General features: G+C 36.3%; 6 protein-coding genes across 8 annotated transcripts; 1 reads left to right on the plus strand and 5 right to left on the minus strand.

Annotated features, from left to right (window-relative positions):
- Positions 1-6047: 6047 nt before the first annotated feature.
- LOC108947702 (uncharacterized mitochondrial protein AtMg00810-like) lies at positions 6048-6380 on the minus strand. The gene has a single exon (XM_018775929.1). It carries the CDS (start codon positions 6378-6380, stop codon positions 6048-6050), a length of 333 nt encoding a protein of 110 aa, XP_018631445.1.
- A 631-nt stretch (positions 6381-7011) lies between these two features.
- On the minus strand, positions 7012-9148 carry LOC138904672 (uncharacterized). Its single transcript, XM_070193177.1, has 4 exons — positions 8699-9148; positions 8495-8644; positions 7804-7983; positions 7012-7737 (listed from the first exon to the last, which is right to left on the minus strand). The coding sequence occupies exons 1-4, from the start codon at positions 9146-9148 to the stop codon at positions 7012-7014; spliced, it is 1506 nt and encodes a 501-aa protein (XP_070049278.1).
- Position 9149: 1 nt separating this feature from the next.
- On the minus strand, positions 9150-9830 carry LOC138904673 (uncharacterized). The gene is made up of 2 exons (XM_070193178.1): positions 9513-9830; positions 9150-9284 (listed from the first exon to the last, which is right to left on the minus strand). Exons 1-2 carry the CDS (start codon positions 9828-9830, stop codon positions 9150-9152), a joined length of 453 nt encoding a protein of 150 aa, XP_070049279.1.
- Positions 9831-16439: 6609 nt separating this feature from the next.
- LOC104111151 (vacuolar sorting protein 39) lies at positions 16440-26334 on the plus strand. Its single transcript, XM_009620774.4, has 12 exons — positions 16440-17052; positions 17682-17893; positions 18264-18395; positions 18496-18639; positions 19538-19650; positions 21006-21432; positions 22067-22396; positions 22813-23034; positions 23249-23491; positions 24005-24454; positions 25298-25396; positions 25662-26334. The coding sequence occupies exons 1-12, from the start codon at positions 16611-16613 to the stop codon at positions 25860-25862; spliced, it is 3015 nt and encodes a 1004-aa protein (XP_009619069.1). The 5' UTR covers positions 16440-16610; the 3' UTR covers positions 25863-26334.
- LOC104111150 (uncharacterized) lies at positions 26310-27333 on the minus strand. Its single transcript, XM_009620773.4, has one exon. The coding sequence runs from the start codon at positions 27227-27229 to the stop codon at positions 26453-26455; it is 777 nt and encodes a 258-aa protein (XP_009619068.1). The 5' UTR covers positions 27230-27333; the 3' UTR covers positions 26310-26452.
- Positions 27334-28398: 1065 nt separating this feature from the next.
- Positions 28399-33745, minus strand: LOC104111152 (tubby-like F-box protein 5). 3 transcript variants are annotated; one of them, XM_009620777.4, is made up of 5 exons: positions 32717-33745; positions 29944-30318; positions 29760-29847; positions 29292-29421; positions 28399-29158 (listed from the first exon to the last, which is right to left on the minus strand). In XM_009620777.4, exons 2-5 carry the CDS (start codon positions 30298-30300, stop codon positions 28537-28539), a joined length of 1197 nt encoding a protein of 398 aa, XP_009619072.1. In that variant the 5' UTR covers positions 30301-30318; positions 32717-33745; the 3' UTR covers positions 28399-28536. The 3 variants fall into 3 exon arrangements, with proteins under 3 accessions (XP_009619072.1, XP_009619071.1, XP_009619070.1); XM_009620776.4 differs by having other exon boundaries at positions 29944-30323; XM_009620775.4 differs by having other exon boundaries at positions 29944-33745.
- Positions 33746-72089: the final 38344 nt, after the last annotated feature.

Genomic DNA, 72089 nt, shown 5'->3' on the forward strand with positions numbered 1-72089 from the left:
CCATTTGTATAACCAACAAGATCTGCACTACCTTTGTTAGAATAAAATAAACCTATATCAAGTGTTCCCTTTAAATATCGCAATATATGCTTAATCATGTTCCAATGTCTCCGTGTAGGAGAAGAGTTATATCTTGTTACTAGATTAACAAAAAATGCTATGTCATGCCTTGTAGCTAGGGGTGGGCGTTCGGTCGGTTCGGTTCGGTTTGAAAAAATTCGGTTCGGTTATTTGGTTTTCGGTTTTGTAAAAGTAGTAACCAAAATCGAACTAAAATAAGTTCGGTTCAGTTCGGTTTTCTAATTCCGGATTGGTTTATTTCTAATCGGTTTTCGGTTTGAACATTATCATATTGAGCTCTTTTTATGTAATAATTGGACTGACGAATTTGTTGGTTTTCTTTTAAAATTTCGGTAAGTTAAAATAAAATGGTAAGTTTTGTTAGAGTTAAAAGTCTTAAGGAATGGGTAATTAGGAATAGCCGATTGGGTTACTTATTTGGATTGGGTCTTTGATGGACTTCAAAATTGGGCCTATATTATTACCTATGGGCTTAACCTATATATAACTCTATATGCTAATAATTCAGTTTTTCGGTTAACCGAACCAAATAAATTAATAACTGACAACCGATCCGAAAAACTGAAATTTTAAAATTTTAAACTGAAACCGACCGAAAAAATCGAATAACCGAAACCGAAATATAAATATTTTCGGTTCGGTCGGTTTCTTCGGTTCAGACTAAAATATGCCCACCCCTACTTGTAGCATTATCAAGATACATAAGTGCACTAATTGTACTAAGATAAGGTATTTCGGGACCAAGGAGTTCCTCATCCTCTTCTGGAGGTCGAAACAAATCTTTATTCACTTCAAGTGATCGAACAACCATTGGTGTACTCAATGGGTGCGCTTTGTCCATGTAAAAGCATTTTAAGACTCTTTCTGTATAAGTATATTGATGGATAAAGATCTCGTCTGCTAAATGTTCAATTTGCAGACCAAGACAAAGTTTTGTCTTTCCAAGATCTTTCATCTCAAATTCTTTCTTAAGATATTCAATTGCCTTTTGAAACTCTTCTGGAGTTCCAACAAGATTTATGTTATCAACATAAACAACAAGTATAACAAATTCTGATGCCATTTTCTTTAAAAAAAAATACATGGACAAATAACATCATTTATGTAACCCTCTTTCAGCAAATATGCACTAAGGCGATTATATCACATGCGCCTAGATTGATTTAAACCGTACAAAGATATTTGTAATCTGATTGAGTATATTTCACGATACTTTGAACTATATGCTTCAGGTATTTTAAATCCTTCAGTGATCTTCATATAGACTTAATCAAATGAGTCATATAGGTTATGACTTGTATTTAGATGGCATGACATCTTCAGGTGTCTGGACTACATGTCTGATCCTCACAATCTTTTACAATATTATGTACTATATTGTATCAAATATATCGTCGACAATCATTTTGTATCGGTTCGCAATCGACATAACTTGTTGAGATTTCATCGCTTTCGTACCTGAACTTCTTCTGGAGTTTCATGAAATGTTATGCCATGGGCTCCTCTAGAGCTTATTTCCTCCTTATTATGATTATTTTGATCATTTGCTCCTATCATTTTTCAATGATTGTTACCTTTGGAACCGATCGGTTTACTACGCTTCATGCGTGCAGTAAATTTTATCCTTCAGGGACTTTAATTTTAATAGGAGCATTTGCAGCTGAAATATGATAATTAATTTTGGATCAACAAATGTTTCTGGCATTTGACTTGAATTGTCTCCTGAATGAGGATCACACTAATGATAATTTGATTCATATAACATATTTTTCAACTGCTTATTCCATCCCCCTAATGTTAGAAAAACTAACATATATCCCAAATCTTTTTTGGGAAACCTATCTTTGTGCTTTGTGGTAGAGAAATTAATCATATACCACGCATCAAAAGTTATTAGACAGTAAAAATATTTGATTTCAGATCTTAAACCAATTGTGAGGGGATGACTTATCATATATATATGCAATTTAGAAAATCTTAGACTAACACATGAAGCTTTGTTCTCATAAGCAATAGTTTAGCCATTAATATGAGGTATTAAATGCTAAACCAGCTTGGATATAAACTAGCGTTATCAAGATGAACTGTTTTAATTTCATAATCTGAAAATTATGCTCTTAATTGAGAAAAGCAATTCAAATGCCAAACTGCAGGTTGACAATAATCGCACATGTAACCATCTCATATATGCATCTATAAGCGGTTCACATGATAGGTGAATAGGCACATTTTAACCTTTTATATATTTCAGAATTAGGGGTCTTAGTCCCAACTTTGGCTAGTATAATCATATTATTATGAGAACAAGCAACATAACAAAATTCTTGAAGAATCTTCTAGTTCTTCAATATATGTTTATCGGAATTCTTAATTTGCTCATCATATTTAAACCAGATGGTAAATAAAAACTTCTAGTTTATTATGGCATGTGCTATCTTTTAGTAAACTTTTGGTTTACTATGGCACAAACTTTTATATCAGTAAACTTCTGATTTACTGTGGCTACTTTTGTATCAGCGAATTTCTGATTTACTGTAGCTACTTTTGCCTCAGTAAAACTTCTGATTTACTGTGACTGCTTTTGCATTAGTAAACTTCTGGTTTACTGTGATACATGATATAGTACAAATTAAAAAATAAGACGGGTCACATACATATTATTTTACCCCCTATGATTGTGGAAACATGAAGATTTTCAATCTTCCAATCATTTGTAGTCTCAATATGATAGTCATTTGTATTAGTAAACTTCGGGTTTATCATAACATATATTTTAACCATAATCATATAATATGAATGACATATTTGTATATAAGCTCTTCGAGAGCCTTCATTTATTATCCACAATCTAATATTATTCGGACACTACTTGTGTCATATTTTTTCTAGACAAATAGTTAGCTCTTCAGGAGTTTTTGATACATTTTGTACTATCAAATATTGCTCATACACTTCTGGTATCATGAGAGAAAATCATAATCAAATGAACAATATAAAGACAATTCTAAACTTATAAATATCATAAATTAAGAATTTTAGTATTTTTACCAACTTTGTGACAAATGTCTCTTTCAGGGAGAAATGCCATTAACATCTGAATATTTTATATTAAAGCCGCAACCACATAGTCATTACATCCTTCAGGGAAAGATACACGAGTTGTTATTTATAGTTAATAACAACTAACCATAAGATATCGATGTGATTATAATAGAAAGTATTCTACAAGAATCCTTTTGTCTTAGAATGAAAAAATTTCAAAGATGTTTGAGGTACAACAGCTACGTGCGGCAATGATCTTTATTCCACAAAAATAATATTTATATCCTTTATTATTCTACCTCTTCAGGAAGTGAGTTGTAATATTTCTTCATTCACTCCAGGGAATGAAAATGTGCTTCAAAAATAACTTTGAATAACTCATGATTTTGTTTAAGTACATAAAGACACTGCTTTAAAATATTTTCTTACTTTAGGAGAAAATTTCAATTGTTTTACTACTTCAGGAGCAAATTTAAAATACAAAATATTGAGTATATATTTTCTCAATCATATTACCTCTTCTGTAGGTGAATTGTAATATATTTACATCAAGAGCGTGTTCATATTTACGGCTTTATTAATATTATCACATTCACTTCAGAGAATTGATTAATATTTATAAAAAATTCTCATCCTTCAGGAAATCGAACATAATTATCTGAACGCGCATTAATCACATCAAATTGTGATGCTTCAACCTCTTTTAAAATATTTACTACTTTATGAGAAAATCGAGGCGTGCATGTAATATAGAGAATATTTCTCTAGCTTATCTTTAATTGTAACAATAGAAAGCCTAAATTATCACTTCTGGTGGTCATAGGCATATACCACTTCTGGTGGTTAACAAAATTTAGTTACAATGAGATATATGAAACATAACCACTTCTGGTGGTTGTATACTTCTTGTAAACTTTGCTGGAGTTTAAGTGGATCTAACAATGTTATCCACTTTGTAATCCTTTATTAAGAAAATAAGGATGAAAACAAATACCAAAAGGTACTGTATGCGTAGCATATAACCAAACAAGCGATGATAAAGATTTTAAACTAAATATAAGCAAAATACTCAAATTACTTTACACAAATTTGCTCACTCCGGGCGTAAGTGATATCCACATTACTACTGCCAAGAAGAAAAGCTCACCACCTCATGGATATAATCTGCCTTATGATTATCGGAATGAACAAGATCTAACCACGGACGTAAGAGCGTCGCCTTACATCGGAAATGAACACTGAAATAGAAATTAAATTCGAAGTAAGCGCTCAAAATGGCAGAGTCTCGTGCTTATAACGTGTTATGAAATAAAGAATGTAAAGAAAGACAAGTATAGAGAGAAACTAATATATTATTCAAATTCCAAACTTATGTACATAATGAACTGAAATCTCCTCTATTTATAGAAGAAAGGAAGTTGTTGTGTAAGCTGCTTGTAAGCTGTTACTATACCAGATATAGATAATCTTCTATCGGGAGTGATGTTTATCCATAACGGGGTACCGAAAGAATAAGCTCATTGTACTAGATATAGATAATTTTCTATTGGGGGTGATGTTTATCCATAACTAAGTACTGAAAGGATAAGGTCATTGTACTAGATATAGATAATCTTCTACCCGGGGGTGATGTTTATCCATAACGGGGTACCAAAAGGATAAGCTCGTTGTACCAGATATAGATAATCTTCTACCAGTGGCGATATTTATCCATAACGGGGTATCGAAAGGATAAGCTGCTTCATGAGGCTTATTTTTAATATAGTACTAAATAGATAAATATATTTATGACGGAGTCCCATATAGATAAGCTTCTTCAGGAAGCTTATTTACAACGGAGTACTAAATGAACATCCATAATATAATATATAGTACTATATTGTAAAGGCTCGGGCAAAATATAAAACCATATTCAGCAAAAATATCGAAATACAATCACCTTTCTGTATCAACAGCAGAATATGAGTTCAACTAAAGTCATATTAAAGCATCTTTTTTCTTATATTTTTCTTCGTGTAAGAGAAAAACTTACTCTCCTAGTTATGCTATTGTAAATTTGTGGACTACTCAACTAACCAGATCTAGCGACATGCAAATTAGTCGACTATCATTTTTCTAGAGCATGAATTCTATATGAGAGAATGAGAGAAGAAGAAAAAATGAGGAAGAAGGAGAACTCTGTATTTCGTTAGAATAACAATCACTTTACAATTAAGTGCTTAACAGTGCATTTATAACAAACACTGCCTTGTTAAGTAACCGCCCTAACTGACTAACCCTTCTAGTTTCTTTAATTGCTAAATGACCCCATAACTACTCAAGTCATCATTTCTGCACTTCAATACTCCCCCTCAAGCTGGAGAGTGGAAGACATCTAACACTCCCAGCTTGGACAGTAATAGATGATATTGTGCAGCTCCCAAACCTTTGGTCATTAAATCTGCTAGATATTGCTTGGTGGATACATACTCAGTGGTTATCAGTCCTGTCTTGATCCTTTCCCTCACAAAATGACAATCAATTTCTATATGCTTGGTTCACTCATGAAATATGGGATTAGCTGCTATTTGCAAAGCAGCTTTGCTATCACAGTGCAAGTGCACTAGTTTGATCATACTATTTCCCAGTTCTTCTAGTAAGCCAACCATCCAAACTGTCTCTGCAACTGCTGTAGCCATGCTCCTATATTCTGCTTCTGCTGAGCTTCTACTGATTGTTTGTTACTTCTTAGACTTCCAGGACAACAGAGAGTCTCCTAGTTTGACAATGTATCCCGTAGTTGATCTCCTAGTATTTGGATATGCTGCCCAGTCTGAGTCATAAAACACTGTCAGATTGTTTGCTTCTCTTTTCTTCAGCAGTAAAACCAAGCCTGTGGATCCCTTGATATACCTCACCACTCTTAAGATTGCATCTAAGTGTGATTATTTAGGATTCTGCATAAATTGACTCAATACTTGCACAACAAAGCTTAAATTTAGCCTTGTAATGGTCAAATAAAGCAGCTTTCCTATCAGTTTTTGGTATTTTCCTGCATCCTCCAATTGCTTATCTTCTGTATTCCCAACATGGTTGTCATAGTCCACAGTAGTTAGCTTATGATTGAGCTCCATTGGAGTTGCCACTGGCCTGCATCCACTCAAGCCTGCCTCTGAAATGAGTTCCATTGTATATTTCCTCTGGTTCAATACAATTCCTCCCTGTGATCTTAGAACCTCTATTCCAAGAAAGTATCTCAACTCCTCTAAGTCTTTCATTTTGAAATTGTGATGAAGAGTCTTCTTTACTTATGTAATCATATCGAGAGAATTCCCAGTGATCAACAAATCATCCACATACACCAAGATGATCACAATGTTCTTGCCACATTTCTTGGTAAAAAGTGAATGGTCATATGAGCTTTGAGAATAGCCAGCTTGCAGTAAAGCATTTGAAAGCTTAATATTCCATTGCCTTGAGGCTTGTTTCAAATCATAGAGGGATTTCAACAATCTACATACCTTGTACTCCCCCTGTTTGTGAAATCCCAGAGGTCGATCCATATAGACCTCTTTTGTGAGATCACCTTGTACGAAGGCATTATTGACATCCATTTGAAACAATGGCCAATATTTGGAAGCAGCAACACTAATAACTGTTCTCACTATAACCATTTTTGGCTACATGTGAGATAGTCTCATAGTAATCCAATCCAGCTTGTTGCTTGTAGCCTTTAGCCACTAACCTTGCTTTGAACCTGTCCACCTTTCCATTTGCCTTGTATTTTATTTTGTATACCCATTTTGAGCCTATATCTTGCTTCCCAATAGGAAGGTCTATAATCTCCCAAGTCTGATTATCTTCTAGTGCCTGTATCTCTTGCTTCATTGCCTCTATCCATTGTGGATCCTATGCTGCCTCTTTGAAGGATTTAGGTTCCACAAGAACTGAGAAAGCTTGTAAATAAGCTTGATATGCTGTGGTAAGATGATCGTACCAAACATGATTGGAAATTGGAAACTTGCAGTTTCTAGACAGCTTTGTAGTAGTCACATAATCCTTCATCCATATGGGAGGAGTTGTCTTTCTAGGTTCTCTTTGAACAGGTTGTGTAGGTAAGTTTGTTATTGCTGGGGCATGCTCTTGCTCAGCAACAGATTCTACAGGAAGAACTTCTTCTGATCCCTCTCTTAATGCTGAATTTGGAGTATCCATTTGCTCTAGTGGTGCAAGGATTGGGGCTATTTCTTCTTGTTCCAAGTCTGTAGAGGCATCATCACTTTCATGAGAGCTAATGGCATCCTGATTCATAAATGAACCAGTGTTTTCTTGAGCTATAGATTGTATGGGTGTTGGATCAGAAATGGGCTCTTCCGGTGAGATAGGCACCTGGTGAAACATATCATCAGCTTCAACACCTATATCCTTGAAAAGAAATCTTATTTCTTGAAAAACCACATCCCTGCTTACAAAAAATGAATTATGTTCAAGGTCATACACTCTGTAGCCCTTTTGTGTTTCTGAATACCCAATGAATACTGCCTTCCTAGCCCTGGGGGCAAACTTATCTCCCCTAGGCAAGGCTGCTGCATGACAATGGCAACCAAACACCCTTAGATGATCAACCTTAGGTTCCTAGCCATATAACAGTTTATAGGGAGTTCTTCCCTTTAAAACTGGTGTAGGCAGTCTATTGATTACATATACTGCAGTCTTAACACAATCTCCCCAAAACCTTATAGGAACTCCACTTTGAAATTTTAATGCTCTAGCCACCTCTAAAATGTGCCTGTGCTTTCTTTCCACAGTTCCATTTTGTTGTGGTGTATAGGGGCAACTAGTTTGATGAATAATACCATAAGAAGACAACAAGATATCACACTGTGCATCACAAAATTCTGTCCCATTTTCAGATCTTAAATACTTGACATTAGCACCAAAATGATTGTTTATTATCAGCAGAAAGATTTTCAGAACTACACACACTTCACACTTTGATTGTATCAAACATGCCCAAGTGTATCTACTGTAATCATCTACTATTGTAACAAAATATTATTTCTTGTCATAAGTTGGAACCATGTATAGTCCCCAAACATCCAAATAAAGAAGTTGGAAGATATTAGTCGAATTTGAAACACTAGTTGGAAATTTCATCCTACATTGTTTTGCAAGAGGACATACATCACAAGATCTTGTTTCTACAATATTGATTTTATTCTTCAAAGCTGATAAGTGTTGTAGATTTTATTGAGGCATGTCCCAATCTGTAGTTCCACAAGACTGTTTCTGCTCCTTCCTTTGCAATTGTGCCTGCCACCAGTGCTTTATTTTTTGTATCTCTTTACTTTATTATGTACAATCCTTCATGTTCTCTACCAATCCCCAATACCTTGCCACTGTAGAGTCCCTGCAACACACAGAAGTCAGGGTAGAAGGCAGCCAAACAACTGAGGTCTTTGGTGAGCTTTGACACTGATAGCAAGTTAAATTTAAAATCTGGTACATAAAGCACATCTTTCACTTTCTGATTTCCTAGAATCTGTGCATTTCATGTATGTGTAATGTTTGAAGTCTTCCCTATTGGCAATTGTACACTCCTATATCCATCAATGATCTTAAGTGTATCTAGTAAGTCCATATTACAGGTTATGTGATGAGTGGCACCTATATTCACTATCCAATCTTTTTCTGTGGCATTGGACATTAATGAAACAATACATGCCATATTTGTGGAACATTCTGCACCTATAGGTTTGTTCAGCAATCCTACTAGTTGCTTGTATTGTTCCTGTGTCAGGTAATGCCCTTGTGGTTGACCTTCAGAGTTGCTGGTTTCTTCTGCACTTGCATTATTGGCAAATGTCTTGCTTCCTCCTGCAACATGAGTCTTTTTCTTGCTTTTAAAATATGCTGGATATCCTACTATCTTGTAGAAATTTTCCTTTAAATGTCCCTTATATCCACAGTGTTCACATATTCCTATCTTTTTAGGTTTGTTATATTGAGGCCAACCTGCCATCACAGTCAATGGGTCCTTGTTCATATCAGCCCACTCTTAAAGCCCTTTGACTTTCTTCCTGAGTCACTATGGCATAAGCTTCATTCATACTAACTACATGCCTTTTCATCAACACATTGCTTCTCACATTACTATAGCTTTCATTTAGCCCCATAAGAAACTGCAACAAATGTTATTGCAATAGGTGTTCAAGTGATGGTCTAGATTCCTCACAGTCACAACCTGGTTTTGGTGCTAGTATGTCTAATTCATTCCACATATCATTCATATTCGAATAATAAGTGGTTATAGAATCCGTACCTTGCCTTAGTGATGCAATTTCTGCCCACAAGTGATAGATCCTAGTGAGATTGCACATGTCAAACATTTCCTTAAAATCACTCCATACCTTCTTTGCACTAGACGCGAACATGATACTCGGTATCAATTCACTCGCAACCGTACTACCTATCCATGACAATACAATCGCATTGCATTTCTCCCATTGCTCTGCTAACTCACCTCTGTACATGCCTTTTACACAGCTTCCGTCTACAAAACCAAGCTTGCTCTTTCCCCTAAGTGCTAGCTTCATCGTCCTACTCCACAGTGCATAATTCTCTGGCCCTGTAAGCTTAATTGGCACTAAAACTAGTCCTGGAGCATCTGATGCTTGGAGAAATGACGGATGATTGTGCTCTAGCTGTGTTACTTCATTTCCTGTCATTTTTATAGGTTTCAAGCTTCGTCAATGTCGATCTACCAGAAACTCAGTCGATCCGCTGGAATTTCACCACGAACTTGTCGGAGAACACTCTGATTTCAAGGAACTTGCTCTGATACCATGTAAATTTGTAGACTACTCAGCTAATCAGATCTAGCGACATGAAAATTAGTTGACTATCATTTTTCTAGGGCATGAATTCTATATGAGAGAATGAAAGAAGAAGAAGAAATGAGGAAGAAGGAGAACTCTGTATTTCGTTAGAATAGCAATCACTTTACAATTAGGTACTTAACAGTGCATTTATAACAAACACTGCATTGTTAAGTAACCGCCCTAACTGACTAACCCTTCTAGTTTCTTTAATTGCTAAATGACCCCCCCTAACTACTCAAGTCATCATTTCTGCACTTCAATAGCAAGGAAAAAATAAAATGTATTAAGAAATAAGAGCAAAATAGAACAATATAGTAATGGAGACAAGATATATAAGAGGAGAATGTAAAAATTATCTTATAGTGTATTTTTTGTGTTTACTTCCATGGACAAAGAATGTCCTATTTATAGTATACAAGATAACACCTAAAGTTCACCAGATACATCTTAAGAATTAATAGGTACATCTATCTAAGTAGTACATTGAATAATATGTATGGATGGATTAAATGAACATCCATATACATTCACTTTATTTCATAACACTCCCCCTTGGATGTTCATTTGAAAAAGCCTAGTGAAGGAAAAAGAGTACACATATCTTGTAATACGCATTAAGTGCTACCTCATTAAGAACCTTACCAGGAAAACCCAATTGGGACAAAACCTTGGTTAAGGAAAAAAGAGTACAGCGCGTATTATACTCCCCCTGATAAAAGATTTATTTGATATCTCGGAGACGACGCATTCCAATCTTATATCTTAGCTTCTTAAATGTTGATGTTGGCAATGTCTTAGTGAATAAATCTGCTAGATTGTCACTTGAACGGATTTGTTGAACATCTATCTTACCATTTTGCTAAAGATCGTGTGTGAAAAAGAACTTTGGTGAGATGTGCTTTGTTCTTCTCCTTTGATATATCCTCCTTTAAGTTGAGCTATGCAAGCAGCATTGTCTTCATACAATATCGTTGGAATCTTCGTTTTTAAAGAAAGACCACACAATTGTTGAATATGTTGAGTCACTAATCTCAACCATACACATTCTCGACTAGCTTCATGAATAACTATTATCTCTGCATGATTGGAAGATGTAGCAGCTAAAGTTTGTTTTGTTGAACGCCATGAAATAGTTGTACCCCCACAAGTAAATAGATAGCATGTTTGAGATCGGGCTTTATGTGGGTCAGACAAATAACCTGCATCTACATAACCAATCAACTGTGAATCAGATTCATAAGAATAAAATAATCCCATATCAATAGTCCCTCGGAGGTATCTAAAAATATGCTTAACACCATTCCAGTGTCTTGTTGTTGGAAAGGAACTAAATCTTTCTAATAAACTTAGTGCAAAAGTTATATATGGTCGAGTATTATTTGCAAGATACATTAGTGCCCCAATTGCACTAAGATATGGAGTTTCATCACCAAGAAGCTCTCCATCATTTTCATGAGGTCGAAATGGATCTTTATTTATATCAAGTGATCTCACAACCATCAGGGTACTCAATGGATGTGCTTTATCCATATACAAACGCTCTAGGATCTTTTCGGTATAAGTTGATTGATGGACAAAAATTCCATCTTTCATATGCTCAATTTGTAGACCAAGACAAAATTTTGTCTTTCCAAGATCTTTCATTCCAAACTCTTTCTTCAAACAGTCTACTATTTTTGGAAGTTCCCCAGGAGTTCCAATAATATTTAGATCATCAACATACACAACGATTATAACAAATTCAGATCCAGACCTTCTTATAAATACACAAGAATAAATTGGATCATTCTTATACCCTTCTTTCAGCAAATACTCACTCAGGCGATTATATCACATTCGCCCTGATTGTTTCAATCCATATAAGGATTTTTGAAGCTTTATTGAACAAGTTTCCCGAAAACTTTTATTAGTTTCAGGAACTTTGAGCCCTTTAGGGATTTTCATATAAATTTAGTTGTCTAATGTGCCATACAAATAGGCTGTGACAACATCCATTAGACGCATGTCAAGTTTTTCATGGACTGCCAAATTTATAAGATACCTGAATGTGATTGCATCCACCACGGGAGAATATGTCTCCATATAATCAATGCCATATCTTTGCGAAAATCCTTGTGCCACAAGTCGTGCTTTATATCTAATGACTTCATTTTTATCATTTCATTTTCGCACAAAAATTCATTTGTATTCCACTGGCTTTATTCCTTCAGGTGTTCGGACTATACGTCCGAATACTTCACGTTTTTCAAGTGACGCTAATTCTGCATGGATAGCGTCTTTCCATTTTTGCCAATCATTTCTCTGTCTACATTCATTGACAGATCTTGGTTCAAGATCCTCATCTTGTTGCATTATTTCAACAACAACATTAGAAGCAAAAATATTGTCGACAATAATTTCGGTTTCACCTTTTTGCCGTAGAGACATAACTTATTGAGATCTTTTCGTTCTTATTATTTTCAGGTACCTGGACCTCCTCTGAGGTCTTATCATTTGTTATGTCACAAAGCTCTTATCATTTGTTATGTTACCTCCATATTATGATCTCCTAGATCAATTGCTCCTTTTCACTTTCAAGGATTTTTATCTTTGGAGCCAATTGGTCTACCACGTTTCAAGCGTGGCTTAGACTCATTTGCATTTATAGATTGTCCAACCGGGATATCAAACCGGGACATCAATTCGAATAGCAGCTGGAATATGTGGCTTAGTCACCCTGGGTAGGTTAGCGAATGCATCAGGTAGTTGATTTGTAATATTTTACAAATAAATTATCTTTTGAACTTCGTGTTCACATTGATTTATTCGAGGATCTAAATGAGATAGTGATAATGCATTCCAATCTATCTCCTTTTGCAACAGCTTATTTTCTCCCCCTAATATTGGGTATATTGATTCATCAAAATGACAATTAGCAAATCTTGCCGTAAATAAATCTCCAGTTATAGGTTCCAAATATTTTATAATAGAAGGAGATTCATACCCAACATATATCCCTAATCTTCTTTGGGGTCCCATCTTTGTACGTTGTGGTGGAGCAACTGGAATATATACTGCACATCTAAATATTCTAAGATAAAAAATATTTGGCTCCTGACCAAAAGCCAATTGTATTGGGGAGACTTTATGATAACTTGTGGGTCTGATCCGCACAAGAGCTGCTGTATGCAAAATAGCATGGCCCCATGCCGAAATGAAAAGCTTTGTCTTCATAAGCATTGGTCTAGCAATTAATTGGAGGTGTTTGATCAATGTTTCCTCTAGACCATTTAGAGTATGAACATGAGCAACTGGATGCTCAAATATTATCCCAGTTGATATGCAATAATCATTAAAGGCATGGGACGTAAATTCACCAGCATTATCAAGACGAAATATCTTAATTACATAATCTGGAAACTGTGCTCTTAATCTTATTAATTGAGCTAGTAATCTCGCAAAGGCCAAATTGTGGGTTGATAACAAGCACACGTGTGACTATCTTGTAGATGCATCTATCAAAACCATATAATATCTGAATGGTCCACATGGAGGGTATATGGGCCCACATATCACCCTGTATACATTCAAAAAATACAGGAGATTCAACTTCAACTTTAATTACCGATGGTCTAATAATCAGCTTTCCTTGAGAACATGCAGCACAAGAGAATTCTTTAGTTTGAAGAATCTTCTGGTACTTCAATGAATGACCATGTGAATTCTCAATTATTTTGCGCATCATATTATAACCGGGATGGCCCAACCGGTCATGACAAATAATAAAATCATTAGTAAACTCCTTGTTTACTATGGCATGTGATTCAACTACACTAATATTAGTGTAGTATAATCCGGAAGAAAATGCGAAAAGCTTTTCAAGTACATACTTCTTTTCCGCTTTTATTGTAGTAATATAAAGGCATTCAACCTTCCTTCATCGGTGGTCTCAATATGATAGTCATTTTGGTGAATATCTTTGAAACTCAACAAGTTTCTTTGAGACCTACTACAATATAATGCATCATTAACAGCCAATATAGTTCCTCCTGGTAGTAATACAGTCGCTCTTCCAGAGCCCTCAATTAATTTTGTACTACCAGATATTGTTATTATATTGGCTTCTTTCATAATTAAATAAGAGAAATATCTCTTATCTTTTAATATGGTGTGCGTCGTAGCACTATCCAGAAGACATATTTCTTCTTTATTATTCATACGGATAACTGAAGACTGGGAAGTTTTCATATTCTTCAAGAAGAAAAAAAAAATACATCATAAGTAATATTGAAAAATTTAAGAACAAAAGAAACTGCATTTATGAAATTAAATACTGACAACATAAAAAGATTTATTCAAAATATGAACTTCATTAAAAGAAATACATTTATTCTTATAATTTTTTTCAATAATAAATCTTCAGTTATGATGCTCAAAGAAGTCTTCAGCTTCTAAATGAGTAATATCTACAAGGCCTTCAAAACTATTATATTTATAGGCAAGGTTTGCTTCAACTTTATCATGATTATTCATAGGACCCCGCCTCAACATCATTTTGAAAAGTCAAGTGAGTCTCAATTTTATTTTGTTTCCCTTTTATAGATGCTTGATAAAGTTTGACAAAATATTCAGGTGTACGATAATTCGTGCCCAATGATTTTTCATACCACATCGGTGGCAAACATTACCTTTGCCTTTTGAAGGATTATTCTGAGAACCCTTATTGTTCTCTTGTTTATAACGACCACCACCATGGCGATTATTATTTCGCCCTTTGTCACGCCCACGTATATTTATACGGGCACGATAATTATTTTGTCTTTTTTCAGACTTTGGATCTATCGTTCCCAGATTCGCTTCTGGAAATGGAGCTGATCCAGTGGAGCGGGCTTCATGATTTTTCATTAAAAGGGCATTATGTTGTTCAGCCACCAAAAGGCATGAAATTAACTCAGAATATTTCTTAAAGCCCTTTTCACGGTATTGCTGCTGTAACACCATATTTGAGGCATGAAAAGTGGAAAGAGTCTTTTCCAGCATGTCCTCATCATTCATAGGTTCCCCACATAATTTTAGTTAGGAAATTATTCTATATACAACAGAATTATATTCACTTATGGTCTTATAATCTTGTAGCCATAAGTGCATCCACTCACAACGAGCTCTTGACAGTACCGTGGCCTTTAGGTGGTCATATCGTTTCTTCAAACTAGTCCATAATTGAAATGGATCTTTCAAGGTTAAATATTCACTTTTTAACCCTTCATCGAGATGATGGCGAAGGAAAATCATGGCTTTTGCCTTATCCTGACTTGATGCTTCATTTTCTTCTTTAATAGTGTCACCAAGACCTTTTAGCGTCAAAGTGAATTTCAGCATCAAGTACCCATGGCAAATAGTTATTCCTAGAGATGTCAAGTGGCATAAATTCAAGCTTTGATAAATTCGACATAGTGAAAACTATCATAGAAATAAGTGAATTAGAATGACAAGAATTATTATCAATTCAGTGCAGTACATAATCTTGTATTAATATTCTATATGTAAAATTATCAAACAAACAATTATGTGCAGTGCGATGATAAATTAGTTTGTACACTTAGGTGATAAATTTATTGAAGACACATTTAAACCTTTTAAAAATTTTGCAAGAATTCCTTCTAAATGCATATTCTGTTAGAATATTTGGATGTGGGCTTAATTAGTCTAATTATTGTAATTCAATCTTAATACTTATTTATTTATGTGTAGGATTAAACTTCTTCGTAATTTATATAATGAAATAACAATTTAACCGAAACTTATTATTTTCATACCAATGCAATTATTATGATCATATTCAAAACAAGTTATGCGTATGGTAATTAAATTGCAGGTTAAAGAAGATCCTAATAGAAACGTTATAAACATAGGAATGTATACCTGAATCAGAAAAGAAACTGACTACCTTTTTTAGGAAGAAGATAAAATTCGGATGAAGCAGATAACCTCAGTTGGTTAGAACCTCGTACTGATAACATGTTAAGAAATGGGAGCAAAATAGAATAATATAGTAATGGAGACAAGATATATAAGAGAAAAATGTAGAAATTATCTTATAGTGTGTTTCTTGTGTCTACTTCCATGGACAAAGAATATCCTATTTATAGTATACAAGATAACACCTAAAGTTCACCAGATACATCTTAAAAATTAATATGTACATCTATCTAAGTAGTACATTGAATAATATGTACGTATGGATTAAATGAACATACATATACATTCATTTTATTTCATAACAAAGTGTAGTAATACATTTGGCTGGTCAACCTTCCTGTAAATATATCCCTGTTATATTTGTTTGATGTCATTTTTTAATCTTTTATTAATATGACGAAACTAATAAAAAATTCCAGACCCTTGAATATTTATTGGACAGATGGCATGTAGTGGACCGTTTATCACTGGAGCAGAGCCGCTCCCGGTAATTTGGGTCTAGAAATAGTAAAGGGTTTATGACAAAATCCAAAAAGAGCGGGACAAAGCATAACAGTAACAACCCCTCCGGTTGTAAGTGTCTGAACGCTAAGACGACGTCGTTGCATGTGGACTGCGAATTGAAATCGTAGACAAATCAATCAGAAGAAAGACAGAAGCAAAAAAAGAATGGTGCACAGTGCCTACGATTCCTTCGAACTCCTCAATAATTGTCCCACAAAAATCGATGCCATCGAATCATACGGCTCAAATTTACTCATCGCCTGTTCCGATGGATCGCTCCGCGTTTACGGTCCGGAATCCGCTGTTTCCGATCAATCTCCGCCGTCCGATTTCCACTCCCAAACCTTAGGGCTTCATCAAGAGCGATACGTGCTTGAAAGAAGTGTGAATGGATTCTCCAGAAGACAAATGCTGGCTATGGAAGTTCTCGTATCGCGAGAACTTCTGCTTTCTCTCTCGGAGTCCATAGCGTTCCATCGGTTGCCCAATTTGGAGACTTTGGCTGTGATAACTAAGGCTAAAGGTGCAAATGTATACTCATGGGATGATAAAAGAGGGTTTCTTTGCTTCGGCAGGCAAAAGAGAGTTTGTATTTTCAGACATGACGGTAATGACTTGAATTGAAGCTTAATTGCGATATTTGTCAATTGAATATTTTACATTGTTGTCATGGTAATGCATTTTCTGGTGATTCTAGATGAGTGAATGCGTACTTCTTCAGTGTCTGCTAGATGTGAAAGGAAGTGCTTTTCCTTCCGAGTGATTTTCAGGGGTCCGAATTAGCTGCTTTACTTGTTCTTGCTACTAAAGAAATCTACTGTATTTTTTTGTCTATATGACAATATTTGATTGGACATAGAGATATCAACTTGATTTATATGTTATAATAGTGAAAGTAGAAAAACAATTATTATAAGGGCTGACATGATAGTTTGATATAGAAAACATCAGATACCTTTGAAAAAGTTAAATAGTTTAATAATTTGAATGTTTAAAAGTTGTACAGAAATGGAATGGTACAAACATTTTTTGACGTCCAAAAATAGGAGTATTACATAAGTTCTTTACTACTTTTACTTTAACACAAGTTCATCAATGCCCGTAATTTCTTTCTCCTTGCAGTTGGTGACTTTCAGGTTACTTGATCAAAGCAGTTTGGCTATTGATGACTAGTATTTTTCTCATGCTATAAGAATTCTGTTACTGTAATGTGATTCTTATCTGAATCTTCTATAGGGGGAAGGGGATTTGTGGAGGTGAAAGAATTCGGGGTCCCTGACACAGTCAAGTCGATGTCATGGTGTGGTGAGAATATTTGCTTGGGGATTAGAAGAGAGTACATGATATTGAATACCACCAATGGTGCATTGTCTGAGGTGTTTCCTTCAGGGAGGATCGCCCCACCTCTTGTGGTGTCTCTTCCCTCCGGAGAACTTCTTTTGGGAAAGGTAATGTTGTCACTGTCATTATTACATTGAGTTGATTAGCCTTATAGTTCTTTGTCACACTCATGCACACAACACTATGACTTGATGGACCAAGGTGGGCCATCGAGTGTTGTTACTTTCAAATTCTTCTTACCAGAGCCTCAATGAATCCATGGAGCAGGGAAAATCTGCTTTTACTTCTTATACTAATTCATTAGTATGATGTACCCTCTATCCTTATTCCCTGGATACAGTTGTTTCTGTAGAATCTATAGTCTACTCTATGACTTAGTTGATGAAGCCCTTGTGGATGATCTCTTTCTTTTCTCTAGTCAAGTCCTGATCTTTGAAAACTATCTGTACTCCCATATGATATTAAGTGTTGTTTCAGGATAATATTGGTGTCTTAGTTGACCAAAATGGCAAGTTGATTCAAGAGGGGAGGGTTTGTTGGTCCGAGGCTCCTGCAGCTGTTGTTATTCAGAATCCCTATGCAATAGGTCTCTTACCACGGCATGTTGAGGTAGCTTGAGTGTTTAGCTTGTTAAGCTGTTCTTTTTGTTCTTTATTAGGTATAAATAATCTGGAAAGATAATGCAGTTTGATCTTTTGGAATATTGCAGATACGTTCTCTTCGTGTTCCTTATCCTTTAATTCAAACAGTTGTCCTTCGGAATGTTCGCCGTGTTGTTCGAAGCAACAATGCTGTTATTGTTGCTCTTGATTATTCTGTTTTTGGCTTTTTTCCTGTTCCTCTGGGTGCACAGGTAATTATCACTCTGAAAGCTTTAGTTTAATATCATGTTGAAGTTATCTTGCTTATGCTTCTAATCCAGTATTGGAACTGTAGCACATTCATGTCTCCTTGTAACTGAACATTTTATTTTGGAGCGACTGAGGCTTGTCATTATACTGAGCTGAGAATGCCTTAGGCACTCATATGGATGCCTAAGTCTTGCAAAATAAATCAATATTGCAAGTTGTACCTGATCTTGATTAATGTTGTTGAGACCCGCATGAGCCACAATAATATTTTTTAAACTTTTACTTATCAAAAATGATGAGTTTAGCTTACTGTTTTATGAAAAAAGTTCGCGAAAATATATGTTGGCTGAGAATATTGTCCAATTTAGATAAAAGAGAAAAATGCAGCATATTGTCCAAATACTTATGCTCCCCATCCCTTTGTATATTATATTGTTTGACTTGGAGTATTAACTGCGAAGTTTGTTTGACTCGTATATAACATTCATGTGGTCGAAGAAAAGATCAAATTAAACGTTGGATTTCGTTTGCACAGCTGATTTAATTGAGAAAACATCAGAATGTGATTTAATTTAGTTTTCAATGTTAAATACTTAAATTTGGGAAGTTTCCCAAAGTGAAAACTCTGTAATATTTATACCTCAGAGATGGGGCTTTAGTTATTACCGTTGTATTTTATCTTCATGATTTACCATCACTGAAGTGCCTAAGTCAATTACTATTAGTATCTTGCTGAGGGAATGGAGATTGGAGGATGTTAGTGTTAGAAGCAGTATGGATGTTGGAAAATACTGTGAGAGTCTGATCCCACTGGATCCAGGGTATTTCTCGGTCATAGAAAAAACTGCTTCTTCTTTCAGAGAATTGTGAGTGTGATTCCAACTTGTCTCTATAATGCAGATTGTGCAACTAACAGCATCTGGAAACTTTGAGGAAGCCTTGGCTTTGTGCAAATTGCTACCACCAGAAGATTCAAGTCTTAGAACTGCAAAGGAGCAATCAATTCATATAAGGTCATTCCCCCGGCCCTGCGTTTAAGGAAATTTTGAGCTAAATTTCTGGTCAATGGCAATAGTATCTCATCTAGATCATTTTCAGAACCTTCTTGGTGTTTATATTAATGAAAGTTTTACTTAATCTGAACCAAAAAAAAAAAGTATTCCATTTAGGTCATGGTCACACTTAACCCCCCCGGGCGCCCGCGCCAGTGCATTTAACCATTTTTTATGTTAACATTGCAGTTCAATGGTGATAGTTTCTTGTATGATGTGATAGCGTATACATGTTTACATTTAGCACAAATTACAAATAAGTAAGCTCTAGTGAGGGAAGCTGAATGTCTAAACTGAAAGTTCAAAGTATGCTTTGAAGTCTTGATTGTAAAGCTTCTAAATCAAAACATCTGTAGAAACTAGAAAGTTCTATGAGAATCACTGAGGCCAAAATTTTCAAAGGTTAGGAGATGTTAACCATCTGTTATTCCGTTGTGGTGTGGCATATTGATTATCGTGTGTAGCATGGAACATGTTTGGGGTTGATCGTGTGATGCTTGGTTGTGTTAAAGACATTCTGTTTAGGTGGAAGTTCAGAAGAAAGAGGTAAAGAAGTAGAGCATGGAAATCACTTTTGGAGCTTATGCGGACCATATTGGAAGAAACAAAGGAGCATTTGAGGGAGTTAAGAGTCTTTTGTACTAAATAGTGGAATTTTCTTTTGGACACATGTTTGGTGCATTCATGGTATTCCACTTAGTATTAGTGATTGGGTGCTTTTAGTAGAAAGTCATGTTTCATATGAAGACTCTTGACTTCTGTACACTTCCCTCTTCAATCAATAAATTATTTTGTTTTTGATAAAGGAAAATATTAATTAATTTATCACAATAAGATCACTGGTGCCAGAAGAAAGAGAAATTTTAGTTAACCTTTACTTGGTTCTGGTGTGTTGGCAATGTATGTGTAAGAGTTTTGACATATGACTACAGTTGGTTCTGGTGTATTGGCAAATTAGGTGATCTTTGATGAAAAAAAATACATCAGGTGATGGTGGGCAGAGTTACTCGATATTTGTGCTGGTAGGAGGTAGAAGGTAACTTAGAATAGTCAAGGTGAGTACCAGCTGGCACGGTACCACCGTTTTGAAAAAAGAAATTGAAATATGAACATTGATTGGCAAGAAGTTTCTTAATAAAACTTGTATCTTATTAACACCTTTACCTTGTCAAAAAAAAAAAAAATCTTGTGTCTTATCTATTTTCTTTTTCCTTTCATTTTTTGTAGCTTCATAAGTTATTTTCTTTGAAAAAAGGAAAGAAAAAGAAAGTGCTGAAACTAATTACATGAAGAATGATAACAAGTCTTTGATACAGATATGCGCACTTTCTATTTGAAAATGGGAGCTATGAAGAAGCAATGGAACATTTTCTGGCATCTCAAGTTGAAATCACTTATGTGCTCGCCTTATATCCATCAATTATTGTTCCGAAATCATCTTTCATACCTGAACCACAGAAATTTGTTGATGTCGCGGATGCACCATATCTCTCCCGAGGTTCCTCTGGTCTATCAGATGATCTGGACTCGACGCCTTCGATTGTCTTAGAATCTGATGAATTGGATATAGAATCCAAGAAAATGAGTCATAACACTTTGATGGGTCTGATTAAGTATTTGCAGAAGAAGAGATATAGTGTCATTGAGAAAGCCACAGCTGAGGGAACTGAGGAGGTGGTTTCAGATGCTGTAGGAGATAATTTCATTTCCTATGGAACTAGCCGGTCCAAAAAACCAACCAAGGTAACTTTTCTGGTTTCTATCTTATGCCCCATCTACAGTGTTTTGGAGAAATTATTTTTAAGGTCACAATTAAAAGGCAAAGTTTTGACATTAAGCAGATCTCTTCTTGGTAAATGTGACTAGCAGTGTATTTCAGTATTTTTGAGCAAAGCTTTCTAGAAATTCCAAAGACTCCACAAGGGGAATTTTATCCAGGTGGTTATCTTGTTTAACAAGCAGCCCAAATTATATTGAGCTGTTTAACATAGACCTTTCTTTGCATCCAAGTGTAAGTACCTTTCTGGCTGTTTGTGTGTTTGACGTATTTAAATACTGAAAACCATATCAGAAAGAAAAACTTCAGTTAGTCCAAAATACTCTGATTGATTATTCAAGCTAGATCATTTATATCCTTCCGAAAAATACTGTTTCTTTTGTATCTTCCAAAATTCTGAATGTCAGGGAGGTAAGTTCTGATCTGCTATTTGCAAAAGTACTGGCTTATTGTAGTTGAGGTCTACTGAATGGAGAAATCACTTAAAAGGGAAAAATACTAATGTGTCTCAAAGAGCCGTTGGTACCGGGTTAATTCTTTGTAGCTGTATTAATTCTTACCTAATTTACATCTAAAATGTAGCTTCTTTGATCCATTTAGGGAAGAACCCATGCTCCAATCACTTCCGTCGCTAGGGATATGGCTGCTATTCTGGACACTGCACTTCTTCAAGCTCTACTTTTAACTGGACAGTCCTCAGCTGCTACAGATTTTCTGAAAGCCCTCAACTATTGTGATGTGAAAATATGCCAGGAGTTCCTGCAGAAAAGAATGCAGTATGCTTGTCTGCTAGAACTTTATAGAAGCAACTCAATGCATCGTGAAGCACTGAAACTTCTCCATCAATTGGTAGAAGAGTCGAAGTCAGAGCAAATTCCTTTAGAGCTTTCAACGAAATTCAAGCCTGATATGATCATTGAATATCTCAAAGTATGCATCTTTATCTACTTTTATTTCTTTCCTTTTGGATTTTAACTTCTCGTAAAGTGTTTGGATCAGCTATGTTGAAGTTTGGCGGGCAGTATGAGTTATGGGTCCATGTCGAGGCAGAATTCAAGCATAATCATGAGTTTCCAACTTCACCTTTGCGGAAAGGATTGTCAAGATTTCAGACTGATATTAGGAGTCTATTTAAGGCTTTTTTTTATAAATTAAAAAAATATCTTTGTACATGTACATTTCTGGAAACTCCTGGGTTCTTTTCTTTTGTAAACTGCATTTGTGCTCACCACAAAGTAAAGCAAATCTCTCTGCAAGGAATTTTATGGAACAAAGCTTCGTCAATGCTGTTATTATGTCAATTCAGTAAATATACACCTGATTATATTGTCTTTCTGTTTTGGCAGCCCCTTTGTGCAACAGACCCCATGCTTGTCCTGGTGTTCTCACTGCCTGTTCTTGAAAGCTGTCCTATGCAAACCATTGAGCTATTCTTGTCTGGTAACATTCCAGCAGACTTGGTGAACTCTTACTTAAAACAGCATGCTCCAAACATGCAGGCGACATATCTGGAACTCATGCTTGCCATGAATGAAAATAGCATCTCCAGGAATCTGCAGAATGAAATGGTAGGGCACTTGTTCATCAGTCTGGTTTTTCTGTAGCTTCACTCTTTCTTTCCAAGGATCCTTTCAACTCAAAGCTGGATTGAGAAAATTGAGAACAATTTTCTTGACTCCAAAACTGTTTATCGGTGGATAAATTTGTGCTTCAATTCCATCCTTCTGACGTAAATGTTGAGTGTCTGTGACTATGATAAATACGCTTAGTAACTTGTGGCAGGTGCAAATTTATCTCTCGGAAGTGCTTGATTTGTATGCTGAACTTAACACCCAGCAAAAGTGGGATGAGAAAACATATTCTCCGACAAGGAAAAAGCTATTGTCTGCTTTGGAGAGTATCTCTGGATATAACCCAGAGGTGCTGCTGAAGAGACTTCCACCAGATGCTTTGTATGAAGAACGAGCAGTTCTGTTGGGGAAAATGAATCAACATGAACTTGCGTTGTCTATTTATGTGCACAAGGTATTTTTTTCCACCTCAACTGCACATAACATTCTTTTTGGAGTCTTTTATTTAATGCATTGGTGCTTTCGAAGGGACTTAAGATGTCGCGAAATCTAAACTGTACAATTTCTTCTTCATAAGTACTATTAAAGGCTTGTATTATGAACTTGGCATTTACTGTTAGATCTATTGACTAATCGAGCAGCCAATCCCAGTAGTGCGATCATTTCACTCTTCTTTTATTCAGTGTACCTGTTGGTCAGGCATGTTAACCTTCTCATGGTTTTATTACATCATTGGATTTGCATTTACCCTTTCTTTCTCTGTATGTTATTGGGCTAGTATGCATTCCCAAGTAGGGGCATTGCATTGGATATGCCATCTTTTTTCTCATTGAGCATACATGTCTAATTCTATGAATTTTGATGGCAGGCATTGAAGTCTTTTCAGTTGTCTCTTTGTGTTGTATTTACCAGCTTGAATTGTGGGTGTTCTTTCATACTAAAGTGAATTGCTGTGTTTGATTGATAGCTTCACGTTCCTGAACTTGCACTGTCCTATTGTGATCGGGTGTATGATTCAGGACTTCAACAACATTCAGCAAAATCATATGGAAACATTTACCTGACTCTACTGCAAATCTATCTAAATCCTACGAAGACAACGAAAAATTTTGAGAAGAAAATTACTAATCTGGTATCATCTCAGAGCCCTGGGATTCCAAAAGTTGGTTCAGGAACTACAGCAAAGATAAAAGGAGGCCGCTCCAAGAAAATTGCTGAAATTGAGGGCGCTGAGGACATTCGATTCAGTCCAAGTGGCACTGACAGTGGTAGGAGTGATGGAGATATGGAAGATGCTGCTGAAGAAGGAGATTCTACTATTATGCTAGATCAAGTTCTTGATCTTTTGAGCAGAAGGTGGGATCGGATCCATGGGGCCCAAGCTCTGAAACTACTGCCAAGGGATACGAAGCTACAGGTAGAAAACCATATGAATGTGATGGTATAATGAGCTAGATGAAGAAGTTTGTTGCTGTTTTAAATTTTAATCAAAATTTGGCTGAAGAAAACAAGCACTATTTTTTGCTTGCAGAAGTGATTGTCTCAGAAAAGAAACTAGAGACAGTGTCCGCTATATCATCATCCCCCATCCCCCATCCCCGGCCAAAAACCAAAAAAAATGTCTCACTAGAAAACAAGCTAAGATATCTGTTCAAGAGTGAGTCCTATCTGCATCTGAGCACTAATCATGTTAACACGTCCCAAATTCCCAAGGCATTGTTTTTAGATTGGACACTGTCGTTAAACTGTATATTGGATATTTCCAACCATATTACCTTTAAATATTTACTTTGAGATAATACACATACACATTAAGAAAGCTGCAAGGTGAAGTTTGTTTCGATTTGTCTTTCAAATGGTCAAGTATATCGAATTGTGTTTGAAACAACTATGCCAACTAAATTACTATCTAATGCTAGTCCACATGCACTGTTATGTATCGTGTCTGTCAGCATATTGCTGATTCTCTTTGGACAAAGAATTGGTTCAGTTTTTCTTTATGCTCTCTCCCAGCATCAAGTTATAATGAGAAGATTACGTAGTAGAGCCTTTATGATTTTCTAAAAGTTCGACATATACGCATTGTTGGAGTAGCACATGCAACATTGTTTATTTGTTTTAAGTAAACTTCCTCTCATGCCCAGACATGTTAAAATTGCAACTGGAGAATCATTCACTCTAGCTTTGCCCTGTGCGTGAGCAAGAATGTTTCACATCTTGCTGTTGTACTGTTGTATTGAGTCATTTTGGCATTATGCAGAATTTGCTTCCATTTCTTGGACCTCTTCTGAGGAAATCCAGTGAAGCGTATCGGAACTTTTCTGTGATAAAAAGCTTGAGAGAAAGTGAAAACCTACAGGTAAATTTTATATGTGGTCATACCAATCAATTACACACACACATTTTCTTTACTGGTATGCGAATCATCCTTCTTTTTTCCATCTATTTTTCTGTATTATGGTAACCGCCAATTATCATCTTTGCAATTCAATTGTTTGAGTTTATGTTAGCAAATGCAAATTTGAAAATTAATCCTGAGAATATTTTAATTTCTACGACTAGATTGTTTACTAAAGCTGTGGTTTAGTATTTGATCTCTCATTATAAAGCTGTGTACACAACAGGTCAAAGATGAACTGTATAACCAAAGAAAGGCAGTCTTGAAGATCACAAGTGATAGCTTGTGTTCTCTCTGCAACAAGAAGATCGGCACCAGTGTCTTTGCAGTCTATCCTAATGGCAAGACAATTGTGCACTTTGTTTGCTTTAGAGATTCACAGAATATGAAGGCAGTTGGAAGAGGCTCTCAGATGAGGAAAAGATGATAATGAGAAGTTAGATTTGGATTAACTGAGTTTTCTGGGTTGCTTTTATGTGGCATTGATCGCAGTTCTCCTTGTTAGTACCGTTTAACATATTCTGCGGCTTTAAGTTTTAAGTTGCCATTTATTCCTAAAAGTAAACTTCTGCTCTCCGTGTTTCTGGAAGTGTTCTGGTGTGTTTGCGTGATTATTGACTCATTGACTGTATACCAAGAGATATGAAACGTGCTGGTGGTACACACGTGCAAGCAAGAATGTTTCTCACAAGGGAATGTGTAATACACATGTTGTATATTATGTCAAACGTTGAAGTAAAATCTGTGGTTGTGTAATGTGAGTCTGTATTGAAAAAGATTGAAGCTAGTATTGGAGGTGTTTATAACTTATTTATGAAGAGTGTCTTTGAATGCTGTGTTTGTACCAACTCAATGTTCAATTAATATGCAATGATACACAATTTTCTTTGTTGTTCGTATTTCCATGTAAAAGCAAAGAGCGTTTTACTTCTTTGTTGGGCAAACCCCACTGTTAAACATGACAACAAGATTCATACTGAGATCAAGCGTTGGTTGACGACAGTGGCTCTCTTGAGGCTATCTTTTCCCCGTGAAAAGGTACACAACCACCCCAATCCTAGACCCATCAGATGGAGGCTCTGTATGTATGATTTGGACATCAAAAAGCTTCTTAGCTCTCTTGAAGAATACAGATTCCTTCTTCCATCTTCTCAAATGAGCCATCACAAAAGCTATCTTCTTTTCACCCCCTAACAGGAAGAACTTCAGCGTTTTAATCAGAGGATCATAGAGGTGATCATGGTACACCACATCAGATCCCAAAATCAGGTCATAATCTCTACCAACAGCCTCCATATCCTGGCTCTCCCCCCAGCTAAGTGCCGCAACATCAACAACCCCACTCTGCTGTTCCAAAACCTTAGAGTTCGCATCAGCATTAAACTGTATATTAGGCAGAACATGAGGGAGATCAGTGACAGTAACCTTAGCACCAAGAATTGCAGCAGCAGCTATCCCTACAACACCTGTTCCTGAACCCAGTTCAAGAATGCGAAGGGGTGAATCCCCTTTTTCTTGACGTTTGAACAAGTCGGAAAGCGGAGTTGATGCGCCACGGATGTTGTCAAGGAGAGTGATGAGAAAGGTGGCGGCAGGCCATAGTTGGAAGGAAAGACCTTGAGATGGGAGTTGCCTGATGACAATGTTGGAGTTAATGGATTGGAAAAAATAGACTTGTTGCTGCTGCTGCTGAGGTGCATGATTCGCGTCTTTGTCTTGACCATCTTGTAGAAGAAGCATACTGAAAGGATTGAGGTTGTCTTTGTCTATGTCTGTGGCAATTGGAGTAGTCATGTGACAGGCGGCGCTCCCGGGGTTCTCGAAGGATTTATCCTAGCCAATCACACTTGCGGAGGTCTTGCCCTAAATGGGTATATATTAGAATCAAAGCCTTTTTCAATAGATGGTAAATGATATTACCGAAAATATAATATAAAATGGTCAAGTTGCCAAAAATAGCTTGACGGACGGTAGTGAATAAAAAAACCAAAATCGCACTGAGTGCAAGTTGCCGCAGGTGCAGGCGACTTCACAACCTGTTGATTGTTCTATCTTAGTAGCGTGAATATGATATCAATTCTAGGGTAAAATATTTTTTTATATATAATTATGGTATCCGGGTCAGTTTGCGCACATCTTCATTAATTCCACGATGTACGTGCTACCTCTTACTAATATAATATCGAAATTCTGTCCACTGAGACTTGGACAAATAAAAAGAAATCACATAGTATTTAGATTTAAACCTCAGATCTTATGGTTCTCAGTTCTCATTAGTACCGGATATTTATCGTAATATTTTAACGTATTAAGAGAGATGAAATTAATTATTTCAAAGAATTTCGAATTTAATTCAGCGGGTTTGAAATTTATTATTTCTCTATGCATCCCAATATAATGGATGAAAATCATTTTGTCCGTCTAACTTTGCTTAAAATAATTTCCTCCTACAACTTTAAACCATAGATATTTTTACCTCCTATCTCAAGTAATGCCTTTTTTGCCCGGTAAATTATCATTCTCCCCTCTTAATTGTTTTTTCTCTGTAATACACTTTCATTATTATTCTTTAATATGAAATCATTACCTATAATTCAAATGACATGGTATCTTACTTTTGATTGTGATTACGTATAAATATAGAATTAGTTCTTTTATAGATTTGTTATAAATCTATGACTTTATTTTTAAAATAAACGTCATTTTAGTATTACATGCATTAGATATTTAATTCTCATAATTCCCACACCTCTTTTGTTTTCAACTTTCATAGATAGACATTGAGTCGATCGCTATTAATGAAGTTATTGGCACGAGCAATTTCAATTTTTGTAAATTTTTAAATTATTTTTGGTGCTCAAAATTCTTTCATTATTCAAATTTCTTTTCCTAATATGATTGAGCTAAGTGGAACAAAGCATAAATTAACTTCAAGGAGACAGTAAACCTGAGAATACGAAGTATTAAAGAAACTACACACGGCGCAACTCATTTATATAAAGGGCCGTGCATTGAGAACTTAGAGAATGAAACATGAATTTAGAACATTACGAAAGCAATGAAAAAGAAGAAAGTTTATCATGTTTAAAATCTGCATGAAATCATTCACAGGCTCGTTTCGAGTCAAAGCTGGTCAAGCAGATCGCAAAAGCTTGGAAAGCAGAAAGTGGGTAGCGGTAGTCCATTGTGAACCAGTCATTTCCAATTCTGCCAAACTGTAGAATTGTTTTCTCTTGTTCTGCGACTGGTATATTGTGAGAAGGATCAACTGCTGCCAGTAGCTGAAAATTTTTCACAGAAGCCACCGTAACACGGCCTTTAAAATTTAAGCACCAGTATTGCAATTGTTTATGCCATCTAGGAGCCTTGTTTTTTAGCAAAAGCGGCGAATCAGACAAGCTGATATCTATAGCTGGCTCCTTTGTTTTTGAGAGTGGTGTAGAAAATGACTTCTCATCAAAAGATTGAGGGAATGATGTAGGTGTTGGAGCATTGCCTCCCTCCTGGATTGAAGAGAAAGGGATAGAGTGCATTGCGCAATGAATTCTCCTAGGACGACGAACAATATTGAGCTCATAGGAAATGGTAGCTACTCTGTAGTTGCATGCACCTGGAGAAATTTTCTTTGCTTGAAAGCTTTGACCAACTCGACCTTGTTCAATGGCAGTTTCGCTTGAAGGTTGGCTATCATATATGGAAAACTTGGTTCCAACAAAGTTAGACCTGGTCAAGTGGTTTTCAAACATTATTAAAGTAAAATGAAGGGGAGTAGAAGCTTTTCCTTGCTTCCTGCTATTTTGAAGGGGCGGAGAGGAGTGAGTGAAGGAAATATAACTGGAAATTTGATAGAACTTGCCTCAGTTTCCCAACATATGTATTGCTAGATTGAGAAAAATCATCTGCAGCCAACGATATCACGAAGTCTGTGCTTGTTGCCCTTCTGATCTTTTTGGCGGCCAACAATAGTTTATCCCTCTCATTCTCAGCTGTCATCAAGTAAAATGTCAGTTGAGCATCTTCTATTGACTAGGAAGATTTTCCCATTAAAAACATAGACCACAAACTTAAGCACAAGTTATGAAAGCTTTCGCATTTTCAATCCGGTATACTAACTTGATATCAAACATAATATAACATCAGCCTGAGTGCAAGTTCCCCATAAAGTAGGATTTTTGAATTTTGACAAGACAAAGTCTGTTAATTGATCAAATAAAAGAAAGACTTGAAACTGGTTCAAAGAGAGAATCATTTAAGAGGATATCCATCTCGCAGTACAAGCGTTAAAAGAAGAGAAGTTTAGGATAGGCAGAAGATTTTCACTTACATGGAATCATACCCAAGTAGAGGCGATATACTGAATTAGCTTTGTCCCTTTTAATAAAGCACTGGATTGGGGATTCACGGGGACCCGGCTGGTTTAGAAATGGAATCAGAAAAGATCTCTCTGAGTTTAAATCAACATCAGCAATAGCAACAATAAGGAAACTGAAACAGATAAAAGAGATTACCTGCTTCAGTGAAATGGGAAAGGTAAGCCTACCACATTCCTCAGGAGTCTTAACAATCTCCTTTGTAATTTTCCTCCATGATCTGCAAACAGATGCGCAAAAGACAACGACAGAACGAGCAGGCCACGATACCTCACTCTCTTCAACCCTGCGGATGATATCCAAAAGCACTTTTGGTGGTAAATTTGCCCACTGCCCTTGTTCAATGGGATCAGAAAGGGCCACATATGGGACAATATGTGACCGGGTTCTGTTGCTCCAATGCTGCTTTCTTTCTGCTCCCCTCCTTGATATATTCCCTATCCCATCTTTCATCTCCCTTAGCTCGCGAACAATTTTCTTGAAAGACATTTCCATCAATCACACGAACTGACCCTTTCCTTCAACAGAAGGGCAAAGCATTTAGATCAATGAAACAAAGAGGAGCTTTACCTCAGAAAGAACTTTCAGACAATTTTCACCTTTTAAACACATGAATCATTCAATCAACTAAGCCACAATTCCAACTTTTATGGGTTGACTATATGATTTTCCTTTAGGTTGTAAATATTCTGCTATATTCGGGCCCAATCTAATTCCATACTAAATTGGTCTTTTAAGACAAATTTTGAGATTATCTAGAATAGTAGATGTTCTTTAATCGAACATTTATCTATTCACTGACATACAAGTCTTTTACCGGACTGAAAAAGCTCTCATGAAAACCCAACCTAATCTAGATGTAACATCAATACGCCACAATCCCAACAAGTCGGTATTGCCTATTATCCACATACACCATATCTTCAATTATCAGATCTAACACGGAGGTTTAGCCTCTCTGTTTTAATTAAAAATCAATATACCTAGTTTTTTTCTTTTTGTGAGGGATTGAGAAGAAGAAATGCAAAAAAGGTATGGACATGTAACCATTCAATGATCAGCACTGGAATTACACAAATGAGAGACGAATAGTCCAGCGAATATTAGAAATATAAATCATTTGTAGAACATCCTACGATTCAAAATCAAAACTTAGCACTCAGATGTTCCCAAAATGAAGATTTAGCAACAATAACAATCAGAAAATTAAATTGCACGTGTATTTATAAGAGGTAAAATAATACACAATGAAATAAAGGACAACAACGCAAAATTAAAATGTAAGATCCCATAGCATTTCTATACTAGCTCCGCTGAAAACCAAAAGCAAAGTCAACATGAAACTAGGGTGAAGAACAGAAAATAAAGGGAAAATAGGAATTGCAAAGCAGAAATGCGTAGTAAACAGAGAAAATGGCAGGAGAAAACCTGAACAAAGAGTGACAAAGAAGATGAAAGCGATGAAAGAAAGCTCTAAATGTAGAGATTGAAGAAGGAAAATAAATAGGAGACAGAAACACGGCCAGTGAGGTCCACATCTTCAGGAGGAACCCTGGATCAGCATCTGTCAATTCAGCCTCTTAAATAAAAGCTAAAAAAGAGACATTACACTTCTTTTCTTCCTTTTTTCCTCTCCAGATAACTGCCAATATAAGTTTTTTTCTGAACAAGTTCAAACATCGCATTCCTCATAGATGGAAGCCCCGCGACAGAGTAATTGAAAACCTCAAATACCCTTCCTCTTTTTACTATAGACATTAAAGAGAAATCAATCAACTATTCCTCAATCCCAAACTAATCGGAATTCACTAGACACATTCTCTATAATTCTTCAAGTTTATTATTCAGTGGTTAGAGGGGTTTTATCATTATTAGACTACTATTACGCTTGCCATCAACCTAAGACAACTCTCTCTCTCTCTCTCTCATTATGCTTTGCGAAGCTCACATAGGAAGCATGCATTCCAGATACTAAATGAGGCATAAAATCCCTCCACTGTGCATGGCCATTTAAATTATAGAATCACAAGTGTAGTTGGTGATAACTGCAGCGAAAGAGCACCAAAATACGTGAAACCAAAAATTTATACTCCATATCTGATGAAGCATCATTATCTCACCAGAACTTTTTTTTTTGACTAGTGAGTTTAAATACAAGCAATTTGAGATAAAGACTATTTATTACATTAAACATGCTTAAATTATTGGAACAATGGTATATTTACTTAACATGAACAAGTTCATGATTTTGTATATAACCTCCCCGAATATGTGTAGGGAGACTCCTATTAGAACAAAAGCTTTCACCTTTTTAGAAATGAAGATTCAACTTTTCTCAAAATCTCAACTCGTGCAATATAGTTCAACGAAGCTATTGAACGATCAAAAACAAACAGAGACTCAAAGGAGATTCCAACCAACTGATTATCAGAGTCCTTAAAAAGTGGAAAAGAGAATGCAAAAATAAACAAATAACTAAATAGCTTCATTCTAGTGTCATCATCATCAACAACAACAACAACAACAACAAAAACAAACCCAGTAGTTTCCCACTCTAGTGTCATCAACATAAAACAAAATAAAATATATATTATGACGCAAAGGGTGGGGGAAGAACCGAAGGAGAAGGAGACCATATATAAAAGTTTGATCTTTTTCTTTAATTAGCAAAAATATTTTTTGATAAGTTAAATAAAAGATGATACTTTTAGAACACAAACAGATTGATGAACCCCAACAGCAAAAGGGAGGCAGAAATTAGTACAGGACTGTAAGAGTTGGCAAATGGTAAAAATGAAGAAAGAAGAAGTCAGAAACAAAAACACATGAATCAAAAGAAATTTAAAAAAAAAAGGAGATCATAATCTCAACTAGGGAACATAAGAGAAAGAAAAGAGTTAGTTAATGGTACCTTTTGAAGAAACCGCAGAGAAACCAACAAGGCAACAACCCTGCAACTCAAGGGTCGAAAAGATGTTCCACGGGAAGTAGAAATCTACAGATATGTGTATTTATATATAGATATTGGGGGATAACAGAGCTACACCATCCATAGGTCTCTTATAATTACAATGTATATCTTATTTACTCAGTACTGAAACTTACGAAAAATAAGGGGTAATAATATATCCCTTAAAAGGAGGCCTTAATTATTCAGAAGTACCAGTAACACCATGCACTTGCATTGCTGCATCAAGCTTCAACTTAATAACTCAAAACTCAATTAATTCATACGTCCTGTTAGCCCCCTTTTCAGCATAAGTATATCCTCACCTCATGCATAACAACTTAATTACTCAAATAAAGCATCCACAGCACTCACAGAAAAAGAAAGTGAATCAAACATTTCCACATATCATCAAACACCTAATGTGCATTTCCATAGGCCAAGATTCAAAATTTGTCCACAACTCATTTCTAAATAGACCACAACAAGATTTTGAAATAACAATGATGAAATAACACGACTTGTAAAGAGTAGTAATAAATTGATGTAATAACATAGTATTAACTAATTATATGTAACTAATAGAAGTTTTTATATATAAAAACAAATAAAAGATGAGTGCAATAACTCTTTTTTTTTCTTTTAAAAAAAATCTTCCTAATCATATGATTTGAATGGGCTTTGGAGGAGATGACCAAGTGGGTATCTAATTTTAAAATTTCTTTATCAAAAATTTGGCTAATGTGATGGTGGGTATTAGAATTGGCGTAAAGGTATGAAAATGGTGAATGTTAAGGTGGCTAGGTGGTGGAGTAGTGACGATTTTTGAAGATAATAGTGGTAATAGAGTGGTTATTATTATTCTGTATTTCTACCATTGAATGAAGAAAAAAAGCTTGGTTGATTCAGTGCAAAAAATGGAGGAAAAATGGATTTTCTTGATGTGAAGAAGGCTCAATTTTTTTTTTTTGGGGGGTGGGGGGAAATCAAAATTGTTTGTTCATCCTAACCATATTGGTAATATATTATAATTATAAGTAATAAATGCATGTAACAACATATTAACTAATTATATCTAAGTAATAAAAATCTATATATATCTATATCTATCTATTTATATTATTATAAAAGCACGAATGTTTTATGCTAAATGTTAAACGACAAAAATATTCTTGAAACTTTGATTGACTTTTATACCCTTAAATAGTTGTATAATTTAAGAATATATTTATAATTAGCGAGGGTTAGAATTCTTTTCAGATTTAAATTGCACATATGCAACCCTACAAAGTTTATAGTTTATTTCCATTAAAATTCATATTAGATACGATTTACATTATTCAATCAAAGTTAAACTTTTCACTAGAATTTTAAACTTTTCACTAGGATTCTTATAATTTATAAGAATTCTTGTCATCGCTGCCACATAGTTCAAGGAAAATCCGATTATTTTATATATTCTCTTCTCTTATTATATCTTTAATCCTCTGCATATTGTCTCGGAGCTTGATATTTTTATATTTTAGTTTTTGAATTCCATATATAATATCATTGGTGATTGATACTTCTTGAGATTTAAGTAATTTTTATGGATTGTAATTGCTCATCCAATTTTTAGTAACTTCAAATTATTCACATGAATTGGTTATAAGTTTAAATTTTCGTAGACTGAAATATTTTATAGTGTGTTTAATACGAAAATTGAACTGAAAAGACAATTTAAAAGTAAACAAAAATTACTATAATACTTAGGAATGTATTTTTACTATACTATTTGCATGAAACTCTATAGAGACTAGACGCTAATGGATATTGTGTAACTTAAAATACTGGTAACTTCTGAATTAGAGCTAAAAATTAACATATAGTGGAATCAATAATTAAAGATTAAAAAAAAGAGATTGTAAAATTTTACTTATAAATTTGAAAATCACAAGTACATATTTTAATGTTAAAAAATTTAGTCTATATAAGATTTTGTTTCATATGGTATGAGTATGATTCTTTGGAAGGAAATTAGGTGGAATGACTTCTTTGAGTGTGTTTTCTTTGTTATGCATAGCTTTAACGATTTTCAATAGTTTATAAGTTAGAGTAAAATGAAGATATTTAAGAAACTTTGTGATGATTCTAAAAATAAAAATTGAGATTGCTAAGAGCAGGCACTTTCTACTGTTGAGTACTGAATAAATTTTCTCAAACAATAAATGGTTAATGATATTTAGCTACTCAGTATAAAAAGTATTATCTAATTATATTTTTATACAAGTAATAGTACTGCCTAATTGTTGATTTTGATGCTCTAGAAAACGTCTTTTCATTTGAAAAATTTGCCACTCGTTGATACAATTATTGAAAGAACTATATCTCTTGTCATATACTATATTTTTCTAATTTGATATGAATTTATAAAAGTGTTTTATAATATAATTTTTTTTATAGATTAACGCGGAAAATTACGTACTCACGTGAATAGAAACTAGTACTATATTAAAAGTATGAAGGCCCTTAGCGAAATATCGTTCGCCTTTTTTTCCCTTTAAAAATAAATTTCACACTGGACAAAAGTGTAATTTAAGTTTTTTCCATTTTTTTAGGAATTTAAATTAACTAAAATTTTAGTACATAGTAAATCCTTCCATGTTTTGAACTCCTATGCAATTAGTCCTAACTCCTAACATATAGGGCTCACGCAAGAATAGAAACAAAATATTTCTCTGAGGAAAAGAAAACTTAGGCTCACCAAGATTATAATTTGCTTCGCTGACCAATAAAAGAAAGATATCATCTTTGTGTCCATAGTTTAATAAAAAACGTATTGAACTTATTGACAAATTCTATTCTAACCGAATTGTCTTTCAACGAATGATAATTTTCTACGGCATAAACTCCTTAGTGAAATATCGTTCGCCTTTTTTTACCTTTTAAAATTAACTTTTACATTAGACAAAATAATTATTATATTATTTCTTTAAAATTTAGAAATTTAAAATCAACTAAAATTTTGCATATTAAATCATTTTATATTTGAACTTCTATGCAATCCTAATTTTAATAAAAAATATATTCAACTTATAGACGAAATCTATTCTAAACAATTGTCATCATCTTTTTAATTCTTTCAACAAATAATAATTTTCGATATTTCTATATATTTAATTATTTGTTGTAAAATATTAAGCCAACATTAGTAATTTTTAGACGTTATCACTTATCAAAATTTTTATGAGCTATAAGCCAACATCTTTAATCTTAAAAGATCAAAAGATTTAATTTTTAAATTTATTTTATTTAAGAAATCTTATAATTTGTTTGCTTAGGTCATAAATATATCAATAATTTTCATGAAATATTCTCTCGTCCTCATAAATTACAATTATGTATCTCAGGACTTCTATGGCCAAGATTTCTTCACAATCAAGATTCGTCTTTTTAGTAGCTTATACTTTTTATTAACTTTTATTTTACAATATATCTAATCACATTATTAATAATATTTTTATCACGATTCGAAATTTTCCACCGACGGGACCGTGATGACGCCTAACATTTCACTTGCTAGGCAAGCCAACGTTAGAGAATCACTAACCAATTCCTTATTTTCATTCAGTAATTAGCAATAATTAACTAAGATGAAATATAATAAGTGTGGAATATCATAAAACTGTATTAACTACTACCACCCGGATCTGGAGTCACAATTCACGAGCATTCTAGAATTTACTACAAGTAATAGCTTGAAAGAAATACAACTGTCTGAATGAAAGAAAACAGTAGGACATAAAAGATAGACGGGGATTTCAAGGTCTGTGAACGCCGACAGATCTACCTTGAGTCTCCGGACAGCGGACTAATAGCAAATCTCGATCAACCTGAGCCGGTATCAAAATCTGCACAGAAAGTGCAGAGTGCAGTATCAGTACAACCGACCCCATGTACTGGTAAGTGTCGAGCCTAACCTCGGCGAAGTAGTGACGAGGCTAGGACAAGGCACCCACATATAACCTGAACAGTATAATCATGCTAGTGGCAACAACAATAAATAAAAAAATAACGCAGAAATAATGGGAGGGGAATATACAGTGAGGGAATACAACATAAAGAGTGAGAATAATGAAAAGACAGAATTAAACCGGAAATCCTTAAACGAATTGAGTAATTAAGACAGCAAGGAAAACTGCACGGCATCACCCTTCGTGCTTTTACTCTCAACCTCACTAAATAACAAATAAGACTGCACGGCATCACCCTTCGTGCTTTTACTCTCTTCCTCACAATATAAATAATTCATGCACGGTATCACCCTTCGCGCTTTACACTCTTCCTCACAATATAAATAAATCATGCACGGCATCACCCTTCGTACTTTACACTCTTCCTCGCAATTCCCAGAATCAATAACGACGGATAGAGAGAAGTTTCACAAAGAAATTAATATTTCATCAATGATTACTTTCACAATTTAACATCTCAACCTCGAAGCAATATTCATAATTTTATCTACCTTGGTGGAACCGGATACAAGTCTCCCAACATTTCAACAACAACAATAAGCATAGATAACAAGATTTAAGACTACAAATTTGCAAGAATGGAATTTCACTCGCATGCTATGACTCGACCACAATGTATAGATGCTCGTCACCTCAACTATACATCGTATTCAACAACAAAACACTTAGCAAATACTCACACAATACCTATTCCCTCAAGCCAAAGTTTGACACAACACTTACCTCGCTCCGAAAGCCACTTAATTCTCAATCACAGCTTTCCCTTTGGAATTCACCTCCAAACCACTCATATCTATTAAAAAATGACTCATTAATATCAAATATTGCTAAAGGAATCAATTATATTTCATAAATTAAATTTTCCCAAATTTTCCTCCAAGAAGTCGAAAAATCGACCCCGGGCCTGCTTGGTCAAAACCCGAGGTTCGGACTAAAATCCTTTTACCCATTCATCCCAAGCCCGAATATGTAATTAGTTTTGGAATCCGACCTCAAATTGAGGTCTAAATCCTCAAATTTCGAAATTCCTAAGTTCTACAAAAAAATCCTAATTTCACCATAACAATTCTAGATTCTAGGTTGAAATCTTGTTATAAGATGTAAAAGACTGAAAGAAAAGAGTTAGGAATCACTTACCTATGATTTGGGGAAGATTTGGTCTTTGGAAAATCGCCTCTTAAGGTTTAGGGTTTTGAAAATATGAAAAATGGATGAAAAATCTCGTCTAAGTCCCTTTTACTCAGCTGCAGGTGTCGCAATTGCGACCTGAGCTTCGCAAATACAAAGGAACACTCGCAATTGCGATTCCTTCACAGTCCCGCTGCCTTCGCATTTGCGAGGAAAGTATCGCATTTGCGATCACTGCCCTTCCCCAACTCCCTTCGCAAATGCGAAAGAAAACTCGCAATTGCAAGAACTGCCGGCGTAGGCTTTCTTCGCAATTGCGATAAAAACCTCGCAATTGCCATACCTGCTTGATTCACATTTGTGATGCCTGATCTTGCAATTGCGAGATCAGAGGCCTGCAACAGGTTCAGTTATACCAACAAAATTTTCTAAGTTCAAAACATCCCGTGGCCTATCCGAAACTCACCTGAGCCCTCGGAGCTCCTAACCAAAGATGCACGCAAGTCTAAAACATCATACGAACTTGCTCGCGCGATCAAATCGCAAAAATAATACCTAGAACTACGAATTTAGTACCAAATCAAATAAAATTCTCGAGAACACTTTAAAATTTCTATTTTCTCAACTGGACGTCCGAATCATGTCAAATCAATTCCATTTCTCTCCAAATTTCGCAGACAAGTCTTAAATATCATAATGAACCTGTATCGGGCTCCAGAACCAAAATACGGACCCGATACTAACAATGCGAAATATCAATCAATTCTTAAAAACAAATAATTTTCAGACTTTTAATTTTCATCAAAAATTCATAACTCAAGCTAGGGACCTTCGAATTCAATTCCGGGCATACGCCCAGGTCCCATAATTCGATACAGTCCTACTGGGACCGTCAAAGTATGGATCCGGGCCCGTTTACCAAAAATATTGACCGAAATCAACTAAAATTAACTTTTAAGGCAAAAATTCTTATTTTCATTAGTTTTCAACATAAAAGCTTTCCGGAAACCTGCCTGGACTGTGCACGCAAATCGAAAAAGGTAATAATAAGATTTTTATGGCTTAAGAGTACAGATTCGAGTTCTAAAATATAAGATGACCTTTTGGGTCATCACAATTTTATATATTTTAAAATAGTATATTCATTTATATTGGGTACACGCGCAAAGTACGTACCCAAAAACTAGTACTATATTAAAAGCACGAACACCCTTAGCGAAATGCCGTTCGCTTTTTTTACCCTTAAAAAAAGATTTCACGTTAGACAAATTTGGCATTTCATTATATTTCTAATTTTTAGGACTTTTAAAATTAACTAAATCTTTTTTATTAAATATTTTCTTTTTTAAATTGTGTAAGAACTCCTAATATTTAGGAATTTAAATCTTTTCATAATATTTTCTATAAATAAGGAATCATATTACTTCTAAAAGAATTAGAGGAAAAATATATTTCCTTTAGGATTCCTTTGCTAATATTTCCATAAAAAAAGAAAATTATACTAGTACTTCTTTTATAAAGAACACATAATATTAGGTTTGTTAACAACACGTAAACTTATATAATTGTATTATATTATATTATTATCTTTGTTCTTAACTGAAACGGATAATAAGAATAAGTACAAATATTATGTGTTCTTGGCTCTTGGGTAGGAAAAAGAAATTTATATTGTTTTGTGAAGAACGTGTAATAAGCAGGCAACTCCTTCTATGATTAAAAATTTAAAATATTTATAATTGTGAAGAACACGTAATATCAATCTATATCGTTGAGAACTTTAATTTATATCTATTTATCTATCGATCTATCTATTTATATATCTATCTATATTTATGCTATACTAAAATGACGAAGTGATGGTTTCTAATTTTAAAATTTCTTTATCAAAATTTTGGCTAATGTGATGGTGGGTATTAGAATTGGCGTGAAGGTATGAAAATGGTGAATGTTAAGGTGGCTAGGTGGTGGAGTAGTGACGATTTTTGAAGATAATAGTGGTAATAGAGTGATTATTATTATTTTGTATTTCTACCATTGAATGAAGAAGAAAAGCTTGGTTGTTTCAGTGCAAAAAATGGAGGAAAAATGGATTTTCTTGATGTGAAGAAAGCTCAACAATATTTGTTTTTTTTTTTGGGGGGGGGGGGGGGGGGGGGACCAACCAGTTAATACTTGGATGATATGCTCAAGAAAATAAAATCAAGATTAGTTGTTCATCCTAACCATATTGGTAATATATTATAATTAAGTAATAAATTCATGTAATAACATATTAACTAATTATATCTAAGTATTAAAAATCTATGTAAAAAACACATAACAAGAGTACAATAATTCTTTTGTTTTCCAGAAAACAATTCCTAATCATATGGTGGCCTGTCCATCTTGCTCACTTAGCAATTAGTAATACAACATGGGCCAATTACAACGAGCCCTACGCCCCCTTCCCTCCGGCGACTTTGTCACCCTTTGAATATATTTACCACGGTAATATTATCTTTAAACCGGATAAATCTTGAAGGCGCAGTAGTAAATTATATTGAAGTAACAAATTAAAAGCCATGGATTGTATATTACAGTATTCCAGGCTCCCAAAAGAGCCAAATTATGCAAACATCACATTTTTGGTTACATCTGAAAACAGCAATTTCATTTTTGCTCAGTGTTTTGTCTTGTGGCACTCCAAACGTTGTGGACCAGAATGAAATGATAGAACTAATAATTCATTAATGCAGCACTGTCGTAGCAACAATTCCAGTCATAACGTAGAAAGCTAAAAAAGAGACACTGTTTCAGAGTTTGCCGGCAGTCGCAAACAGCAGAAAACTTTCAGTTGATAAAGAGAACTGCTGGTTGATCATCATATTCATCTTGAAGTTAAGTTCAAAGGACTTGGAATTGAAGAAGTTTGAATATTAAAGAAGGCTAGTTTGCTGTGATGAAACTGATCAAATGGAGTTTCACTATAGTATATATAGTGTACTGTCCAATGGAAGAAGAGGTACGTACAAATGGCACGCAAATAATATATGGTAGCTTTTAGTTAAGATTAGTATATGTCTGCATGATTTACCAATAGAAACAAACTTGTGTTCTACAAGTAAATGATTATTGATCCGGTCCATGCATGATATATATAGTAAGCTGACCCTCACCAGCTAGGTAAATGTTCCAGCATCAACTCAATTGTAATATAATGCATGATAGGAATTTGATTATGACTCCTTATCGTAATAATATTTTACTTAGCTATATTTTCGAACTTTGTTAAGTTGATGAGGTCCACTTTTAAGGGAATAAAACAATCAATGGGCTTCTTAAATAAATGATTCTTGGGAGACAATTGTCGAAGTTCATCCGTACATCGATTTGATAACAATATGCATGAATTGTCCTGATCCTTTTCAACCCAAAATCCAGATTTATTAATTGTAAAGCTATCATGCTATCCAGAATTTTTTTTTTATGAAAGTTGTAAAATTAAGCATGAGAGAATGACCTGATTGCTTTCGGTATAAGGGATGCAGAGATGACAAACATTCATGAAAGATAAAGTAACAATTTTATACGTTAAAATAGGTATACGTCTAAGAGTAGAAGTCTTGTACAAAAAATTTCTCATAATAAAAAACACATTTATCAAACCATGTTTAGATCAACGCGATTCCTGTATTGCTTTGTTCTATTAACTTTTCATGTTAATATTTATTTAGATCGACGTGGGTTATTGGTAATTCCTTAACACTTATTTTGCATTCGCCTAAGGAGGCTAGAATCATATTTTGAAGCGTGAAATGCGTGTTAACAGAGGGGAGAAATTAAAATGCGTGTGCAGAGGACTTCACAAAATCCAGTCGTAACTACTTGATATGTCAAATAATTGCAATCGTTTAACCAGAAATGTTCAGCACAAAAAAACCAAATCCACAAAAAAATCTCTGTCATTCATCGTCTAATAGTAAAGGGGAAGATCAGGTCTGCTCACAGCAATGAATATTGATATTATCAACCAAAACGCATTTCACATTGCAACTATAGTTCTTCAAACGAGTCGGAGTACCAGAGCGCAAATTGGATAAACCAACAGAAGGGTAATATCATAAAGAAAAGAGAGACGAACACATCAAAATAATCCCAACAAAAGAAGAAGCACTAAAATTTGATCAATTTTCCATTAGACATGCAGTTATAGTAGAGATTACAGATTGCATAATATGTGTAGCAGCTAAGTAAAGTAGCAACGTTTTCTTCTTGAGAAAGTAAAACCCAAACCTACTGCATTTCAACTGCTCCCGCCAGCACCGGACGAATCGCATTTTGAGGCCAAATTCGTCTTACGCGAATCACAGCCATGACAATGAAGACAATAGCAAGCCCAAAAGCAAGGAAAATCCCGCCGATCATAAAAACCTTGTCGTCTACATGACCAGAGTAATCTTCCCAATTATGAACCGCATGAATCACAGCCACAGTGATCAAAGCAAACATCACCAATGCACCAATGATATATGTAGCTAGTATTCTGGCCATTTTCAGAATGAATCGGAAAAAAAAAATGATGGTTTCTTGAGAGAGAGAGCTTCAGATAGAAAGTGTTGCGAGTATTATGACGAATGTGCTTCGTTCTAGTGTCATGTAGTACGCTTTATATAGAGTGATTTTGCTTGGGGAATGGGGGGAGGGGAGCTGGCTGGCAGTTTTTCTGTTATGCAGAAGGAGCACGGTTAATGGATTGTGGAGAAGGAGCCGACTCAAGACGGTTATCCAAAAGATTCCCTCTACAAAGTTTCAACAAACTACACAACTCGCTTATATGGATATTTAATGGTAAAATAAACCCCAACAATTTTATATATACATAACTATCCCAAATTATAAAAATTCTTTCTCCCCAGTGGATGAGGTTTATTTTACCGTTAAATATCCTTTGTGTTCGCACCTAACCATATAACATATATAAATATATCATAGTTAAGTAGTAAGTTGTTGCAATAACATATTACGTAACTAATTATATGCAAGTAATGTAAGTAAGCATTGATGAAAATGAAATAAATGATGAGTGCAATAAATCTTTTAAAACAAAAAAAATAATATTCCTAATCATATGATTCGAAAGGGTTAATTAGGAGGAGATAACCAAGTGGGTAGCTAATTTTAAATTTTCATGCGATGGTTTCTAGGTCTTAGAATAGGATTTTGCACAAATAGCAGGTCAAATTCTTTTTTTATTTTTCTAGCAGATATTCATAAATTTACACTAATTATACACATATTATACATTATATATTACTTAGTTAATTTTTCTATTGGAATTAGTGTAACGTTATGAAAATTGAGAATGTTAAGTTGGAGAGGTGGTGGGGTATCCATTTTTGAAGAATGGTGGCCATGGAGTTTATTTACCACGTGGAAAAAAACCTGAAGCAAAGATACTTCGGGACACCAGTTTTAAATTTGTCCTACAACGTACAAGCACGAAAACTTTAACCGAGAAAATAAACAAAAGTGTTTCTAAGTATTTAAAGGAAGAACACATGAGAGATGGGCACACTCTTGTCATCCACACAGAAGGTATAACATGCTAAAAGTAAATAACGTATAATAATCTATGAATGTTATGCTGAAATTAAAGATGCAATGGAGCTGCCTATATTAGCTATGATAGATTTCATACAAGTGTACTCTATCTCGATTAGTGATTCTTTTTCAAAATAAAAATAAAAAATAAATATTCTAATAAAGGGTCGTTTTCTAGCTCTTGGGCTCAGCTTTTCTTGGTTCTCTAAATCTTCAAAACCTTCTTCACAATCTTTTGTTCCTCCACTAAAAAGACTTTCATGATCCTGATTTGATCGAATACATGGTGTGGAAGAAGACATCACGTAATATATAGCTATTTAAAGTTAGAAACAAGAATCCTGAAATTTATAAACCGTTTTTGGATGGAAGCATGAGGCAGAGAGAGCGCCAAGGTGAAAATAAGTACTATAAAAATCGAAGAAGCTAGCTAATCACAATTTACAATGTAAATTTACTTGGCATGCAAGTTATGATAAGGCCATTACATGCTCTAATGCTCCAATATAAAGTGCTTGTCAAACTCCTTCAACTTGGTCCACGGGTAGATTTCTTTTAAAATCATAGCAAAATCAACTATAATTAGTAGATAAAATAATCCATTTCCAATAAAGGGTCGTTTTGTAATTTAACAACAAACATGAAATAAAAAAATCTATTTCTAGCTAAATAATCAGCAATTTCCCAGACAAATTAGGAAATCAATATGATTATATTGCATACAATTTAGTTCAGAAATCAACTCAATGGGTACTTGTCTCATTTTATTTATTTAAATTTTTTATTTGAAGATAATGTGATTTCTTATTGAATACTTTTTTTCTCTTTTTTTTCAGACATTACATCGATTTACTAAGATAGTAATGTAACAAAATGACTTACCCAATTACAATTCAAATATAAATATTACACTGATTATGCATAGATACGATTATGATAGATAATATCCTTTTTTTGTTTCTGTTAAGTTTTCCTTTTGGCCACTTAAAAGAGAAATACTTACCAAAAAACTTCACTTGATTTATCCGTTTAAGTTTGAGGTTTTTGTCTTTGAATCCTTGTGGGTGTCCAATGTGAATTCGTAGGAGTTCCTTAGTTTTAGGAGTTTAAAGGATTTCTCTCTTTCTTAGTTTGGTAATTTAGTAAATTAAAAAGAAACATCTTTTAAATTACAATTTTGTCTAACATGAAATATATTTTAAAAAAAATATTTTGAGGTTATTTTGGTCTATCAACATTGTATTCATGCTTTTATAATAACTAGACTCTATACTCGTGCGTTGCACGAATATTTTAGGTCAAGTATCACATAATTTGTGCAAAAGATAGTTAAGCCTTAGTAACACTAGTTAGAGTAATAAAGTGGATACTAACTAATGTATATAATAAATTAACATTTTGAGTAAACTAATATTTGAATTCAAATGTAAATGGTCATTGCTTGTCCCTCCAAAAATAAGTTACATGCAACCTGTAATTATTTGAATATTTTTAATCTATTTGTTCTTAATTTTTAAAAAGTGTGATACGACTAATTTGTCCTCCCTCATATACTCTTTTGTTAATTAATTTTGGAGAAATTGTTTTTTTTCTTAAAAGAGTTCCTTATTCCGGGCACCGTCGTATATCTGATTATTCCGGCACCTTTGAGCTTTATCACCATCGTCGGTGCATTCACAATTTTAGGGACTATGCTTTGCCACTCCCATATATCCATTTTAAAGTTTTCTGGTAATGTCTTCTCTCCTTTCAAAAATCAAATTTCCACTCTAATTCGTTCTGTTCATTCTTCCATAAGAGTTCAAACAAAAAGAAATTCCCGACTTATTGCATTCACCATAGGACCCTTTATTACTTTGAAGTGGTCTTGCACTATTTCTTATGCCCGTTGCTTTTAGACCTTATTTCTTAAAACTCCCGATTTTGCATTAGAAATTTGGTAAAATAACCTATTTACCCTCAAGAGCCATAAAAAAAAGTCATATAGAACCTTTCATAAGTATACATAAAGTTCAGCATAATCAAAGAGGAATTTAATGGATACATAATACGAAATAACTGCACAACATATTAACATATACTGATCATCAAATTTTTATATCCTTTATATACGAACTGTTTAGTTCTATGATTATGTAGGAGAATTTGATTTGTCCGATGAGCTCAAACATAGTTGACAATATGAAATTTCCAAAGCTTGAATGCTATTAAAATAGATACGTACAATAATGTTTGAGAGAAAACTCATACAGCGAAGAAAAATTAAATCTAGCCATAGGAATGATTTATTTAAATTAACATATATAGGTTGTACAAAGTCTCCTTGTTCTTGTGAAATATGTTTATCAAAGTGCTTGTTTCCATGTATGAGACGTAATTCGGATACATAAATCTTTAAGTTAGAGTCCTTTACAAATTTGACATATGATTGTTGCTTTAACAAAGTTTGAGTTGATTTAGAGTCCTAATTATTAGATGAAGTGCTTAAGATTACTATTTTATTCTGTATGGAATTATTCTTTTGAAGATAAAATTTAATTTTGGAAGGATATAAAAGTTCATCAATATATCAGAGATATTTTCGTCATTCAATATTTAGCGTAAATTATTCGTGATTTTATAATTATATATATATATATATATATATAAAATAGATAGATAGATAATTAATGTAGCAGGAGAAATGATGTTCTAAGTACATTTCACACGTCGGACCAAACAACAGTTATCAGATTGTACATTTTAAATAAGACGTCCTTTAGGTGGTGAGCTGATGAAACAAAAGATGAAATGTGAATATGGCAAGAAATATGGACGTGACAGAACCAGCATATAGAGTCCAGAATCAAAATATGGTCTTCTTTTTACTCAAACGATCGAAATACGTGGAAAAAAAATTTAGTGACCAAAATACATATAGTGCCCTTTAAAAGGGCGCTATATGTATAACGTTTTTTTATAAATGCGCTATGGTAAAAGACTGCCAGGTATAACGCCTTTATAAACGACGCTATACATATTTTGGGGGCCCACCAATAAAATAACTCTTCTGCGCTTAACTGACATAACAATAATTCAAATGGGTATAGTGCTCTTTTAAAGGGCGCTATACCTCAAAAAATTCGACCCCCCGGATTGGGCATTGCCTTATTTAAAGGCGTTAAGGATTTTGCAAAAATCCATTCAGAAATATTCTCAACTCTTGTTAAATTTTTCTTCTTGTTAAATTCTCAAGCATTTTGTCATAATGTCTGAAGAGCGAAAAGTAAGGATTTCATTATATTGGAGGGGGGGAGGGGGGTGAGGTTGTGGTGGCGAATAACTCAGTGAGCTATAGTTTATCTCCACAGTGTCATGTTAAGTTGCCACTTACAATGGAGTACGATAGACTAGTATCGTTATTGTGTAACAAAATGACTGTGAGCAAACGTTTGGTGAACCTTAAAGTAACCGGAAGATATCTGTATTTTGTCACTCCGCAAGGGGTTGCTTGTTACGTTGAGTTTAACATCGAAGATGATGGAACTTTGAGTGATTTTTTGAGGACTCCGGATGAATACCGGGAATCTATTTTAATAAAAATATTGAAAATGTACATGAAGGTTGAAGACGTTAGTAATAATGAGGTTGCGCAAAGCAGGGATAACCCTCAGTCATCGGGTGGTTATTCTGGAGCAGTTTTTGCCGAACAGGTTCCGGCTGAAAGAGTTTGGCCTGATTTAAACTTATCTCCACGGGCGAATGAGGAGCGAGGAAATAATTTCTCCTACTTTATATAATCCACAAGACGAGGGGTAAACTTCAATTTTCCTTTGTGTTATGATGTTTATTTTTGTTGTATTGAATTTGTATTAACTTTCATATATTCCACAGGGGGTACTGGCCAGATATGAATTTAACAAGTTATAAACTCACGCCCAGTTGGAATATGCATAGTTCTGGTGTGTTGGATCACAGTGGTCCATCCGGGAGTCATCACCAATAGGATAATGTCCATCATAGGATGTCAACACATTACGACTTGTAAGTGAAGTGATATTGCTATATGTAAAGTATTTATCAATTTGAGTAGCTCATTATTTTGTTGTTTGTGCAGTGAAAACGAGCAAGTTGAACCTCCTGTCCTGACTCAATTTCCCGAAGACGACATATTTAATCGGGATCTGGCAGATGCACAGAGTCAGGAAGAGAACAGTGATTATGACAACAATGCCGATGAGTCCGGAGATGATACAACCTTCCTGATGAGGGTGGTGATGAGGAGGAAGAGAATGCTGGACCTGATTTGACGAGGGAGCATGCTCTACCCCCCGCTAGACCAAGAGTGTACGAGTCCCACGTGCCATTTCATTCAAGGGAGATTACCTATCTTGATTATTTGCCAAGTATACCGGATGTGGATGCCCTCATAAGGGATACTAACGAAATTCGGACAGCAATATGGGATGAGTCTAGACCAACGGTGCTGGCAAAGGGCATGATTTTTCCTGATAAAACGTGCCTAAGCAGGGCGGCGAAAATGTACAATGTAAAAGAGTGTCATGAGATGATGGTATGGGAGTCAACACCGGATATATACAAGGTTGTTTGCCATAGATGGTTTACGGGTTGTCATTGGATGCTGCGTGCGAGCAAGAAGAAACCAGGTATGTAGAAAGTGGGTAAATACATTGGCACCCACACTTGTGAAATGGACACATTCAGTGGGAATCACTTCAACTTGGATGTTGACTTGATTTCTCTTATCCTGATTCCACACATTGAAGCATCCATAAGGTACAAGATCAAAAAGTGCATTACATCCGTCCACTAGGGAGGAGGTGGTACACCCAGAGCTAATGGTGGTAGAGGTGATGTCAGGGTGCAATACCTCCAAATGGTCTCGGATAGTCGTCAGCTGCAGACGACTGGCCCGAGCCAGTGCAGTCTCCTCCTGTGGCCGGAAACCAGTGAGTTGCTGCAGCATGTCCAGGTACTGCCCACCTGTCAGCTCTCTCATGGCCTGCGGCAGAGCAACGGGGTGTCCATCAACGGGCAACCCATATATAACCTCCACGTCCTGCAGTATAATGGTGGCCTCGCCAATGGGCAAGTGGAATGTGTGTGTCTCGCCACCGCTCTATCAGGGATGTGATCAAAGACTAATCGAGCTGCAGCCGCTCGATCTCCAAAATCCAATAGAAGCCCATATCCTGCAGGCGTCTGACTACACGGGGATGGAGAACTTTGCCCTTCAGAAAGTCCCACATGTCGTCCACTCTCCTGACGCGGAGAGTCTGGGCCAGTAACTCTCCCTCCCATATGTGGGAGGACCTATGATCGCCCTGTAACAACAATAGCTCATCGCTAGAAGGTCCGGGATGCATAGATAGAACCTCCATGTCGTCTACTGTAAATTAAACAACATTAATTATATATTAGTTTTATAATTTTATATGTTTGTTTGTAAATTAAATAATTAATATTTATAATTATACAAAATTTAATTATTAAGTATTCACATATGGGTTTCAGACTCGATATTTGAGGCCCAGTAGCACCAAGATATCCGAAATTCTTGTATGTGTTAGTTTTATTATTTTACATGTTAGTTTTATAATTTTATATGTTTGTTTGTAAATTAAATAATTAATTTTTATAATTATACAAGATTTAATTATTAAGTATTCAGATATGGGTTCCAAACTTGATATTTGAGGCCCAGTAGCACCAAGATATCCGAAAAATATTGTTGTTTTCTCATGTTATTTTCTTACGATCGTTGACTAGAATTGGACAGAGTTTGTGTTTGATCTATCAGCTATTTTGACGTATTTTTGGGTATAAGAGATACACTTAAATGATTAATTTCAATAACTACAGTTATACTACGCTAAAAGGCATTACATTTTACTACGCTAAAAGGGCACTATATTACTAGTCTTTAAGCAAATAAATAATCTAAACCAGATAAAAATAACAAATACATTTAATCACAAAAGATTCATGAAAATACATATACAACAGTAAAAAGTAACTTATTAATATTTTTTTGAGCAAATAATAATGGTTTATCAATTTTTACATATGTTTTTTAGCACACTAATATCTTAGTCCGGATAAAAATAACATACCAGTTTAATCGCAAAAAAAATACAAAACAATATAGAACACATTTAAAACAACTAATATGCATTTTTTATACGAGTTTCGACAAAAACTAAATCGGAATACCTCGATTTATATTTTTTGGAAAGTTGAAGATTTGAATCCGAAACGAGCAACCCACAACGAGGGAAGGCTTAGCTACGATGTGAGACCAATAATCTTTACTTTTTGTGGGACGAGTGGGGTCCACTCAAATTTTTTGGAGTCTTTAGGGGGGGGGGACCGCTGCTTTGATTTTAAAATGGGGGGTTGAGACCGCTGCTTTGATTTTAAAATGGGGGGTTAGTTCTGCTTCTGTAACAGGGGAAAGGGAAGGGGCGGTATTTGAAGGGATATATTATCGTTTATTAATGCGCTATACATATAGCGCCTTAATAAGTTACGCTATACCTAGACATCTAATCAAAAATATATATAGCGCCCTTTAAAAGGGCGTTATACATATTTTGGTCACCATTTTTTTTTTCCACGCATTTCGATCGTTTGAGTGAAAAAATACCACATTTTAGTTCCGAATTCCCTGCATATACACTCCAGTCCTACATCCATATTCAAGGAAATAAAGGAAAAAATAATTGTGGCATCTATGCTTATGACATTTTTTTATTTCAGTTGCCTTGCAATACCAACAGATTTTAATGACTTACTTTTAAAAACATAGAATGTGGTATCTGTATTTGAAGTTGCAAATTTATAGTCAAGCTGCTGTTTTTTCATATAATCTGAATGTAAACCTCTACTATCTCGTTATATATTTTATCCATAATGTATAGGTCAAAATCTGCCCTAAAATATTTAGGGCAATATAACACTAAGGAATGGTCAGTCGAGGTCGACCAGGAATTAGCGAGGTTTGTGGTCAAGATATCAACAACGGGCGAGATCGAACACCATTTGCAGAGTGATAACGACTAGTTTTCAAAATGAAATATTAATGAGAATATTCTAGCGGATATTCTCTGCACTTGTACTATTAGGGTGTTAGAGGTATGTCTCATATATATATATATAGAAAAATAGATAATGATATAGGGTATGTGACATTTATTTGATAAGAACAGACTTTTTATAAAAGATTCTCTCTCTTTTATAAAGATACAAACACTACTTTTCTATCAAGATTCTTGTTCATATTATTCCATACTTTTCCGTCAGATTCGAGAATAATTCGAACATTCTAGGATTTGTGTGTCACTCATCATTGCCACAAAAGACAATCATCTAGTTCATCATTTATTGGATGAACCACTTCTCCTATTTACTTAAATGCCATTTATTGTTAGTTCTTCCTCCATTATTGCTCATAATTTTTAGAACAATTAATGTACATTGTAGTCAACCCATTACCAGATCTGTCTAATGTTATTTACGTTTTCGGAACTCACAACTAGAGAAATTATTTTTAACTAAGTTTAACTCATTATTATCTAAACTCAACTGTTTTAGCCAAAGTTAATTTTTTTTGTCAAACATATAAGCCTGGTCTAACTACTTTGACTATATTTGTGTAACGACCCGACCGGTAGTTTTGAGTATTACAACCTAGTTTCTCAATTTACTGCTTAATGTATGCTTTACATTTGTTATGTGACTTGCCGGGGGTAATTGGTTCGGGTCCGGTGAGGATTTAAAATGATTTGGAACACCTAGTTCTAAGGTTTAGAATTTAAGCTGAAAAAGTTGACAAGATATTGACTTATGTATAACGACTCCGGAGAATTTTTGCTAAGGAAATTAAGGTTTTGTGGTGGCGAGGTAGATCAATTAGTACAATGCACTGGAGAGTAAAGAAATATTTTTGACAGAAGAGTATATTTCTGCGGCCCACTATGCGGTCGCATAATCACTCTGCGGACCGCATAATGGTCGCAGAGTGAAGCAGATGCGAGAGATTTGAGGAAATCTGCGGTGCATTATGCGACCGCAGAACAGGTATGCGGGCCGCATAATCACCGCAGGCCTATCCAGGCGACCCTCGTTTTGGAGCTTCAATTATGCAGTCAGTTTGCGGACCACATACGTGTTATGCGATCGCATATCTGCGTTGGGGCTTCAATTCTTTCTAATTTTTGACCCAACCCAACTTCGATTTATAGCCTTTGAAGCTCATTTTAGAGCAAAAATCTGACATTTTTTAGAGAGAAGGGAGAGTTTTCTAGAGAGAGGAAGAAGCTCAAGTGCTTTGTTCTTCAAGATCTTGTTCAAGCTTTGAAATCCAACAAGAAAATATCACAAGATCTTCACCCAAGAGGTAAGGTTCTAACCCCTAGTCTTCAATTTTGAATTTGGGTAAAGATGAATGATTAAGAGTATGATTATTGGGTGTAAGAGTATATTTATACGTATCAATAAGGTTTATGAAAATATTGTTGAGTTCAAATGGGTTGAAAATAGTAGAAATCTTCAAAGATTTTAATTGAAGATTTGAGGGTTGAGTTGATGTCGAAATTTGGTGAAATTTATATGGTTGGACTCGTGGTTGGATGGGCGTTCATATTTTATAACTTTTATCGGGTTACGAGACGTGGGTCCCACGGATAATTTTTGAGTTAATTTTGAATTTGTGTTGGAAAATTAATATTTTCTTATGAAATTAATTACAATAATTGGTATTGACTGAATCAAATTAATTGTAGCTAGATACGAGGCTTTCGGAGACCAATTCTCGTGGCAATGGCATAGCAGAATAAATAATTACACGGTTTGAGGTAAGTAACAGTTCTAAATTTGGTCTTGAGGGTATGAAATCCCGGATTATGTGTTATGTGATTGGTTTTGAGATGACGCACATGCTAGGTGACGGACGTGTGGGAGTGCACCGTAGGAATTGTGACTTGGTCAAATTCCATAGAGCTGTATAGTTGAATAATCTGTTGATATCCGTACATTCTCTACGTGTTAGAGAAAATTGAGCTGAAACTCGTATTAAAAATCATGCTTAGACATACGTTGTTATTGTTGGTACCCACTGGGGTCATTTATGTGGTTGAATTATATGCTCAAATTGTAATTTCACACTCAGTCATGTTCATTCATTTCATATCATATCTCAGTCTCTGTTGCTATTTATTGATACATCATATTATCATTTTTTGGCTGATTTTTATGACATCTTGAGCCCGAGAGACTGGAGAGGTTGATGACTAAGTGAGGCCGAGGGCCTAATTGTGAGGATATTTATGGGATCGAACTGCGAACCGCAACATGTTTTATTGTTATATGCCATGATTGTCTTGATATAGCGCTTGGGCTGAAGGAACCCCTCCGAAGTCTGTACACACCCCAGTGAGCGCAGGTACCTACTGAATGCGAGTGCCGAGTGCTGAGTGATTGTGAGGAATGTGTGATTGTGAGATTGGAGTGAATGGGAGGACTGAGTGACTGTTACTCTGAGAGGATGCATTGATTTCATTGTTGCTGCATTTCAGCTGTCATATATGACTGTTTTGGAAAAATTTCTAAAAGATATTTTCTTTTGTTTCAGTCAAAGTTGATATGAAATTATTGTGAAATTTTAAATGTTGAACTTGAGAGCATGCCTACCCTTTTATGTTGAAAATTACTGTATTTGGACTTAGCTGTGAAGCTCGTCACTACTTTCAATTCTTATTTATTATTGTTTCTTACTGAGTTAGTTGTACTTAGACTACACCCTGCACTTCGTGTGCAGATCGAGTGATCCCGGATATAGTGGGTGTTGATTCTTTCGCACGGTTGATTTTTCGGAGATTCAAAGGTAGCTGCCGTGTTTCGCAGACCTTGTCTCTCCTTCCCTATCTCTTGTTTATTGTATTTGGTCTTAGACTATTATAGACCGTATTTTCCGGACTTATAATATATAGATACTCAAGTATTCAGTGACACCGGATTTTGGGAATATGTTTTACCTAGAATTTATGGGATTTTCTATTCAACTTAATTATGATGTTTTCCGTATTTAAAAGATATTGTGGGTTATTGATTATGTCAGTTTGCCTAGTATTGAGATAGGCGCCATCACGACAGGTGAGATTTCGGGTAGTGACAATTTGATATTCTACCATAAGAGGGGATAGCTTAAAAAAAAACCAACTAGCATCTTTAAGTAAACAAAACCTGCGTAATTACTTCAAATTTGATTGATGGACACAGAGTTATAGATTAGCTAACACCAACTTTAATTCGAAGGTTCCTCGTTCTTCCTTCTTTTTCCTACCTTGAGATGGGTTCATAGACATAAACATCAATGATTATGGTCATCTGAAAGAAGTTTATAAATAATAAAGTATCGATGATTTATCCTCCAACAGATGTAAAGGAAATTAAATACGATGGAAATATATAGTAAATGACTAGCCACAAACCAGTAAATACTTGGATGATATGTTCAAGAAAAAAAAATCGAAATTAGTCGTTCACCCTTACCATATTAATATATTACATGTAATTACATATTAACTAATTATATGTAAGTAATAAAAGTTTACATAAAACGCATAACATGATTACATGAGTGCAATAAATTCTTTTTTTTTTGTTGTTGAGATTTTTACATGGTTGCTCCCTTTATAAAAACTATTCTCATAAATGATAGTAGACTTTGTTTATTCCAAAAACGGTATATATATATATATATATATATATATATATATATATATATATTTTTTTTTTTACCTTTTTAGCACTTTCACGTTGATAACTCCATTAACTAAGAAATCCATCTATATTAATACACTTTTTACTACATTTCATTTTCCCTCACTCTTCCATAATTTCTTTTTTTCTCTTCCATAAATAACACTTACCCAAATATATCAAAGATTCTGAAAGAAGAATATCTCAAAAATAATTTTCTCTACACAATGAGAATGTATTTGTTTTTTTAGTTTTAAACTTTTTTCTGTACAATTTTATTTTAACTCAAAATATACCTTTAATATATTTCAAGTATATTGTATTGTGATAATTTATAATGTAAATATTCCATCAATATGTCATATATATTTTTTATATGTATTTATATCACATATATAACTTATATATATACACATCATAATACATTATTATATTGATATTATTCAAAGTATATTGCTAGCAAATACCTTACATAAAATTTAATCTAAAATATTAACATGCCACTAATATGTATCGCTACTAAAAAACGTCTATTTTCCGACTGAGATTTTTCGACCGAAAAATGTCGGTCGGAAATTCCGACTAATTCGTTCGCAGCTTGTGGAAAATAATTCTATTTTTTTAAATAATTTTATGGCAGACACTCCGACCGTATTTGTCGAAAACTATGGCGCAAAATACTACAAAATATATTTTTGCGATTTCTGACCGTTTTGGTCACAAAGTAAAATAAAAATTAATTTTTTTTGTGACTGAATCGGTCGCAATATATGTCATTTATGAGATTTGACTAGTTTGATCCAGTTTGCGACCGAATCGGTCGCACTTTCAAAATTTTAAAATTAAGTTCCGACCGTTTTAATCGCAAAATAAAAAAATAATTAATTTTTTTTTGCGACCGATTCGGTCGCAAAATGTGTCATTTACGAGGTCTGATTAGTTTGACTCAGCTTGCGACCGATTCGGTCGCACTTTCAAAATTTAAATAAAGTTCCGACCGTTTCGGTCGGAATTCTTTTTTATAACCCCGCCTAACGTCCTTTTTTTGTTTCTCTTCTCTCTTTCTTTTCTTCTCTTTTCCCCTCCTCTTCACAATCACTGTCTTCTCCACCTAACTAGCTGTTACACCCCATATTTTCGCACGTAAAAGTACGCCATAAGTAAATTGATGAAAGCTCGAAAATGAGATATTACATCTCGCATTTTCGTACGTTAAAGTTTCGTCATAAGTTAATCGACGTAAGTTCGAGAATGAAATTATTTTGAGATTATAAGTTTTATGTTATTTCAAACAAGTGACAAGTAAATTTGTGAATGTGAGAGGGCAAGCAAATCAAAGAAAATGAATTTCGTCGAAGTTTGACATTTTGGATTAAATACGACCCAAGTTAAAATATCCGGTATTTATGAACTAGTACCATACAAGGTACCACATGATCATGATGGTATGATGTATAATGTGTGTTAAAAATGAGTAATATTTTAAGTAATTTGAGATAATTCTTAATGATGTGAGTAATTGGTTAATTATTGGTTTAATGAGAGATTAGCCATATAATTAAGGATTTATGAATAATTAATAGGTGGGGACAAAGCTCCCCGCCACGTGGCAGCAAGTGGAGAAAGAGCTAATGACTCTTGACTTTAGACAATTAAATAAGGACACATGGACAATACATTCCTTGCAAACACGTAGGAAGGAAGTGTACATTAGTCATCTTTTTACTTATCTTCAATTGAGATCAAAATTCATTTGGAGAAGGGATAGTGGCGGTGACAGTATGTAAAGCAAGGAAATATAAGAGTTATTTCCTTTCCTTCCATTCACTTTTGGGAGGATATAAGTCACGATCCGGAATTTCCACCATCGGGACCGTGATGACACCTAATATTTCACTTGTTAGGCAAGCCAACGTTAGAGAATCATTAAACCAAATTCTTATTTTCATTCAGTAAATAACAATAATTAGCTAAGATAAAATATAGTAAGTGCGGAATAATACAAAAACTACCTTAATTACTACCACCCGGATCTGGAGTCACAGTTCACGAGCATTCTAGAATTCACTACAAGTAATAGTCTGAGAGAAATACAACTATTTGAATGAAAGAAACAGTAAAACAGAAAAGATAGACGGGGACTTCAAGGTCTGTGAACGCCGACAGATCTACCTTGAGTCTCCGAATAGCGGGTCCAACAGCAAAAATCTCGATCAACCCGAGCCGGTACCAAAATCTGCACAGAAAGTGCAGAGTGCAGTATCAGTACAACTTACCCCATGTACTGGCAAGGTACCTACAAATCAACCTGTACAGTTTAACAATATATACAAAAATAACAGTAATGAAGAATTAGACAAGAATTATCGAGAGGGGGAAACATGTTGGGGGAAATACGAAATAAAGAGGTACAACAGAATGAAAACTGGAACAATCAATATACTATGAATCAACAGGAGCACGAATACAATAAAGGAAAAATGCACGGCATCACCCTTCGTGCTTTTACTCTCAATCTCACCATAAAAATCAATAGAAACGGCACAGCATCACCCTTCGTATATTAACTCTCATATCATGGAACAGCATCACCCTTCGTGCATTAACACTCACAATATGGCACGGCATCACCCTTCGTACTTTTACACTCACAATATGGCACGGCATCACACTTCCTGCATTAACACTCACATTATGGCACGACATCACCCTTCATGCATTAACACTCTCCCTTACCATAATGCAATGCATAAATAACAACAGGGAGATAGAATAACAAGTACAAGCCTTTCTTCAACATTTGGTTCTACAATATCAATCTCAACTTTGAAATAAATTCTCAATTATCACCAGAAAATCCGTAAACATGATAGGAACGATCAATTTAACAACACTAGTATAAACACGTAGCAATTAGACATAGGAAAAAGATAATATAAGAAAAATGGGAGAATATATAATTGGTTTTGAAACCCGACCTCAAATTGAGGTGTAAATACCCAAATTTCCGAAATTCCTAAACCCTAACCCCTAATTCTACAATGAAAACTCTAGATTTTAGGTTGAAAATTCATAAAATATAATGGGTAATTGAAAGAAAATAGTTTAGAATCACTTACCAACACTTTGGGGAAGAAAATAACTCTTGAAAATCGCCTCTAGCCCGTTTGTTTTTATGAAAGTTGGAAAAATGGCTTATTCCCGTTCTTAATTTTGTTTTATGCACTGGGTAATAGTGTGCATTGCGTTCGGGAGGCCACTGTCGCGTTCTCGAAGAGTATCGGCTACCAAGCCTTCGCGTTTGCGATGGTTACTCCCCCCGGCCTTCGCGTTCGCGAGACATTGCTTGCGTTCGTGATGAAGGAACGACCAACCCTCCCCCAGGTCCCCAAGTGCTTCGCGTTTGCGTTCGCGAAAAAGAAATTTCATCCTGACCACTTTACTCTTCGCGTTCGCGAGAGTACCTTCGCGAACGCGAAGAAAGACATTCCAGAACACTAGAATCTGCAGAAAAACTAGATTTTTCCAAAGTCCAAACATCCTGTATCCTATTCGGAACTCACCCGAGCCTCGGGGCTCCAAACCAAGCATGCACACAAGTCTAAAAACATCATACGAACTTGATCGCGCGATCAAATCACCAAAATAACACCTTGAACTGCGAATTTAGCACCAAATCAAATAAAATTCTCAAGAACACTTTAAAATTCCTATTTTCTCAACTGGACGTCCGAATCACGTCAAATCAACTCCGTTTCTCACCAAATTTCACAGACAAGTTTTAAATACTATAATGAACCTGTACCGGGCTCCGAAACCAAAAATACGGACCCGGTACTAATAATTCCAAACATCACTCAATTCTTAAAAATAAATAATTTTTAGACTTTTTAATTTTTATCAAAAATTCATAACTCGAGCTAGGTACCTCCGAATTCGATTTCAGGCATACGCCCAGGTCCCATAATTCGATACGGGTCCACTGGGACCGTCAAAACACGGATCCGGGGCCGTTTATCAAAAATGTTGACCGAAGTCAACTAAAATTAACTTTTAAGGCAGCAATTCTTATTTTCATCAATTTTCAACACAAATGTTTTTCGGAAACAGGCCCGGATTGTGCACGCAATCGAGGAGGGGAAAAATGAGGGTTTTAGGCTTAAGAGCGCAGAATCGAGTTTTAAAACATAAGATTACCTTTTGGGTCATCACATTCTCCACCTCTAAAATAACCGTTCGTCCTCGAACGGACATAGAAAAGTACCTGAGTTGGTGAAAAGGTGGGGATATCTACTCCGCATATAGGACTCGGACTCCCAAGTAGATGCCTCAACAGGTTGACCTCTCCACTGCACTCGAACTGAAGGGTAACTCTTTGATCTCAATTGGCAAACTTGCCGGGCTAGAATAGCCCCCGGCTCCTCCTCGTAAGTCAAATCCTTGTCCAACTGGACGGAGCTGAAATCTAACACATCGGACGGATCACCGTGATACTTTCGAAGCATGGACACATGGAATACCGGATGAACAACAGCTAAAGTAGGTGGCAACGCAAGCCTGTAAGCCACCTCTCCTACCCTCTCTAGAATCTCAAAAAGTCCGATATACCTAGGGCTCAAATTGCCCTTCTTTCTGAACCTCATTACACTATTCATGGGTGATACCCGAAGCAACTCTCTCTCTTCGACCATGAATGCAACATCACGAACTATGCGATCGGCATAACTCTTTTGCCTGGACTGTGCTGTGCGAAGTCGATCCTGAATAATCTTGACCTTATCCAAGGCATCCTGTATTAAGTCTGTGCCCATCAATCGAGCCTCTCCCGGCTCAAACCACCTAACTGGCGACCGGCACCGCCTACCATATAATGCCTCATAGGGAGCCGTCTGAAAGCTCGACTGGTAGCTGTTGTTGTAGGAGAACTCTGCAAGGGGCAAGAACTGATCCCACAATCCTCCGAAGTCTATAACACATGCGCGGAGTATATCCTCCAAGATCTGAATAGTGCGCTCGGACTGCCCGTCCGTCTAAGGATGAAATGATGTGCTCAACTCAACCCGCATTCCCAATTCACGTTGTACTTCTCTCCAGAAGTGCGAGGTGAACTGCGTACCTCGATCAGAAATGATAGACACGGGCACACCGTAAAGACGGACGATCTCACGAATGTAAATCTCTGCCAACCATTCCGAAGAATAGGTAACTGCCACAAGAATGAAGTGCGCTGACTTAGTCAGCCTGTCCATAATGACCCAAAATGCATCGAACTTTCTCTGAGTCTGTGGGAGTCCAACAACAAAATCCATAGTGATACGCTCCCACTTCCACTCAGGAATCTCTATCTTCTGAAGCAAACCACCAGGTCTCTGATGCTCGTACTTTACTTCCTGACAATTTAGACACCGAGCTACATATACAACTATGTCTTTATTCATCCTCTTCCAACAATAATGCTGCCGCAAGTCCCGATACATCTTGGCGGCGCCCGGATGAATAGAATACCGGGAACTGTGGGCCTTCTCAAGAATCAACTTTTGAAGTATCCACATTAGGCACACAAATACGACCCTGCATCCTCAAAACTCTGTCATTTCCAATAGTAACCTACTTGGCACCACCGTTCCATACTGTGTCTCTAAGGACAAGTAAATGAGGATCGTCATCCTGCCGATCTCTGATGCACTCAAACAAAGAAGACCGAGCAACTGTACAAGCTAGAACATGGCTGGGCTCAGAAACATCCAACCTCACCAACTGGTTGGCCAGGGCCTGAACATCCAATACAAGCGGTCTCTCACTAACTGAAATATAAGCAAGGCTACCCATACTAGCTGACTTTCTACTCAAAGCATCAGCCACCATATTGGCCTTCCCGGGATGATACAATATGGTGATATCATAGTCTTTCAATAGCTCCAACTACCTCCTCTGCCTCAAATTGAGTTCCTTCTGCTTGAAAAAATATTGCAAGCTTTGATGATCTGTGAATACCTCACATGGCATGCCGTAAAGATAGTGCCTCCAAATCTTCAGCGCGTGAACAATGGCTGCCAGCTCTAGATCAAAAATAGGGTAATTCTTTTCGTGAACCTTCAGCTGCTGTGAAGCATATGCAATAACCTTGCCACCCTGCATCAATACCGCACCCAGACCAACATGATATGCGTTATAATATACTGTATAAGATCCTTAACCTGTGGGTAACACCAATACCGGTGCCGTAGTCAAAGCTGTCTTGAGCTTCTGGAAGCTCGCCTCATACTCGTCTAACCACCTGAACGGGGCACCCTTCTGGGTTAACTTGGTCAACGAGGCTGCTATGGATGAAAACCCCTTCCACGAATCGACGGTAATAACCAGCCAATCCCAAGAAACTACGGATCTCTGTAGCTGATATGGGTCTAGGCCAGCTCTGAACTGCCTCAATCTTCTTCGGATCCACCTGAATACCCTCTGCTGATACAACGTGACCCAAGAAAGCAACTGAACTCAACCAAAACTCGCATTTTGAGAATTTAACATATAACTGGATGTCTCTCGGAGTCTGAAGAACGATCCTAAGGTGCTGCTCATGCTTTTCTTGGTTGTGGGAGTAGATCAAGATATCATCAATAAACACAATCACAAAGGAATCCAAGTAGGGATTGAACACCCAGTTCATCAAATCCATGAATGCTGCTGGGGCATTTGTCAACTCAAATGACATCACTAAAAACTCATAATGCCCATACCGAGTCCGAAAAGCTGTCTTAGGGACATTGAATGCCCTAATCCTCAACTAATGGTAGCCAGATCTAAAATCAATCTTCGAAAACACCTGGGCACCCTGAAGCTGGTCAAATAAATCATCAATCCTCAGTAATGGGTACTTGTTCTTGATGGTGACTTTGTTCAACTGCCGATGTTCTATACACATCCTTATCGATCCATCTTTCTTCTTTACAAACAACACAGATGCACCCCAGGGCGAGACACTAGGTCTAATAAAGCCCTTATCAAACAAATCTTGCAACTGTTACTTCAATTCTTTCAACTCTGGCGGGGCCATACGGTATGGCGGAATGGAAATGGGCTGAGTGCCCGGAGCCAAATCAATGCAGAAATCAATATCCCTGTCAGGTGGTATCCCCGGCAGGTCTGCAGGAAATACTTCTGGAAACTCACGAACAACCGGCATTGAATCCATGGAAGGAACCTCCGCACTAGAATCGCGGACATAAGCCAAGTAAGCTTGACACCCCTTCTCAACCATATGCCGAGCCTTCACATAAGAGATAACTCTGCTGGTAGAATGGCCAAGAGTCCCTCTCCAATCTAATCGAGGCAACCCCTACAAGGCTAAGGTCACCGTCTTGGCATGACAATCTAATATAGCATGATAAGGTGACAGCCAATCCATACCCAGTATGACATCAAAATCAACCATGTCGAGAAGTAGAAGATCTACACGAGTCTCAAGACTCCCAATGATGACCACACACGAACGATAAACATGATCTACAAAAATGGAATCTCCCACTGGTGTTGACACATACACATGAGCACTCAAAGAATCACGGGGCACAACCAAATATGAAGCAAAATAGGATGACAAATAGGAGTAAGTAGACCCCGGATCAAATAGAACTGAAGCATCTCTACTGCAAACTGAAATAGTACCTGTGATAACAGCGTCAGATGACTCAGCCTCAGGCCTGGCTGGAAAACATAACACCGGGGCTGGGCCCCACCACCCTGAACTATGTCTCTAGGATGGCCTCTAGCTGGCTGGTCTCCACCTCTAATGGCCTGACCTCCACCTCTAACAGTCTGGCCTCTACCTCTGGCTGCCTGACCCCCTGCCTCTGGCTGGCTGAGCAGGTGGTGCAAAAACTGGTGCTGGAACTATGGCACGAGAATTCTGATACTGTGAGCTTCCCGTTGCCCGAGGGGAGAATCTAGCAATGTGCCTCGGATCACCACAAGTATAACATAACCTCGACTGTTGTAACTGCTGACCCTGAAACTGACCCTGTCGACCTGAGTAACCACCCCGATAACTCTGAAGTAGAGGTTTACTAATAAGAGATGGTGGTGCATTATAGGCTAGCTGGTCGGAATAAGGCATATGAGGACCACGACCACCTGAGGCACCGTGGGATGCCTAGAGTGCTGAATGAAACGGTCTGGGAGGATGTCCTCTACCAAAAGTACCCCTGCCTCTAGGTGAGGCACCGCTGAACTCATCGGAAAAATGAGGTCTCTTATCAGACCCCTGACCTCCCTGAGAAAGAACCATCTCGATTCGTCTGGCGACATTAGCAGCAGCATGAAAAGAAATTTCTCTCCCAATCTCCTTATCCATCTGCAATCTGATAGGCTGAGCAAGTCCATCAATAAACATCCTCACCCTCTCTCACTCGGTGGGAAGCAGAAGAATAGCATGACGGGCCAAATCCACAAAATGGGTCTCATACTGAGTAACAGTCATACTGCCCTGCTGGAGACGCTCAAACTAACGGCGATGCTCCTCTCTTAATGTGATAGGCAGAAACTTCTCTGGGAAGAATTGAGAGAACTGGTCCCAAGTAAGAGCAGGCGACCCAGTTGGTCTAGTCAGCAAATAATCTCTTCACCATTTCTTGGCGGAACCAGTCATCTGAAATGTGGCAAAATCGACCCCATTGGTCTCCACTATACCCATGTTTCGTAGAACCTCGTGACAGCTGTCAAGATACTCCTGGGGATACTCTGAAGGAGCACCGCTTGGTAAACCTATCCAATCTCCATAAAGCCTCAGAAGACATAGCTAGCCCATCACCGGTATGTGGCACAATAACCGGCTGAACTACTCCGACTGGATGAGCTGACGGAGCCTGATACTGGGGAGTTATCTGCTCCGGAGCGGGAATAGTGGGAGTCTGGGATCCTCCTCCAGCCTGAGAGAGTGCTGTGCCATGGGAAATGCGCCAGTCTGGGCCACACTCTCCATAAGTCCCACTAAACGGACCAAAGCGTCCTGAAGTACTGGGGTGGCAATGAACCCCTCCAGAACTTGAGCTGGTCCGGCAGGAACAATCTGTGATGGAACCTCTTCGTCGAGCTCTATCTGAGGCTCCACTGCTGGGTCTGCTGCTCAGGCTCTGGACTGAGCGCTGCCCCTACCTCGGCCCTTGGCATGGCCTCGGCCTCGACCTCTGGCACGGCCTCGACCTCGACCTCTATCCCGCGTAGGAGCTGCCACTGGAGGCTCTGGCTGCTGCTCAGCTGAGGAAGCGATACATGTTCTTGCCATCTGTGAGAGAATAAGAGTAGAAGAGTTCAATTAGTATTGAGAAAACAAAATCGCATGATAGAGGAGAATAGAAGTAAAATTTGTTTCTAAACTTCATAGCCTCTGGAAGATAAGCACAGACGTCTCCGTACCGATCCTCCAGACTCTACTAAGATTGCTCGTGAATCGTGAGACCTAGGCAACCTAGTGCTCCGATACCAACTTGTCACGACCCAAAATTCCCACCGTCGGGACAGTGATGGCGCCTAACATTTCACTTACTAGGCAAGCCAACGTTAGAGAATCATTAAACCAAATCCTTATTTCCATTCAGTAAATAACAATAATTAGCTAAGATGAAATATAATAAGTGCGAAATAATATAAAAACTGCCTTAATTACTACCACCCGAATCTGCAGTCACAATTCACGAGCATTCTAGAATTCACTACAAGTAATAGTCTAAGAGAAATACAACTGTTTAAATGAAAAAAATAGTAAAACAGAAAAGATAGATGGGGACTTCAAGGTCTGTTAACGCCGACAGATCTACCTTGAGTCTCCGGATAGCGGGTCCAAAAGCAAAAATCTTCATCAACCCGAGCCAGTACCAATATCTGCACAGAAAGTGCAGAGTGCAGTATCAGTACAACCGACCCCATGTACTGGTAAGTGTCGAGCCTAACCTCGATGAAGTAGTGACGAGGCTAAGACAAGGCACCTACAAATCAACCTGTACAGTTTAACAATGTATACACAAATAATAGTAATGAAGAATTAGACAAGAATTATCGGGAGGGGGAAACATGCTGGGGGAAATATGAAATAAAGAGCTACAGCAGAATGTGAACTGGAAAAATCAATATACTATGAATCAACAAGAGCACGAATACAGTAAAGGAAAAATGCACGGCATCACCCTTCGTGATTTTACTCTCAATCTCACCATAAAAATCAATAGAAACGGCACGGCATCACCCTTCGTGCATTAACTCTCATATCATGGAACGACATCACCCTTCGTGCATTAACACTCACAATATGGCATGACATCACCCTTCGCGCTTTTACACTCACAATATGGCACGACATTACCCGTCATGCATTAACACTCACATTATGGCACGACATCACCCTTCGTGCATTAACACTCTCCCTTACCATAATGCAATGCATAAATAAAAACATGGAGATAGAATAACAAGTGCAAGCCTTACTTCAACATTTGGTTCGACAATATCAATCTCAACTTTGAAATAAATTCTCAATTATCACAAGAAAATCTGTAAACATAATAGGAACGATCAATTTAACAACACTAGTATAAACACGTAGCAATTAGGCATAGAAAAGAGACAATATAAGAAAAACGGGAGAAAACAGGGAAAACAGGTAAGTTGGTGGCGCATAAGTACTCGTCACCTCACATATACGCCGCTCACATGAATTTCACATAACAAATAGTCTGGTGTTCCTAATTTCCTCAATTCAAAGTTAGACACAACACTTACCTCACTCCGAAGGCCACTTAATACTCAATCAAAGATTTTCCTCTAGAATTCACCTCCAAACTACTCGTATATATTCAAAAATGACTCAATAATATCAAATATTGCTAAAGTAATCAATTATATTGCATAAATTAAATTTTTCAAATTTTCCTCCAAAAAGTTGAAAAATTGACCCTGGGCCCGCTTGGTCAAAATCCGAGTTTCAGACCAAAATCCATTTACCCATTCACCCCCGAGCCCGAATATATAATTAGTTATGGAATCCGACCTCAAATTGAGGTCTAAATCCCCAAATTTCCGAAATCCCTAGTTTCTACTCTAACCCCTAATTCTACCATGAAAAACTCTAGATTTTATTTTGAAAGTTTATGAAATGTAATGGGTAATTGAAAAAAAATGGTTCAGAATCACTTACCAACACTTTGGGGAAGAAAATAACTCTTGAAAATTGCCTCTAGCCCATTTGTTTTTATGAAAGATGGAAAAATGGTTTATTCCCGTTCTTGATTATGTTTTATGCACTGGGCGACAGTGTGCATCACGTTCGCGAGGCCACTGTCGCATTTGCGAAGAGTATCGGCTGCCAAGCCTTCACGTTCGCGAGACCTTGCTCGCATTCACGATGGTTACTCCCCCCTGGCCTTCGCGTTCGCGAGACATTGCTCGTGATGAAGGAACGACCAACCCTCCCCCAGGTCCCCAAGTGCTTTGCGTTCGCGATGAGCCGGTCGTGTTCGAGAAGAAGAAATTTCAGCCCCACCAATTTACTCTTCGTGTTCGTGAGAGTACCTTCGTGAACGCGAAGAAGGACATTCAAGAACACCAGAATCTGCAGAAAAACCATATTTTTCCAAAGTCCAAACATCCCGTGGCCTATCCGGAACTCACCCGAGCCCTCGAGGCTCCAAACCAAGCATGCACACAAGTCTAAAAACATCATACGAACTTGATCGCCCGATCAAATCGCCAAAATAACACCTAGAACTACGAATTTAGCACCAAATCAAATGAAATTCTCAAAAACTCTTTAAAATCCCTATCTTCTCAACTCAACGTCCGAATCACGTCAAATCAACTCAGTTTCTCACCAAATTTCACAGACAAGTCTTAAAGACTATAATGAACCTGTACCGGTCTCCAAAACAAAAAATACGGACCCGGTACTAACAATGCCAAACATAACTCAATTCTTAAAAACAAATAATTTTCAGACTTTTAATTTTCATCAAAAATTCAAAACTCGAGCTAGGGACCTCCGAATTCGATTTCGGGCATACGCCCAGGTCCCATAATTCGATACGGGTCCACCGGGACCGTCAAAATACGAATCCGGGCCAGTTTATCAAAAACGTTGATCGAAGTCATCTAAAATCAACTTTTAAGGCAAAAATTCTTATTTTCATCAATTTTCAACATAAACGTTTTTCGGAAACACGTCCGGATTGCGCACTTAAATCGAGGAGGGTAAAAATGAGTTTTTTAAGGTTTAAGAGCGCAGAATCAAGTTCTAAAATATAAGATGACCTTTTGGGTCATCACAATATACTTATAACATATATATCAAGCAACGTTGTTAGCAAGAGAAATACATTTGTTGCTTCTTCTCAACCAGATTAGAAATGACCCTTGTGAAATTTGAGCTACAAAGGTAGAGATATCTCTTTACATTAAAGCAAAACGTGAAGAAGACTAGTTTTGGCATACATGATTGAAGAGATTGTTCGCATATACAAGTAGGAAGTTGACATTAAAGGTATGTTAAGGCTATCCATTCTTTCTTTTTGGCATGATCCATGCGATACAAACGAAATGTCTCGAAGCAAAAATCCATTTAAGGTCGTGATGGCGCCGGACACCGCTGTCAGACAAGCCAACACTATATAGTTAATTAAATCATCTTTTAGTATTTGTGAAATCAAAATTTCTTCAATGAAATAATAAAGATAGAACTCATAGAATAAATGATAAATATTTTTAGCAACTAAATTTTTAAATAATTCATAACTATTCCCCAAAATTCGGAGTCACAAGTGCATGAGCATTAACTAGGGAATTAAAAATAAAATACAGCATTTGTCCAGAATGCAAATTAGACAGGAAAATATAATAAATCTGGAGGAGACTCTGTTGGCTGCAGATCGTAATATAGAATGCAACTCACCTATGTCCCCACAATTATTAACCAACCTCTGCGCCCACAAAGCCGCTAGACATATATGTACCTGCACAATAAAATGTGCAGCAAGTGTAGTATGAGTACGTGAACAACGTGTACCAATAACTATCAAGCCTAATCTCGAAGTGGTAGAGATGAGATGGCCGGCTTTGCCACTCACTATGGGTCAATAGTAATAAATGGAATAAATTATAATTTTTCAAATTAGTATGATTTACAGAATTTACAATAATTATTTAGCCAGCAGAAATAATTAAATTCCTTCACATGCAACAATTCTCAATATATTAATTAAATTCCTTCAATTCCAATAAATTTTCAAATTTATCAATTAGTCATATTTACAGGAAGAACAATAATTCCTTAACAAACAAGAATAATAATTCTTTAAATTACAAAGATTTTCAATTTATCAATTAGCTTCACAAGCTACAATAAACTATCAAAATATCGTGTAATTATTATTATTAAGCACGATTTCTGCCGAGGTCGTTCGGCCCAATCCAGAATGTCGTGTACACTGCCGAGGGATGTGCGGCACGATCCATAGATGTATCTATCATGCCGAGGCGTTCGGCCCGCTCCACAAGAAAGGATGACATTTTCTTATGTACCTCCGGAATAAGAGTATATTTATTATAAGATAAATTCGGGAGGAAGAACAATCTCTCTTAACAATTAATTAATTTAAACAGAAAAGTCAAGTATATGAAATTTTCATCCTTTAATATTTTTATCTAACAGTTCACAATATATATATATCAAAAAATATTAATTAAACAAAGAATACAATTTATACAAGTAATTCATGCTTTTGAGTCCTAAACTACCCGGACTTTAGCATTAATAGTAGCTACGTACGGACTCTCGTCACCTTGTGCGTACGTAGCCCCCACAATTAACAATAATTATTTAATTTGATCACCTATGGGGAAATTTTCCCCTCACAAGATTAGACAAGAGACATACCTCAATTTGCTCAAATTTAATCCACTAGAAGGCCCTTTCCTCGATTATCCAACTTTGACTGGCTCGAATCTAACCAACAATAATTCGATACAATCACTAAAATTTATAGGAATCACTTCTATAGGAAAATACTACATTTTCATTAAAATCTCGAAATTAATTAAAAATTCATCCGTGGGGCCCACATCTCGGAATTCGGCGAAAGTTATGAAATCCGACAACCCATTTAATTACTAGTCCAACCATACCAGTTTCACTCAAATCCAACTCCTAATCGATACCGAAATCTCAAAAATTCGTTTCTACGAGATTTCTAAAATTTTTCCAAATTTCAATCTCAAAACACTAATTAAATGGTGAAAACAATGATATATTTGTGTATATAGACCAAATCCGAGTTGGAATCACTTACCCCAATGTCTTTCCTTGAAAATCTGTCAAAGGTCGCCTCTACTCAAGCTCAAGTTCGTCAAAAATGGCAAATGGGACGAATGCCCCTGTTTTTATAACTTACAGATCTCTCCAGTCCGATCAGGGAGCTCGATCATGGAGTTCGATCAGGGAGCTCGATCAGGGAGTCCGATCAGGGAGCTCGATCAGGGAGATCGATCAGGGAGCTCGATCAGGGAGTCTAATCAGGGAGCTCGATCAGGGAGCTCGATTAGGGAGCTCGATCAGGGAGTCCTATCAGGGAGCTCGATCAGGGAGCTCGATCAGGGAGTCCGATCATGAGGGCCCGATCATGGTAGTCCGATCCTGGAGAGTCCGATCATGGACTCCGATCCTGGACTCCGATTATGGAGTTCGATCATGGACTCCGACCATGGGCCTCGATCTTGGGTTCGATCTTGGGCTCGATCATGGGCCTCAATATTGGGCTCGATCACAGCCCAGAATTTCCAGCAGAAGGAAAAATTACAGCAACTTTTTAAGTCCAATATTTTTGATCCGTTAACCATTCAAAACTCACCCGAGGCCCTCGGGACCTCAACCAAATATACCAACAAGTCCTAAAACATCATACGAACTTATTTGAAACCTCAAATTACATAAAACGATGCCAAAACCACGAATTATGCTCCAATTCAAGCTTAATGAAACTTAAAATTTCTAACTTCTACATTCGATGTCGAAACCTATCAAATCAACTCCGATTGACCTCAAATTTTGCACACAAGTCATAAATGACATAACGGAGCTATGAAAATTTTCAGAACTGGATTTTGACTCCGATATCAAAAATCAACTCCCCGGTCAAACTTTCAAACTTAAATTCTTGTTTTAGCCATTTCAAGCCTAATTTCACTACAGACTTCCAAATAAAATTCCAATCACGCTCCTAAGTCCAAAATTACCATACAGAGATATTGGAATCATCAAAATTCTATTTCGTGGTCGTTTGCACATAATTCGACATCCGGTCACTATTTGAACTTAATTATTTTTTAATTTTTCATCAAAATTCCATATCTCGGGCTAGGGACCTCAGAATTTGATTCCGGGCATACGCCCAAGTCCCAAATCACGATACGGACCTACCAAAACTTTAAAAACACTGATCCGAGTCCGTTTGCTCAAAATGTTGACCAAAGTCAAACTTGGCCTTTTAAAGCCAACTTAAGGAACCAAGTGTTCCGATTTCAATCCAAACACTTCTAAATCCCGAACCAACCATCACCGCAAGTCATAAATCTTTAAAAGCACATACGGGAAGTTTTATTTAGGGGAACGAGGTTCTAAAAGTCAAAACGACCGGTTGGGTCTTTACATTCTCTCCTACTTAAATATACGTTCGTCCTCGAACGTGCTAAGGAGTGTTCTGGAGTTATCCAAAATCACTGTTTAACACCTCGTGCACCTACCCGTGCTACCACACCTAGTTGAGCACATTAACTTGAGCCAATCTGAAAATTCTCCCCTTTATTTAGGTAAATAAGCCTTAGAGCCCAATTCTAACATCCAGAATTCTCCACCATGCCTGTTTCCAACCTATGAACGCCGTATCAATCACTACACTATGCACCAATACAGGATTGCATACCTTTGTTGAATTTAGACCATGCACCGCATCATTCACATGACTATAATAACATCCTCCGATAACAATAGCCAAAATTCCACGAATTTGATGTTCACAAGACACCTCATGATATATATAAGTCTTGTTCCATCTCTTGAAATTCTTCCACGATAGAAGAAATGTGTAGAAATTCATAACCAACTGCCGAGTCAACAATTATTGAGTTTCTCCTTCTGACAAGAACCATTGCCTCATTAAAACCAAATAATGGTATTTGCTCTTTATTATACTTCATATAACCCGATCGCACTGATCCCGGATCCAATAATTTCGTCTCCCCCAACATGAGCTACTCAGGCAATAAGCCACCTCAGACACGGTAAAAAGCCTCATATGACGCCACAATGAGCTAATAAGCTACGGACTCGATTGCAATACATAAGGAAAATGAACTCTGGAAAGGATTTCTCAACCCACGTGACTAATTAGACAATTGAAATGATGTCATGAACCTTCCTAAAAAAATTAGGACACAAACAAGAAAAAAATAGAATTTAGGGGATTGTACTCAACATCACACTGTTGCGGCGTGCAACCCGATCCAAACAACATACCCGTGGCGGCGTGCCACCCGATCCGCACAAAAAGAATCTGTAAGGAAATACTTACCGAGCTATTACTATAAAATATCCGAATATCGGACACAAGCACACTAAGTGCATAATACCATCCCTGTAAGGACCGACAGTGCCATACGCTACAAAACTCAAGCACAACTAAGGTGCAATATATGATCTGAATCTCGAGAGCCATCCTGCTCACATAACACCATCGCTACGCGAAACCTCAACACATAAGAAATTTATGAAGCCGTTTCACAATTCACATGGCACAATATAGTATTACATGAAATAATTGAATACGAAACAACATCCAACGTCTGAATACTCCTCCATAGGGAGCTTTTATGCTGAAATGAACACATCCGGCCTGATATAGAGCCCGTATTCATATTTAAATCCATCCACAAACCTTAAGCCGATTTTGAATGCAGCGTACTAGGCTAATAACCTTTCAAGGATCCATAATAACCCTTTTTACCATAACACACAAGAACAACCATCATAACCGGAACAAACTTCCACATTCCACAACTAAATGAACCGACCGCTCTCCAGGCAAAAATTCTCGAATTAGCGATATCGCCACAATCTTCATACTTGGTTGTTAAATATTTAATCAATCAGGTGACTACTTGTCATACTCATACAATTCTCCCGTGGAATACGCTCCCACGACCTTCCGCAACAGATAACAAGTCTGCACATCCATACCACCGGCCATACTAATACTATTAGGAGAATCAAGGATCCGCAATTCAATACACAAAGCCTCTTACACATAACGACGATCTCAAGTGACACTGAAGACAATACCAGCTTGCTTTAAACCTCTAACTCCTTTTCTGCTCGTCCGAGCTTGTGACATCCTTGTCAACACCGAACCGAAATCTTAAATCCTCAACTTTCGAATCTCATGCTACTTAATGCACTTAATCACGAAAATACGTAGGAGTACAAGAATTCTATCATAACTCTCGAACCACTAATAGGGTAAACACTTCATCATATAGAAACCTTCTACTTAACTCATTTCAAGAGAACCATTACAACACGTAACTGAATTCCCATATCCGCAGAAAATACCGGCCTCAAGTAGTAATCTAAGCCACATAACTCTTCTAGGATCCCTCTACACAAAACATGCCATAATACTTGAATTCCTCCAAATAAAATCAATTACGGTGGCCGCCTAGCCTCGCATGTACCGCCACAAATTACATGCATAAATCTATGCGCTGAAAGAACTGATCATTGCCACCATCATGCCGATTCAACCATTGTTAGCCGACCCATCTTT

This window comes from Nicotiana tomentosiformis, chromosome 2 (genome assembly GCF_000390325.3).
Source record: "Nicotiana tomentosiformis chromosome 2, ASM39032v3, whole genome shotgun sequence".
NCBI lineage: Eukaryota > Viridiplantae > Streptophyta > Magnoliopsida > Solanales > Solanaceae > Nicotiana > Nicotiana tomentosiformis.

What these genes read in the sequence shown, in the direction of transcription:
- LOC104111151 (XM_009620774.4), top strand. Translation starts at nt 16,611, where the DNA reads ATGGTGCACAGTGCCTACGATTCCTTCGAACTCCTCAATAATTGTCCC. An exon ending in GAGAACTTCTTTTGGGAAAG is followed by an intron (nt 17,894 to 18,263) that starts GTAATGTTGTCA and finishes GTGTTGTTTCAG; the next exon opens with GATAATATTGGTGTCTTAGT. An exon ending in CAAGGGATACGAAGCTACAG is followed by an intron (nt 24,455 to 25,297) that starts GTAGAAAACCAT and finishes GGCATTATGCAG; the next exon opens with AATTTGCTTCCATTTCTTGG.
- LOC108947702 (XM_018775929.1), bottom strand. Translation starts at nt 6,380, where the DNA reads ATGAAAGACTTAGAGGAGTTGAGATACTTTCTTGGAATAGAGGTTCTA.
- LOC104111150 (XM_009620773.4), bottom strand. Translation starts at nt 27,229, where the DNA reads ATGACTACTCCAATTGCCACAGACATAGACAAAGACAACCTCAATCCT.
- LOC138904672 (XM_070193177.1), bottom strand. Translation starts at nt 9,148, where the DNA reads ATGAACAAGGACCCATTGACTGTGATGGCAGGTTGGCCTCAATATAAC. An exon ending in AGGGACTCTACAGTGGCAAG is followed by an intron (nt 7,984 to 8,494) that starts GTATTGGGGATT and finishes TGTGATGCACAG; the next exon opens with TGTGATATCTTGTTGTCTTC. An exon ending in GTGTTAAGACTGCAGTATAT is followed by an intron (nt 7,738 to 7,803) that starts GTAATCAATAGA and finishes TTATATGGCTAG; the next exon opens with GAACCTAAGGTTGATCATCT.
- LOC104111152 (XM_009620777.4), bottom strand. Translation starts at nt 30,300, where the DNA reads ATGGAAATGTCTTTCAAGAAAATTGTTCGCGAGCTAAGGGAGATGAAA. An exon ending in TTCCCATTTCACTGAAGCAG is followed by an intron (nt 29,848 to 29,943) that starts GTAATCTCTTTT and finishes TTTCTAAACCAG; the next exon opens with CCGGGTCCCCGTGAATCCCC. An exon ending in ACATATGTTGGGAAACTGAG is followed by an intron (nt 29,159 to 29,291) that starts GCAAGTTCTATC and finishes CCACTTGACCAG; the next exon opens with GTCTAACTTTGTTGGAACCA.
- LOC138904673 (XM_070193178.1), bottom strand. Translation starts at nt 9,830, where the DNA reads ATGACAGGAAATGAAGTAACACAGCTAGAGCACAATCATCCGTCATTT. An exon ending in TCGCGTCTAGTGCAAAGAAG is followed by an intron (nt 9,285 to 9,512) that starts GTATGGAGTGAT and finishes CATTTGTTGCAG; the next exon opens with TTTCTTATGGGGCTAAATGA.